Source organism: Arvicola amphibius, chromosome 1 (assembly GCF_903992535.2).
Source record: "Arvicola amphibius chromosome 1, mArvAmp1.2, whole genome shotgun sequence".
In the NCBI taxonomy this organism is placed as follows: Eukaryota; Metazoa; Chordata; class Mammalia; order Rodentia; family Cricetidae; genus Arvicola; species Arvicola amphibius.
The window spans coordinates 108,165,694-108,237,782 of record NC_052047.1 but is presented as its reverse complement, the minus strand read 5'-3'; the positions used below and the strand labels follow the sequence as shown (position 1 = coordinate 108,237,782).

General features: G+C 38.9%; 1 protein-coding gene and 1 pseudogene across 1 annotated transcript; one reads left to right on the top strand and one right to left on the bottom strand.

Annotated features, from left to right (window-relative positions):
- Nucleotides 1-17,137: 17,137 nt before the first annotated feature.
- Nucleotides 17,138-18,015, bottom strand: LOC119821830 (annotated as a pseudogene).
- A 9,225-nt stretch (nt 18,016-27,240) lies between these two features.
- Nucleotides 27,241-39,888, top strand: LOC119818475 (interferon-induced very large GTPase 1-like). Its single transcript, XM_038335878.1, is given in 17 exon segments — nt 27,241-27,848; nt 31,799-32,071; nt 32,074-32,634; nt 32,637-33,089; nt 33,092-33,139; nt 33,142-33,333; nt 33,336-33,525; nt 33,527-33,683; nt 34,386-35,238; nt 35,241-35,650; nt 35,652-36,003; nt 36,006-36,458; nt 36,461-36,568; nt 36,571-37,062; nt 37,065-37,457; nt 37,460-38,327; nt 38,329-39,888. Coding segments are annotated over 16 exon segments (7,212 nt in total). The 5' UTR covers nt 27,241-27,848; nt 31,799-31,800; the 3' UTR covers nt 39,740-39,888.
- Nucleotides 39,889-72,089: the final 32,201 nt, after the last annotated feature.

Genomic DNA, 72,089 nt, shown 5'->3' with positions numbered 1-72,089 from the left:
CCCATCTCTACTAATCTGTGTATCACCATGTGGCTGTTGCTTACTAGATAAGGTTCCATCTGGCATCTGTCTCTGGCAGAGGCTTCTCCCTGTCTCCCCCTCTTTTCTCCCAGAATTCAGTTTAGTTTTTCCTGCTTATGTAAGTTCTGCCCTATCAACAGGCCAGAGCATTTTCTTTATTCACCAATGGTATTCACAGCCTACAGAGGGGACTCCCACATCAGAGTAGGAGGAAGAGGAGGGATTGGAGAAGAAGAAGGAGAAAAAGGAGAATGAGAAGGAGAAGAAAAAGGGTAGAGGAGTAAGAAGAAGAAACAACACAGGCCAGAGAAACAGAAAATATCTTCAACAAAATCCTAGAAGAAAATTTCCCTGTGTTAAAGATGGAGATGCCTATCAAGATACAAAAAGCAAACAGAGCATTAAATAAAATGGACCAAAAAAGGAAGTCCCCTTGCCACATAATCATCAAAACACTAAATGTACAGAACAAAGAAACACTATTAAAAGGAGAAATAGAAAAGTACCAAGTAACATATAAAGTCAGACCTATTATAATTACAGTTGACTTCTCAACAGAGACTATAAAAGACAGAAAGGTGGGGAGGTCCTGTAGACTCAAAGAGAAAATATGTGCAAACCCAGACAATGTGCATCAAAACTTTCAATCACTGTAGATGGAGAAAATAAGATATTACATTATAAAACAAAATTTAAGTAATACCTATCTAGAAAGCCAGCCTTACTGAAAGTAATAAAAGGAAAACTACAAAGTAAATATATCACCTTCATCCAAGATAACAAAGGAAACAAATATTGATAGACCAAAAAAATTGAAGAGGGAAGTGAGAGTGTTCTCTCTCTCTCTCTCTCTCTCTCTCTCTCTCATATATATATATATATATATATATATATATATATATATATATATATATATGTCATCTGTTTCTCTGAAATACATACCACCACCACCACCAACAACAACAACAAAATAATGGGAATCAGCAACTACTGATCATCAATATCTCTCAACATCATCTGTCTCAATTCCCCAACAGAAAGATAAGACTACAAAATGGGTATGAAAACAGGATCCATCCTTCTGCTGCATTTAAGAAATGCATGTTAACATTAAGAAAAGACATTGCCTAAGAGTGAAAAGATGGAAAAGGTTATTCCAAGAAAATGGATCTAAGAAACAAGATGATTTAACCATTTTAATATCTGACAAAACAGACTTTAAACTAAAATTAGTTAGAAGAGATAGGAAAGGACAGTACATACTTATCAAATGAAAAATCCACCAAGAAGACATTATGATTCTTAAAATCTATGCCCCAAACACAAGGGAACCCAAATTTATAAAAGAAACACTACTATAGCTTAAGTCACATATTGACACTTACACATAGACATTGGGAAACTTCAATACCCAATCCCACCAATAAACAGCTCATTCAGACCATAACTAAACAGAGTAATGCTGTAGCTAATTGATGCTATAAATCAAAAGGACCTAATAGATATTACAGAACATTTCATGCAAACACAAAAGATTATATCTCTTCTCTCTTTTTTGGTTGAGCAGTTGGCAAAGTCAGAGGTGGCTGTGGCTTGCTCCTTTGTCTCTTTGATCTTTCAGCATTTACTTTGCAATCAGACTCTGGGATTTTATTATTAAGGCCAATTAGAATTCACCCTACAGAAACTCATTGCTGACAGCATATTCAGACACAAAACAAGTCTCATTAGATTCAAGAATATTGAGTTAACTCCTTGTATTCTTTCAAACCATCACATATTAAAGCTATATATCAACAACAATAGAAACAAGAGAAAATTTCCAAACTCAAAGAAAGTAAAAAATTCTCTTTGAGTAAAAAAAGTGGGTCACAACAAAAATTAAGATATTAAAGACTTTTTAGAACTTAATTAAAATTAATACACAGCATACCCAAGCTTACTGGACACAGTAAAGATTGTTTAAAAAGGCAAGTTTACAGCACTAAATACCTACATCTCAAACAATCACACAAACAAACAAAACTGGCAATGTCTCATTCTAGAAAAATTACAGCACACCTGTCTATTATAATTAATAGAAATCCAGGACAGATATTGGAGTTCAACCTAAAGACCAGAAAAGCAAAGCAGTCAGCCACTGTCTCTTACCTCTACTTCAGTTGGAAAATGGTGATTCTGCCTCCAGGAATCTCAGAATGAGACTGAGTCTGAAACCTTCTCCTGCCATTTATTCCTCTCTATTGCTGGGTTTAAAGGCATGTACCATTACTGCCCAGTTTCTATGACAAACTAGTGTGGCTACTGGGATTAAAGGTGTGTGTCACCACTGCCTGGTCTCTAAGGCTCATCAATGTGATTGTTTTACTCTCTGAACTTCAGGCAAGCTTTATTTATTGAAATACAAATGAAATACCACTATACACCTGAAACCTCCAGAGGAAAAAAAAAGTAATCACATTCAAAAGGAGTAAATGCCTAGAAATATCAAACTCAGGACCAAAATAAAAAAAAAATAAAATAAAATTTAAAGGTGCAAAGAAGCAATGAAACAAAGAATTGATTGAATTGGTTTTTGAGAAAATAAGACTGACAAAACTTTGTTCAAATTAACTAAAAGATAGAAAGTAAATATTCAAATTAATAAAATCAGAAATGAAAGTGGGAAAGTAATCACAGGCACTGAGGAAATCAAGAGAATCAAAGGTCATATTTTAGAAACTACACAAAATTGGAAATTCTAAAATAAATGGATAATTTTTTCAATACATAAAATTTAGCAAAGTTAAATCAAGATCAGATAAAGAGTTTAAACATCCATACCCTAAAATAAAATAGAACATTCAGTAAAAGTCTTCCAACCAGCCGGGTGGTGGTGGTGCACGCCTTTAATCCCAGCACATGGGAGGCAAAGGCAGGCCAATCTCTGTGAGTTTGATGCCAGCCTGGGCTACAAGAGCTAGTTCCAGGGCAGGCTCCAAAGCTACAGAGAAACCCTGCCTTGACCCCCCCCCCCAAAGTCTCCCAACCAAATAAAATAAAATAAAAAGCCCAGGGTCAGATAGTTTTAGTGCAAAATTCTAACAACAGACTTAAACTAAAAGTTTATGCCAATACTCCTCAATTTATTTCACAAAATTAAACAGAATGAACATTGCTCAATTCATTTTATGAGGCCACAGTTATACCCTGACACCCCATCCACAATAAAGACCCAACAAAAAAGTATTATAGACTAATTTTCTTTCTGAACATGAATGTAAAAGTACACAATGCAAATGAAATATAAGAACACATCAAAAAGATCATCTACCATGACCACATAGGATTCATCTCAGAGATGTAGGGATGGTTCAATATACAAAAATTAGAAAACTAGTTCACCACATAAGCCATCTAAAGGCAATAAACATATGATCAATTCATAAGACACAGAAAAAGCCTTTGACAAAATCCAAAACCCCATTCATGATAAAAATGCTGGTGAGATTAAGGGTAAAAGGGACTTACCTTAACATAATAAATGCAGTTTATAGCAAACCCATAGCCAACATCAATTGAAACAGAAAATCAAAGCAATTCCACTAAAATCAGGAATAAGACAAAGTTGTCCAGTCTCTCCATACTTACTCAATATCTTATCTATAGTTTATCTAGATCAATAAGACAACTGAAGGAGATCAAGGGATAAAAATAGGAAACAAGTCAAAGTATTCTTTATTTGCAGATAATATGATAGTATATGTAAGTGGTCCTAAAATTCCTCTATGAAACTCCTACAAATGATAAATACTCTAAGTAAAGTTGCTGGATACAAAATTACCATGCAACAATCATTACCCTTTCTTGTACCAATGACAAAAGGACTGAGAATGAAATTAGGAAAACTACATCTTTCACAATAGCTTCAAATAATAGTATGAGTATAATGTCTTGGGTAACACTAACTGAGCAAGTTACCCCAAACCAAGTTGTCATCTCTGAATAACATTACAAAACTGATCAGGTCATATTAGGAATATATACATACATACAACATATACATGCATACACAGAGAGATATGCATAGATAAATCTATCTATATATCTCTATTTCTAACTTCTACATCTCTCTCTCCATCTGTCTCTGTCTCTGTCTCTCTCTGTCTCTCTCTCTCTCTCTCTCTCTCTCTCTCTCTCTCTCTCTCTCTCTCTATGTCTCTATGTTTTACCAAAATGTTAACAAGCCAGTGGCAACTGACAATGCAATATAAGAGGATACAAGAATGTTGAAAAGTAAAGAAGTTGTTCGAAGGGTCATAATATGGAGTATGAGTGACTGAATTTTAAGGAATTATTTATATAGAGGGTCAAACTGAATTGGTCTTAGAAAGATGACCTCAGTAGAATAAGAAATTATTCTATTAATTATTAAATGATGCAGCTTCTTCAACTCCTGTAGTAATGCTCTTTTAGGGGCTATAGAGTTGGTTCACTGGTTAAGAATGCTTGTTGAAGAATCTATGGGCCACTAGGCAACACTGAGCCAGAGATTGATTCCCACAAGTCTTTCTGGGGCAGCCTTCCCCTGGGAAAGTAGAAGAATCCATAACCTGATTGGTACCATTAGGATTAGATCAGGGATAGACATCCACAAGTCTGCCTGGAGCCACTAGCCTTAATCCACCCAGGCCTGTCTGGCATCACAAAGCACTGAACAGACAGGCACCATTTTGATGAGCAAATATATGGTGATATTGGTTCATGTCCTATGGAGAGAGGCAGGTTTGAAGATGCAAACGCAGTGTGGAACACGCTGATGTGTGTGGCCTGCTTGTCTCCTGGAGCCATGGACACGTTGAGGCCTGATCTGCAGCCCATGGCCATATCTGAATCAATGGGCCTATGGCAACAAGGATCTATGTCGATGTCCATGGTTCCTTTTGACACCAAATTCTGTGTAGATACCCAATGTCTGGGTCAACACCTGAAACCCTGCTCATGCTTGAGAGTCATGCGGTCAAGGGAGCCATACAGATCTGAGTATCCTGTGCTACCACCGGGAACATAATGAATTCTGGGCCTGAGCTGCAGCTTAGTGTCGTGTCTAGGTCCATGGCCTTCTCACGGCCAGGGTCTTTGTTGTTATACATGGTGCCTGTTACTAACAAAGGTTGTGTGATTGCCCAGAATCTGGGCTGTCACCTGGGGCCATGTTGCAGTCCAGGGACCACACTTTTGCTTGGCCCATGCCAATAAAGGAGGCCTGTGCTATCCCCCAGGGAAATGATGATATCAGGGTCCAAGCTGCTGCTGATGGCCATTTCTGGGCCCCTGGTCCTGCTGCAACTGGGGTCTGTGTTGATGTCTGTTACCACGGCAGCCCATGCAAACCATGAGTTGAAACATATGTTGAATCATGTGTTGAAGTACAAGAACCATGCAAGCCTGCCCCTCACTGGCTCTGGGTGAGCTATACCCCCAATTGCCACCAACCCATCATCAGATCACCAGAGAGATAACACCTTACTGACCCTTGGATAGAGGACCCAGATGGCCCCTGCACTTGGGAAATCTGGCCCCACCCTGCACTATGAGCATGGGCAGTCTGGCTCCATCCTTCACCTCACTGAAAGGAGTGGTCCCAATGGCCAAGACTGACCAACTCAACTACCACCCAGGCACACATTAGGGACTTTGAGTTAGCCCTCTCCAACATCTATCCCATCTATCACCTGCTAGAGTGTGTATAGGGACTGGCCCTGTAGAACAGCCACAGGTTCTCCATGACTTGGAGAAACAGCAGGACATCTAAGAGGAGATATTCGATGAGGATCCAGTATTTGTGGTACACAAGATGCCAGAGGCCTTGAGCCTGACTAACAGCACATTAATTAAACAATGGACAATACTTGCAAGTAAAACCTGTTTAGACTAAAGGGTATAGTGCATGATAAATAACATCACCCAAAAGGGCAAAAGAATATTTAGAGCTATTTAGGAAATTCTGTCCTAATTCCAAATCAAAATTCATTTCACTATCTTTTTTTGGTTTATTTTTTTATATTTAAAAATTTCCATCTCCTCCCCTCTTATTGCCCTTTTGAGCCATGTACTTATGTGAAATGGTACTCTCAGTGCCAAAGATTACAAAATCTAAATGTCTTTCAACTCTGAAAAACATTAAAAATGTTTTCCATCCTATGGTTTCAAATGTCCAGGCAAGAGTTAATGATTTATATGAAAATAAAGAACATATAATCTCAAAAAAATAACATCACCCAGTGTCACTAAGATGAATGAAGAGGAGATGGAGAAGTAGGAAAGACAGAGAAGTAAAGTGGGTTCTTTTGTTTGCTTGCTTTTCTGTTTCTTCATTTTTTGATATTTTTAAATTAATATTCTCCAAGCATCCATGTGACATCTTTGGGGGACCTGAGAATAGCACATATAAATTTCCATTGTGTTCATGGAGAATTTAACCAATTTGTGGCAAGGCTGATGGATAGTATTCAGCATAATTCTGGGTATGATCCCAGGAACCAATGAGCCACCCGCTCTTTTTGCTTCTCTGATATAAAGTATTGCTGGCTACCTCTTGTTTCACTTTCTTAGAACTGTGGATAAAGTGGCTTTTACATATGGAAAACTTCCCTCTGGTGACTACTCTGGGTGAGCCAGAGAGGATATTGTTAGCAATATACAGTGGACCTGACTCAGGCTCTTCAAGAACAGAACGTTGTCTTTCCAATGCACCCTGTGACTAGCCTGAAAGAATCACAGAAGTTCATGACATTACAAATTTTCATAACTGTTTTGGAGATAATAAATTTAACCACAAGAGTCAAAGAGAAATGCTAATAGTAGATGATGTCAAGGGTTATCAGGAACAGTCTAAAAGTAGGGAATAAAGCAGAAACCTGGAAACACACAATCTCTCATTTCTATAGCTGGGCCAATACTGTAGGTACTTGAGAACAAGAAATAATGTGTTAATTATTAAAAGTAAGCTTTTACGTTATGAAGTTTACAAGATGATAGGAGGAAGCCTGATATTCCTCCACAAGGATAGAATTGTAAAGAATGAAGACTGAATTGTTTTAGCCTTGGCTGATGGGTTGATTGTTAGAATTTAGATTTCACAAGAGCTAAGCATTAACCCTTAGAGGCAAAGCTTTGTTTTCTTTGCATGACACTGTAACTGCAAATGCTGCCAGATGGGCAAACAGTTCTTACTGTAGGTGTGCCCTGTTAGAAAAATTCCTTCTGCTGCTTGCAATGCTGCATATGCTTTTAACATTAGAGTTATAAATCAACCGGGTAATAGCTACCTGTGGGGAAGCTGGGGGACAGAAGTCGAATGAGGTAAAGAAACAAACTGGAAATTATTGCAACCATTTATATAAACTCAGGATAACAATTTAGTTGTAAAACTGTTCATGCAAACCATTGAAATTGTATAAATAAAAATTGTCCAAGCATCCCGTGTTACTTGATTGAAACAGGTGGTCAGAATTTCTTCATTTCGCTAAGATGTCATACGTTTGTCCCAGGTCATCAGACCCAAGAGGAATTAGGAGTTAGTCTCCCAGCAATATTCTTATTTGTGTTTTTAACTTTTTCTTATTTTTATTTTATTCTTACTATTTCTTTTTAAGTTTCTTTAGGGGATACACTACAAGGTCAAAGAGTGGGTACAGAGGGACTGGGAAATGGATGGGATTGGGGTGCATGATATGAAATTCACAAAGCATGAATAAAAAATATTGAAAAGAAAGAATTCTTATTGCTCTTGCAGAGACCCAGTTTCAGTGCCCACGTGGTGGCACAGGACCATCTGTGACTTGATTCCTAATGGATTAGATGCTCTCTTCTGACCTCTGTAAGTCCTGGGCAGCCATGTGGTACACATATATACATGCAGGGAAAATGCGCATATACATAAGATAATAAAATAAATCCTGAAAAAGAAGACATTTGACCCTATTATTTACTTACATAAATGTGTTTACTCTGAAAATGGTCATTGATTCATTGTGTATAACTAGTATTTCAGTACATAACATAATACTGATGCTTAGATGTTGCATATCCTGAACTGACAGAAATAAGGGTCCCAAAAGGCAAGATGTTGAGTGGAAAAACACACTTACTTTAGGAGATGAATTCAGATATATGTCTATAGGACAAATAACCACCATTTTATGCAAAGTATGTAGGTTAACAGGGAGTAAGTACAAGAGTCAAAGGTATATTTTATGCTTTAATTACTATGCCATAGAGATTCTTGAAACAAAACAGCCTCTGGTCTGCAAGCCCCTTGAGCGAGGACTGATAGCTCCTGATATGTTGGAGGCTATTGTTTATGCAAGATATCAAGTCACAGGTCACTCCCCTAAACAAGCTTATTTGACCCATTTTAACTGTAGGACCAGATGTGGGTGTAGGTTAGCAGGCAGGAGATATGTCAGGATGTATACTTGCTCCTAATTGGAATATAGGCTAGAGGTGCATCAGGATGTATGTTTGTTCCTGATTGGACCTTATGAGAAACACTTAAGCCACTGAAAAACTTGATTTGGGGACATTTCCTAAAGAACTAGGTATAGACCTGGCCCAGAGCTCATTGACCTGGCCAGTATTGTACTAACTTTGGTTTCAATCTGGATTTAAATTGTGGTAGTAGTTTTATTCTCAACCAGTGGGATTAACATAAGGCAGGTACTTGGCTGTCAGCAGAGGAGACGCCTACTTGCTTCTGACCAGCATTTGCTCTGATTATTTTCACAGCTGTTGTCTGAAGTGGTCTTTGGGACCCAGCCCACCCTGGGATAGATGGAGTAAAACACTTTTACCTTTCATGCTGGCTCTACTAGACATAACAGGCCAGCCTCCACAAACAATAGTGTTAGGATTGGGCAAGCTTCCACAATACTCCAAATATAACAGAAAAAAAGGGACTGTGCTACCAAATCTTCTTCAAAGTTTCAAATGAAGTACAAATTTGGGGATCAATAGCAAAACAAAACAAAAAAAAAAACAGGAAATCATTTTTTTTAAAAAAAAAAAAAAGGCTTACAAGAAAACCCAAAATAAGTTAATCAACAGACATCCAGCTGACTGACAAAACTACTTTTGCTTGTGGTTAAAAATGAACATTTCCAAGAAATGGGCCTTGGCTGAGAAACGAAACTGAACTTCTCTGTTCAGTAGAAGGGTAAGGGTGCCTTAAAAGATAAGAGGAAATATTAGCTGAAGTTTCCAGAGGAAGGCTTGGTGGAGGAGGCTACACCTACATTAAGTTTCCTCCAAGGCTGAATGATTAGAGCTCCATTTATTTACTTTGGAGAGTGGGAATTCTGTATGTCAAGTTATTTCGTGCTATCCTGCCCCCTAAATAGTCATTTGTGTCCACTTCTGTATTTGACCTAACAAACCTACAACTATGAGATAAGTATTTCAGAAATCACAAGCAAACCCCTAGCTTCTACCAATACAAAGGTTAAAAAAATGTCATCAGACAGGATCTGAGGCCCAGTGCTGAGATTTCTTCACTTTGGTGGTCACTGCCTCCCTCATGTTTCTGCCAATGTGTGGAAAAGTGAGGTGATTCATGATTTTCATCATTCTATAACTATGAAAGCTTAATTGAACTGCTACAATATTGGAACATAACACTTCAATCAAGCTGAATCATGCCTGGGCTGTTGTCACTCATGTTTAGTTACACGATAACTTATCGTATTCCCTTTGAGGTAAGAACATTTGTTTTGTTGTTAGTTTAGTTGGGTTTTTGGTTTGTTTTGCATCATAGCAGAGAGTGTTGTCTCACCCTCTGAAATCTTGGGTGTGTAAGACAGATCCTAGCTCATATTATATCACAGCATGTAACTATTAAAGCACAGAAACACTAATGCAAGACTTGAAAGGAAGTAAACAGATAAATCATTCAGAAAGGGAAAGATCATGAGGTATTTTCTCCTTTATTTACTCAAGGTTCACTGGTTAACTGGAATTATCTGGGAAGAGTAAATAGAAAAAAGCATATAAATATATAGAAATAAAACAATTATAGCATGGGGTTTTCATACTGTGCCTTGTTCTGAAAGAGTTCATTTTACAAGCAACTTTCTACTCCATTTTAATAATAATAATAATAATAATAATAATAATAATAATAATAATAATAGAAGGTGCTTGCACTACTGGGAGGACAAGTAAACAACACCTTGTGACTAGTATAAGGTCTCAAACTCTGGACAAACTGCTAACTGGGGAGCCTTTTTAACCTATCAAAGCAGATATGCTGCCAGGTTCCCCCAGTATCCTGCATCACAACTGTTTCTGAGTTCTGGCTCTTCTCAGCACTTTTCAACCTTACCCCCTACCCTGAATCTTTCCAACCCAGCTTCTTCTTTCCTTCCCTCAGCTTCTCTTCCCTGTATAATCTAAGCCATTTGGGACACAAAGTTTTTGCTTCTTTTTCTCTAGGTTCACAGGTACTTTTTTGCTCTCTCTTCCTTCTCTTCCTTTCTTGCCAACCCTCATAGTCCAGCTTAGTCTGGACTCAGCCAGAAGCCTCTGTCTGTTTTCTACCACATACTACAATGAACCTCTTCCACCATTTGTATGAGGGTCATTTCTTCATTTTTTTATCTAATGAGCACCATCCACACTGCACAGATTGGGAAGGGACTGTTTCTAGGAGTGGGATGAAGGACACCCTATAGACTAACCAGGGTGAGGTGAAACCGTAGATATTAACACTGAAGTTGGGGTACCCTGTTGGGTTTTTTTTTTATCTCATTAATAAAATAATTTAAACATGGATCAAAAGGAAGCTCAAAGACAACTTTATTTGAATTGAAAAGAAAAAGCTCAGGGCAGACAAGCTGTAAATCTTGGAGCATAGAGAGAAAAAACCATGCCTTAGAGTATGCTGCACAGAGGTCAGCCACATGGTGGATAAGCAGCAACATGGCAGGAAAAGAGCTATAGAAGATGAGGGAAGTCAAAAGCATAAGAGAAAGCATGCTCACTAAAAAGACAGAAAGAAGCTAAGGAAAAGAAGCTGAGTTACACTTTTCTGAGTAACTCAGTAAAGGAACAAACTTACGAAACTGCATGGCCTTGACTCTAGGCTCCTGCACCAGGGCCTGGAATTCTGAGAAGGAAAAGGACATGATATCACTAAATGGATAATTAAATTATTTTTTTCTATCTCTTTAGCATGGCTTAAGGCAGCTCCACTTTCCTGGGAGGGGAAATGGTTTCTTGACCAGGTGATTAATTAGCCCCATCGGACTAACTCTTAAATGAGAAAACACTGACATGTATTTACCCATAGGTAGATGCCATTCTTTACTGTAACGTGGGCACATGTTTGTATTAAATATGCATTGAAGACACCAGGCCAAGAACTTGCCAAACAAAGGAGAGGGCAAACCTCCTTCACCATAAAACAGCAGGAACCCAGCACTATCACAGTAGCCTCAAAACCCACCTATCATCCAACAACTGCTGTCTGCATTAGACAACAGGAACAGAATTTCTGACTGTTCCTGGAGACTGAGCTTCACTTGGTCCCCTGCTGTTGATGAGGCCCAATCACATGCTCACCTGATGGGCCTGAGCACAGCATCTCCTGCAGCTTTCCCTTGCAGCTGGACTTCCCCTGACCCTGAACTGTAACTCGCCATGGCTAGTTAGTTATAGGTTCCCTATCTAATCAATACAGACTCTGCTTGTATTTCTCTCAGTCAATTTCTCCAACCTCTTGAACTCTGCTGTAACCTATTTAACACAACTTCATTGTGTAAACTGCATAAAAAGTACTGTTTATGTACTGTGAGACGTGTGATATGAGAGTTAATATTTAGTAATTAAAATTGAGATAAAAGAACCTGCATTTGCCACTATCAGATCACCAAAATTGTTGGGATTATCTGGCAAATTATAGCCCTAAAACTGGAGAACCTTATGAATTTTTGTTATTAATAAATTCTGACACGATGGGAAAACACAAATGTGTCTGTTTCTGGCATGGTGCGCTCCTGAGAAGGTGCTTGCAGGCAGAAGCAGAGGCTGTCCTCCAGAGAAAGATGTATAAATTGTCAAGTGTTATATTTAGCCAGGGTTCTGTAAAGAACCAGAACCAATAGAATGAATACATATTAAATGGTGGTTCACGTGATACAGTCTGATTAGTCCAACAATGACTGTCTCAGACCAGAAGGCTGAGTAAATGTACTAGTCCGTAAAGATGAATTTCTCAAGAAATCCAGTATAGTGCTAGGGGCCTTGAGGTCTATTGGCAATAGGTTTATGTTAGAATCCTGAAGAAGCTTGTTCTAATATCAGCAAAGGAATGCCACAGTGACAGCAAAGGAAGAGACAAATCTCCAGAAAGAATGAAGGCAGGCACCAGAAGGCAAAACTTTTCTTCTCTCATGTTCTTTTATGTGGGCTGCCATCAGAAGGCTGTTGACAATTCCTAGGGTAGATCTTAACAGGTTAACTTGTCTGATTAAGACAGTCCTTCAGTACAATGCCCAGTGACTTGCTTGCAGGTGACCTTATAGAAAAAACCAGGCTTGAGACAATGATAGGCACTGGACCAAACCTTGACCACACTGCTTACTTATGCATCTCTTCCTTCTTTCTGTAAGTACAATAAAGATAGGGTGAGACATCTCTGAATATCTTTATGCTTCTTCCCTATGTGCCCATATTGAATAAAACCCCTTTCTGCTTTTTGCTATTAACTTGACTCCTTTAATTTGCTTACCATGAATGGGTGGCAGAACCTGGCCCCTATAGGGGCACATAGTGTGACATGACAGTTAACACCATTGCTGAGCCTGCCTGCTTTCTATTTTAAAAGCTCTGATTCTGAACATATGACTCATTTCCTCTTACCCACCACCTCCTCTTGGCAGCTTCTAAGACTGACATCCAGGATTCTTGTTTTTGGTTTTCTCTAAAGTCCAATAAATCTGTCCTTAGTTTCTTCCTCAGACCATTTTAAGTTTTTAAATACAAGAATTTACACAAGGGACCATGATTCTCATGACACAAGTGCAAATATAAGCAAGAAATGAGCAAATCCTTCTCAACAGGAAGGAAAGGGGAGGTGCCTCAATCCCTCTAGGGGGAAATCAGCAGCTCTGCCCTCATAGAGCCCTATCTGAGCCTCACTGATGGTCAGCAGCCTGGCAGCCTCGAGAAAGGGCCATGACCTCCTCTCACCTCTCTCTGGGGCAGCAACCTGAAAGCAGGAGCTGGGCTTCAAGGAGACAAGTAAGTGAAAAGGGGCAATGGGAGGACAGATAAGTACAACAGACACAGAAGCTAGAGGAGAACGAGAAATGATGAAAATTACAGACACTCGTGTGACATTCTAGCGCCACAGATGGGATTTTAACATTGCCATGTTATCAGAAAGAACCAAAAGTTTATACCATAACCACACATTAGTCCATGGCTCCTCCAAGAATTAACAAAAAAAAACAGAAATTAAATATTTAAACAGTGCTGTATTCAGAAAGCTGGGAGGTAAAATCTGCTTCCCCTCAGCCCTCTTTTGCTGGCTCTTGGTATCTCTTTACCAGTTGTGTCATGTGTTGGGAAGGGTCAGGGGCTTGTTGACCATGACTTCCTTGGAAACACTGAAAATTTTCTTCTGTTGTGGTCACCATTATGTGCAGTGTGCACTGGTTAGAGTCCAGTCTTTACATCTCTCTCCTTGTCGTCTATGATCAGGAAGACAGCTGATTTGCTAGAGGGATAAGACACTCCTAGAGGTGCCCTCTCCGCTGCTCTCTTGGTGATCTAGTGACCTGGGAGCAATGGCCAGCATATTGATTTTCCTTTTAGCCTGCAGATCCTCATTGATTTGCGCCTCTACCTGTGGTTATTGAGTGCCACGGACCCGCTCAGGGGAGCCACTCAGACCGTGGGAGAAGCAAGGGTCTTAGTAAACAGGAAGGTACACGTTCGGATGAATGACCAGACAGGATACAACACACAGAGAGTGGTTGGAGATCTGCCTGCCGATTTTGCTAGAATCATCGTTTTCATCCCCTATATAGTATTCCAAACAAAGAACAATAGAAGGTCATGTATCATTGTGTTGCATCAGTATGAAAGCTTCTTTTAGTCACATCAGCAATATTTAAGAAAAGTATATTCTCAGGAACAGGTGTTAGACCATAAAAGCATCCGTTAGAGAGGAAATCTTGTCCTTGTGGAATGTAAACCTCCGACCAAGATGGTTTCATCTTACGAATAGAAAGTTTCTGTCTCATTATCGCTATGATGTCCCTTCCTCCTTTCTAACCCTTCTTCATCTCATCTAGTGACCAAATATGCCTAATTCAGATTTTCTGAACCTGTATGAAAATAAACTTGTTAGTACCTTCTTATGCAGCAGACACCATGGGTGTTGGGATCTAACAAGCCTATTCATAAAATTTCAAAGTATAACAATAACAGTCTTTGTCCATCACATTACCTATCCCACATATTCCCTTGCTCATCATACACCCCGGTGTATAACACAAGGTTCTGCTGTAGGTCTTATACATTCCCATACTGTGCTTCCCTATCCCAGAGCTGTTCCTGAAGAGATAATCCTTGTCTTGTATATATAAGACTATCCATTATTATAAAAGAGATTGTGCAAAGCCCATATCCTGCATAGCCAGCTACTCAAGAAACCACGTCTATGCCATCAGTGATGGCTAACACAGGGCCCGTCTATCATTGACCTCCAGGAAGCCTAGTCCGATAGGATATGTGCTCCCATCTGGCATAATGACATATGTCATGTCCCACAGATGACACTGGAGTTGCTGTGGCAATTGAGCCACCCAGACTGTCAGTCACAACAGCATGGGAGAATGAATAGAGTTTAGTTGTACGACATTAAAATACATCTTGCAAATAATTTTAAACAATGTTTATTCTTCTCAGATCTAGTTTCTTAATTAGAAAACATACACATTCATAAAACATAAAATCCTTGCCCTTTAGGAAGTTTTTATAAATCAACAATACTTTCATATTTACTTAATTGTGTCTATGGATGTATGTGTGTTTAGTGTGTGTGTGTGTGTGTGTGTGTGTGTGTGTGTGTGTGTGTGTTGGGGATATGTGTACCAGAGCATACACGTGGAAGTTCAGAGCATAACTTGTGGAAGTCTGTTTCACTTAGCATAGGAGTTCTGTGGACCAAACTTGGGTCCTTGGATGTCTTTGCCCACTGAATCATCTCATTGTCTCAATATCCATTCCAAATTTCGCTTTACAAATCATTTTTATGATACACATTAACTTTCAGTTTTTCCATGTCTCTTTTTACTTATGAACTATCTTTTACCTTAAAATCTACAAATCAAATACCCTGTCATCTAAAATTAAGCTTTTATTTTCCTTACTAAAATAAGCTTTGTGTTCATAAAATTTTTTCTCTTTCATTTTACTTGATATCTCTTATATATATTTGAGCTGACAAAATTTAGAAAACTCTTGCTTATTAACAAGATATCTATATTTCAAATGGATGCACAGGAAGGTGTATTTGAAACTCAAGCAAAACCCATTAGCAGTCCTGGAGACTTTTTCTTTTTAGTCTTCTGTCTTTATGGTCTTAAATTGACCAAGATAAGAAACTTGGGGAGAGAGCTGTTTTGTCTACTTTCTTTTAAGAGGGGAAAGCACAGGCATGTAGCAATAGTTTTTAAATATTGAACTCACAATTTTTAGTTAATATTTATTGTTAAGATCTTGTTTAGCACACTACATGAATAACTTTGTAAAAGAAATGTATTAAGTAAGCTTACCTACACAATTAATGTTAATGATGTGGGATAGTTTCCTCTGAAATTTCAATTATAAAAATGGAAAAGTAACATAAACTTATTTGACAAATGTTTATGTAGGTGTATTTATCAATTTGTATGTATCACAACATTGATGAAAATCTTAAAATTATTATTTGTACATGGGGATTTTTTGTGAAAAAATTCCAAGTCAATTAATTTAATCAAAGAATTTATATGTATATCAAAGATATTGGAGTAACACAAAACATTTTATTTTATTTTATTTTTTGGTTTTGTTGTGAGAATTCATTAAACAAATAGCCTTTTGGATATGAGTCCATTAGGATGTGGTCTGAGGTACTATGTGTGGAATTATAAGTGTGGAGGAGAAGCTTGTACTCTCTCTTGGATGTTGGTCTGAGTTTTTGCATGCAGCTTCCAGCGCTGACAGAGTAAAGGATCACAGCTGTTTTCTTATTGTTAGTGTTCCTCAAATATACAGTTGTTATCCTTTATTCTGGGTTCTTGTGGAGTTCCTTAATTATGCCTACATCCTGGTGCCCAACGTCCAAGTGGCCAGAACCCAAACGATTGGGCTCCACTTCTGCCCCACTATGCCCCCCCCCTTAGCTTTCTGTCCTCCCCACAGTTCTCACGTGGCTTCCCTGCCCCCTGAGGCTGCTGTCACTCCCACAGGGCTCCTGCCTTGTGGCTCCCGTGGCTTCTCTTGACTCCCGCTGTCCATGTGCACCCTTTTCCCTTTTTCTTTAACAAATATCCATTCAGTTTGGTTTTGAAGTTTTGTTTATAAATTCACAGGCTGGGCAACGTTGGGACAAGAAGACCTAGCGCCAGTGTCCCTGGACCTCTCTGGCGGTACAACTGCAACACCTGCTGTGTCAACATCGTTATTGTACTTTAAACCCTTATTCTATTGACCCAGCCAACCAAACACCAGCTCCACCTGCTGGTCATTCAGTATTATTACACCTACAACAATTTTCTGAGGATTTCAACTGAGGTAAGTTATTTGATAACTAAATATTAGATTGATCAATAAATCAATAATTAAATAAATATATTTTTTGCAAATTGGAAATTATTTTCAAGATAATGTCAGATAATATCACCATCCAGGAATTTATAAACCTATTTATTTCTACTATGGATGAAATTCTAGAAGAGGTATATGACCTACCTTAGCCATGTAGTGTGAAGCGGCGGGCTGCGTTCCCGCCGCCCAGTCGCCGGCTAGCTTCACACCCGAAATAATTACACGGAAACTGTATTCTTTTAAAACACTGCCTGGCCCATTATCTGTAGCCTCTTGATGGGTAGTCGTCACGTGAACTGGAATGACTATAATCGCGGTATGTGTAATCTCTTGGTGGCGGTGCGTAATCTCGGGTGTCACGGGAGCTTGGATAATCTCTGCTTGAATAGCTGTCTTTTGTAGAATATCCATCATCTCTTGGGGACAAGTAAACATCTCTTCGAGACGGCAGGGGCTCCCTTCGTGGAGGGCCTCCATAGCTATCTCTTCCACGTGACACTGGGGCTCTTCCTCCCATTCCACTGCTGCTTCGAACTGGTCCTGAAGGCGTTGACCTTTTAGGAGGGGGTCCCCCGCTTCATGGTGGTGGTCCTCTTTTTACTGGAAGTGGTCCCCTGGAAGAACTCATGTTAAAGTTCATGGAATAACCACCATCATCCATGTATCCTCCACGAGAAGGGGGTCCCCTAGTTCCTCCACTTCCTTCTCGAAGACCTCTGGGAGGACCTCTGCTTCTTGGAGGTGGAGGTGGTCCACGCCTGCCACTTTCAAATGATGGCTTGGTAGCTTGCTCCACCTTGATGGCTTTTCCATCCAAGGACTTTCCATTCATATCTCTAGCTGCATCTTTAGCATCTGCTGGGCTTTTGAAGGTGACAAAAGCAAATCCTCTTGATTTGTTGGTTTCACGGTCTTTCATCAAAAGTATTTCCACTATTCGTCCATACTTGCCAAATACTGCTTCAAGGGCTTTCTCATTTGTTTCTGTATTGAGCCCACCAATGAAGAGCTTTCCTGGGCGATCTGCTTCAACCATCTTTCCTTCCAGCTGAGAGTTGGAGGGGACTATGAAGGTCTCAAGCTCCTAGAAGCTTTCTGAAGGGCCAAGTAGCTCACCGGTGACAGCTGCTGGGTCCCCGGGGCTAACGCTTCCCCAACTAGGAAGCCGCTTTCCCACGCCAGTCGCCACGCGTCTGCCGCCGCCGCTCCCGCCGAGAACCAGAGGCCGCGAGTTTTAAGTTACAATTAACCCAACCCCTAGGGATTGGTTGGACCTAGTCTCAGCTGTTTTAGAGAATGGACATCAGTTGAGCTGGAAGTGCATGTTTAGACAAGAGGCTAGGCTTTTAGAACAGCAGGAAAGATCAAAGGGAGTTGACATCACCCTAGATCAAATTATGGGTGAAGGACTTTATTCTGATCCTCTAGAACAAGCTAATTATGATGAACACACTCTATCCTTATGTACTACCACAGCCTTGAAGGCTTGGGACAGGGTTCAAGACCCAAGACAGAGAACGGAATCATATATCAGAGTTAAACAAGATCCGAGAGAACCATTTGTGGACTTTTTACATAGACTAACTAAAGCTGTACAAATAGGGATATCTGACCCAGAAGCAAGGCAGGTAATAATTGAGTCCTTGGCTTATGAGAATGCCAATGTAGAGTGCAAAAGGGTTTTGACGCCTCTAAAGATCAGATCAGCACCCCTGGAGGAATGGGTCTTACATACAATGAATATTGAATCGAACGAGATTCATGCCCATCACGCCGATAAGTGGGTAGAAGACGCCATTGCCAACGGTAGAAGAAGATATCAGAATACCAAATGTTTTAATTGTGGCAGAATGGGACATATGAAACGGAATTGCAGACAAAGGACTTACAGAAATAATAATAATATTAATGCCTTTTCCAGGAACAACAGGAATAGAAGGCCTCAGCCTTCAGGGTTATGTAGGAGATGTGGGAAAGGTAGACATTGGGACAGCGAATGCAAATCATCAAGAGATAGGCAAGGAAATCCGCTGCAGGCGGGAAACGCCATGGGGGGCCTCTCGCAGGCCCCCATGGCGAATGTGGTCCAGTCATTTCCCGTTACAACGGAGAACATGCCTTGTCAGGACAATTAGAAATCCCCATGTCTACTGTTGGAAGCAAAAATAGCCCAAAAGATGAATTACGTGTATTTTGGCAAACTTCTATAAGTGATCAAAGACCAAAGTTAAGAGTGTGTGTAAATGGCATTTTCATTACTGGCTTGCTGGACACAGGAGCGGATGTTAGTATCATTACTCCAGAATCCTGGCATCTGTATTGGCCACTACAGGATGTAAATGTTCGACTTTTGGGAATTGGGACCCTATCTCGAGTAAGGCAAAGCACTAGATGGGTCGAATGCATCGGTCCTGAGGGACAGATAGGAAAATCAAGGCCATATGTAGCTAATATTGCAGTAAATTTATGGGTCGTGACCTATTGCAGCAATGGAATACTCAAATTAACATTCCTGCTGCCTCTAGAGCATATATTTCTGAGGAAAACATCAAAAAGTATTACAGATGGTGAAAACCAGCCATTCGGGCTGTACAAGAACACAAACCAATGGATGCCCCTCCAGAATCACCAACGGCCCTACCTCTAAAATGGTTGACTGAGAAACCAATATGGACCAAACAATGGCCTTTATCTGAGGAAAAGTTGCAAGCTTTAGAACAGCTAGTACAAGAGCAATTGGATGCTCAACATATAGAAGAATCTACCAGCCCTTGGAATTCTCCTGTATTTGTGGTTAAGAAAAAATCTGGTAAATGGAGAATGGTGACGGATCTCAGAGCTATAAACAGGATTATTCAACCTATGGGCTCTCTGCAATCTGGACTTCCTTTGCCTTCTTTATTACCAAAAGGATGGCCTCTCATAGTTATTGATTTGAAGGACTGTTTCTTCACAATACCTTTACAAGAAAAGGATAGAGAAAAGTTTGCCTTCACAGTGCCTACTTATAATAACTCTCAACCTACCAAGAGATACCAGTGGACCGTCCTCCCACAGGGCATGTTGAACTCTCCTACCCTGTGCCAATACTTTGTGAATCAACCATTACAAATAATACACAAGATGTTTCCCAAATCCGTTGTTTATCATTATATGGATGATATCTTATTGTCTGATTCAAACATGGATACCTTAGAGAGACTGTTTGAAGAGGTAAAAACAGTTCTACCTAAAAAAATTACAGATTGCTCCTGAAAAAATTCAGAGAGGAGATTCTGTTGATTATCTAGGTTATAGAATAGGTTTGCAAAAAATTAAGACACAAAAGGCACAAATTAGAAGAGATCAACTGCAAACTCTTAATGACTTTCAAAGGTTGTTGGGAGACATTTCCAGCCTTCGACTGACTGTTGGGATAACACCTGATATGATAATTCACTTAAACAAAACCTTAGATGGGGAAAGAGACCTAAACAGTCCCAGAGAATTAACAGCTGAAGCAGAAAAAGAACTGACAATGGTTGAAGAAAGATTGCAAGAAGCACATGTGGATAGGGTGAATCCAGAACTCAGTTGTATTCTCGTTATATTGCCTTCAAAAATTTCTCCTACAGGAATTCTAATGCAAAGAGATGATATTATTTTAGAGTGGATCTTTCTACCTCATAAGCCAAGTAAGAAATTAAAAACCTATGTGGAAAAGGTTTCTGAACTAATCATAAAAGGTAAATTGAGACTTCGTCAACTATCAGGCATAGACCCAGCAGAAATCATAGTGCCTTTCACCGCTGATGAGATATGAAAATTGTGGGAAGATAATGAACCATGGCAAAGAGCTTGTGCTAACTTTTTAGGAGAAATTAATAACAACTATCCAAAAAGCAAAAGGCTTAACTTTATAAAGAGAACTTCTTGGATTCTTCCTCGAATTGTCCGTGATGCTCCAATAACTGGAGCCCGCACGTTTTATACTGATGCTAATAAATCAGGTAAGGCAGGCTACAAATCAGAAGACTTGAGTAAGGTGGAACAAAGTCCTTACGATTCTGTCCAAAAGGCAGAGTTATTTGCCATTCTTATGGTACTAAGGGATTTTAAGGAACCTCTTAACATTATTACTGACTCACAATATGCAGAAAGAGTTATCTTACATATTGAAACTGCCAAATTCATACCTGATGATACTGAACTAACCTCATTGTTTATCCAGGTACAAGAAATGATCAGGAACAGAGTTTGCCCTATGTATATAACACACATCCAATCCCATACGGGTCTGCCAGGTCCTTTAGCACGTGGCAATGCAGATATTGATCAGCTATGATTGGTAGTGTGCTGCAGGCTTCCGAATTTCATGAAAAGCATCATGTCAATAGCAAAGGCTTGAAGAAAGAGTTTTCTATTACATGGCAACAAGCTAAGGAGATTGTAAAGAAATGCCCTACTTGCTCTTTCTATAACCAAGCACCACTGCCTGCAGGGACTAATCCAAAGGGCACCAAAAGGAATGAAATCTGGCAGATGGATGTGTTCCATTTTTCAGAATTTGGAAAATTAAAATATGTACACCATACCATTGACACTTATTCAGGATTCCAATGGGCAACTGCTTTAAGCTCAGAAAAGGCAGATTCAGTAATCACTCACTTATTAGAAGTCATGGCCATCATGGGTATACCTGCGCAAATAAAGACGGATAATGGTCCAGCTTATGTCTCTAGAAAAATGAAACGTTTTTTTTGCCTATTACAATATTAAGCATGTTACAGGCATACCCTACAATCCTACAGGTCAAGCAGTCATTGAAAGATCAAATAGGACGATAAAGGATATGTTGAACAAGCAAAAAGGGGTGGAGAATACCCCCAGAAATAGATTATATAATGCTTTACTGACTTTGAATTTTCTCAATGCTAATGAAAAGGGGACAACGGCTGCAGAGAGACATTGGATAATGGAAAAGTCTGTTGAATTAAATCAACCAGTTTATTTCAAGGATGTGCTAACCTCACAATGGAAGCCAGGGGATGTGCTGCGTTGGGGAAGGGGTTTTGCTCTTGTCTCCACAGGAGAAGAAAAATCGTGGATACCATCAAAGTTAATAAAGGTTCGGTTTGAAGAGGAGAAGCCCTTTGGAAAAGAATAATAACAATTCATGCACAAGGATGGTGAACATACTGATGGTAAGAGACCTATAGTTCGGGGGCAGGGTTCTTTTCTTATCCCCACAGGAAGACACTCACCTTCAAAGGACCTGAGGGACCCTGGATACCTTGAATATTGATGAATTGGAACCAATTGCAACCCAACAAGGATCAGCATTAACATTGGGTAAGCTCTGTGAGTATAAAAAACAATTTTTGTATGTGTGTCAATATGCATTTCTTCATAGATATTTAGAGCTGGTTTCTTGGAGTTGGACTCTGGCCCAGTCCCTCTCCAATTCCAAGCTTGTTTATAAGAGATTTCTCAGAGTTTCTGTCTCAGGTTAGAAGTAAAATTATGAGACAGAATATTAATAACAATAATGTTGATAATGGTACCAATATATTTGCCTTCTTTTCCTTCATTCATATCTGTGGTTGTTTTTAATGCACCTTTCATTGAAGATATGCACGTATACGTCTGTATGTGTCCTTGTAGATAATGCTTATCTCTCTCGCAACAAACGACAAAATTTTTTTCTTCAGTAATCTTTGCAGTTTCCAGGATGAAGACGGGGCCCGGCAACATCAACTCCAACTGGTTATTATGACGTCATGTTTTGTAGCGCTAATATTTGGCCTGTTTTTTGGTACCAATTGCACAGAACACTTTTGAATGGTGCACATTTTTGACAACATTCTGGCCTCATTTTCTAAAAAAAAAAAAAAATTCAGAGGCTGGACACATTTTTCCTAGATGAAATGTTACCCTGGGTATTCTACCATCATTTGCTTTCACAGGAACCTGTGGGAAAAAAAGTCGCCCCTATGTCAGCTGGAAGCAATCTTGGATGACGACGCCCCCCCCCCTCCCAACAAAGTTTACCCTCAGATTTAGGGACACTAATTGGTGGCTGGTATAGTGTGGTCGGGTTGTGGAAGGCTTTATATGGACTCAGGGGTATAAATTATGTGTATAACTATATGTATATATATATAAAAAAAGGGGGAGGGAGGGATTAACTGGTGATCTGAAGGAATAATTGATTTTTGTGAGTTATTGTTTTTTAAAAAAAACTATATGAGTGTTGATTCTTGTATATTGATATATTGAACATTGTATGAGAGTATGATACTACCTCTGTTTGAAACAATTGTTATATTGACATTGCTTACTATATTGCAATGTACATCTCTACCTCTGATATTATTTATGTAATGACATTGTTTACCATATTGCACTGTACATTTCTACCTCAGATATTATTTATGTAAGGACCCTGTTTACATTTGGAAATCATTGTCTTCATTTATTGCACAGTTGTCTATTCTATTAATCATACAGTTACATAAGTGTTGAGAATTATATGTTGGTCATATTTATATTTAGGACAATCAGGTTTTTTAGACACATAGAGGTTGTATTTAGTATAGATAGCATAATCTTCGACCTCTTTGAAGAGCTGTAGAACATGGCCTTTAAGCTAACCTAGAGTTTTATATATATGAGACACAATCACTCCTGGCAACAATGCTCTACTCCCGAGAGAACGTTGAGCACCAAAGACACTCCACTGGGAGTTTGTCTTCTACTTGGCAGAACTGGCCTTGGGGCAAAGAAAAGCCCATACCTCCATTACTGACTAAACTACGAAATATCCATAAGTGGATAAAACAGAATTGTCTTATCTTGCCAAGACAGGATAGGATAGTTCTACTAAAGGTTCCTTGCCATTGTATAATGGTATGTCAGGTTTTTTCAGGCCTCAGCCAAAGTTGGTTGCCTCAACATTGCTATCAAGACTTCGTGTGGTTGCCCAGGTAGTCAATTGTCTCTGTCTTCTGTTGCACATTTTGGAAGTTTCTTGTTTGTGCTTCCTGGTTGCTTTGGTAATTTTACTCTCCTTCTCAGATCTTTGATGGGGTTAAAGATTAGATAATGGTAGCTACCTTCTAGATTATTTAGACTTCCCAAAGTAGAGTGATTAGAAAAATTTTTCGTTATATACTTCTCGCCTGATATTGTTTACTTTTTGTAATTTTATATGATCTGTTCCCATTGTATATAGTTGTATTTGGTTTCTGAATCTGTCTTATTTAGACAAAAGGGGGAGATGTTGGGGCAGCTGGCCCAATCCCTGCGTTCAGGGGCGTGGCTGCTCCAGCGGGGTAGCATTCCCCTTAAATAGGATCGGGGCGCCGGAAGGAGCCCCGTTCTTTGCTCTCCCCCGCGTACCATCTGCTCCGCTGGACCCTTGGTTCTGTAAGTTCCCTTATCTCCCCTTGTATTAAAAACAGATTAATTATAAAAGGACTACCGTGGTTATTTTCCTAAACCCTATAACCGCTGGTACCTTTGCCGGTACATCTGGCGCTCCAACGTGGGGGCTAAATCCACTTAAAAACCTTATGTGGGACAGAACGCGGACCACTCTGCACCGCGGGACCAGACAAAACCGCGGCTCGCTCCGGCCCCGCGGCGCGAGGTCGTCCAGCAGCCGGTCGTTGGGAGTCCTGCGAGCGCGCGTTCCCCCTCCCTCCCAAATGAAACCGCGGCTTGCTCCGGCCCGCCAAGCCACCACCGCCCGCGAGTTTTAAGTGGATTTAGCCTCCACATTGCAGCGCCAGATGTACCGGCAAAGGTACCAGCGGTTATAGGGTTTAGGAAAATAACCACGGTAGTCCTTTTATAATTAATCTGTTTTTAATACAAGGGGAGATAAGGGAACTTACAGAACCAAGGGTCCAGCGGAGCAGAAGGTACGCGGGGGAGAGCAAAGAACGGGGCACCTTCCGGCGCCCCGATCCTATTTAAGGGGAATGCTACCACGCTGGAGCAGCCACGCCCCTGAACGCAGGGATTGGGCCAGCTGCCCCAACATAGCCATAGCTGTTATTAGTTTGATACTTCATATAATATCCTTAAAAAAGGAGCAGGGAATTGATGGGAATGGATAACTAATAGATTAGCATATCTACTTGTGAACTATTAGTTATAGACAATATATATTGGTATAGATTCTTTTAGATTTTACATACATTAAATTATCTTTATATTTCTAAGACAATTTGCATATTGATATAAGTTTAAATTGCATTTGTTATGTTATATATATATGTTTCTATTTCTGTTTATGATATCTGTGTACATATGCAAAGTTATTTTATCTTATTGTGTGTATGTATATTTATACCTCTGCTTAAGGTATTTTGCATATTGAAGCAATTTAATATATATATATATATATATATCATAATGTACTATGTATTTCTACCTCTGATATATAGCTTACATTTATGAGGTCATTGTTCTCATTTGTTGTACATCTGTTTAAAGACTGTTTATTTTGATAATGTGAAGTCTTTGTCTTTAAGATATATAGGTATTAAGAATTACAGGTCAATAGTCATCCATGTTTGTCATATTCATAGTTAGGCTAGTCAGGTTCTCTAGTACATAGATGTGCTCTACATAGATAGGTAATCTTCAAGCACTTCGAAGACCTACAGAATATGGCATTTAAATAACTCAGGATTCTATTGACATGAGACACAATTGCTCCCAGCAGAACTGGTCTATTCCCAAGAGAATGGTGGATGCACTTGGAGCTTGTTTTCTTCTTAGCAAGACTGGCCTGTGGGCAAAGAACTTCCCTTGCCTCAACTACTGACAATATGTGCACTGTTTAAACTGGACAAGCAAGATACAAGCAAAAATAATTGCCAAACCTTGCCAACATAGGTTAGGACTCTCTTTCGAATTTTCCTCTTTCTGAAAATGGTGAGTCAAATACCCTAGTCCTTGGCCAAACTTGGTGATCTCAATGTTACAAATGAGACTTTGGGTGATTGCTCAGGAAGTCAGCTGTCTCTGTCATTTCTTACACCATTTTTGAAATTGCTTGCTTTCACTTCCTGCTTACTCAGGTAATATTATTTACTCTCTCACGTCTTTGATGGGGTTCAAGACTAGATAGTCATACCTACTTTCCTCTCATAACTTAACTAAGACATTTTTGTATAAGACTTAGACTCCTCAGGATAGAACAATTATTGAAATAATCTTTATTATTTGCTGATTACCTTAGACTGGTTAGATTACCTTAACATGTGTTTCTTGCTTGATGTTGTTCATATTGGTTGTAGTTCTATTTTTGTGTATGTTTTTGCCTTTCCTTCTACTGGACAATACTTGTTAATTGCATATAGTTTTGGATTAGATTTTGAACCCTCTTATTTAGACAAAAGTGGGAGGTGATATGGGAATTCATTCAGCCAATAGCCTTTTGGGAACTGGCCCATTAGGGTGTGGTCTGAGGTAAAATGTGTAGGCTGATAAGTACAAACAGGAAGCATGCTCTCTCTCTTGGCTGGTGGTCTAAGTTTCTGTATGCAGCTCCCAGCGCCTACAAGAGGACTGGCTGCTTTCTTATTTTGAGTGTTCCCTAAATAGACAGTTGTTATTCTTTATTCTGAGGTCCTGTGGACTTCTTTAATTACATCTACATTTGACTATTTTTTAATTAATTAATTAGTAAAATTCAATTTATTGATTTTTTTATGAAAATGCTTAGAAATATTAATATTTATGTAGTCATAAATGTATAGCTTAATAAAAATATTTTATGAATTAAGAGTATTGTTCTAAATGAGCTATGTCTTAAATAGAGTATTTCAGATGTTTATTAGAGCTTTAAAAATAGAAATTATCTAAGTTTGTACTTAACCCACTGTAGTAATTTATAAAATGGACTTTAAAATATCAGTTTCCTGGGTTTATATATAATAAGAGTAGCAAAGGAGTATCAAAGTTTTGAACAATAGATATATAGATGTAATCTGTGAGTTTTTGATTCCATATTCTTCTCTTAGTTCATTGTTTCAAGAAGTATGCATACACCATGAATTTTTAGATATATATGGTTGTTGATATGAAAATTTCCAGGGCCATATGCTGGAAAAAAATTAGCCTTTTCTCTGTGATAATGTCCTTGACCCTTGGTCTAAGGATATTTAAATCTATTTGCATATTATACATTTGGACCCTATTGTTTTCCACTGATTTTTTTTTAAAAATCTCTATCAATTCCATGTGCCATTGATTGGTGTATCTTTTCTTCTATTAAGCCTTGAGATGTCAATATTATACTTTTCTCCTTTATTTATTGTATACTGGTTGTTCTGTACCTTTTGTTGTTTCATATAAACTTTGTTTGGTTTGTTATTCAGAAAGTAAGTTGGTGGGGATTTTTATAAGGTTGTAGAGAGTCTATAATGAACAAGTTGTAAAGAGCTAGTGTCATAGTTGCCGTTAAGTGACAATGGAACCAGGTAGAACTCTAGAACTTGTGCAATGCATTTGTATGGCTATAAAGAACTTTTCAGGTAGCGTTGACATGTCAGACAGTGAGGAAGCCCCTGCTCCGAATAAGGATGAGATTATCTATAGGGTAAACTACTCCATGAAGAAGTGGGATGGAGGCAGCACACAGAGTGTCAGTCTTACTTTTAACAGTGATGGCTTCTATTGCTGTTTACACCTGCTGACATTAAAGGCCAGTTCTTCAGCTCTTCACAATGGACTCAATTCCAGCAACTCCCCAAGGCTTTCAGCATTAGACCGAGAGTGCAAAGGCATCCTTCCTGGACTGGGAACAAGTTCTCAGTCTCTGGAGCATGTAGTTGAACATTGTCCAGGTGCCCTCTTCATATCACATGAGCCAATGTAATGAATCTATTTTTATAATTTAGCTGTACTTACATTCTGTTGATTCTTTTCATCTAGGGATCCATACGGCAATTAGAATTTTAGGAGCATAAATTAAGGTATTTGGCCTCATTACTTTACATACTCTTTAATCTGCTCCATCAGGATTTTACAGTCTTCTTCATATGTCTGTACATATTTTTATGTTACATTGAATGTTTATTCTTGGTATTCTGTAAATAGCAATGTGCTTTCAATTTGAAATACTACTCACTATTCCTTCTTTTATATACAAGGAGCAATTTTTCTAATTTAACCCATTATAAGGGAGATTTTCTTATATTCATGTTAGTTTAAGGCAGGTTTTATTTTCTACATACCAAGTGATATTATCTCGGATAAAGGTAGTTTCTCTCAGCTATTTCTCTCTTGTGTCTACATTTTAGTTGCTTTGCTTACCTTCTTTACACCTAAGACTTCAGGTAGGCTATTGAATAAGACTGATGACAATCAGATCCTTGCTTTGTTCTTGATCTTACACACAAAAAGCATGTTTTTTTCAATATTAAGTATGATGTTACTATATGCTTTTTGCATATGTTTTTTTTTTTCACCAAATTGAAGTATTTCCCTCTATGCTGAGATTTTAAAATCATGATTGGAGTTTATATTTAAAATGCTCTTTTGTCAGTTGGATATAATCATATACTTTTCTTTACTGTGCTCTATATGATGTATGTTCATTGTTTTTACTGTAAAAACTAGTTTGCCACAGTAGATACACCCCTGTTGTCCAGGTCAAAATTCTATTATATATTGTTGGATTTAAAATAATAATATTTTTGAGAGATAAGATATATTTGTTTACAGATTTCTTTTCTGTCATGTCTTAATCACACTTTAGAGGTAGGATAACAATGGCCCCAGAGAATCAATTGGGGAGGTATGTATTTATTTTTAGGAAGAAAATTATTTTTAATCTGGTGTCATATCTTCTTGCATACATCACATATTTCACCAGGTGTAATCTAGGTCAAGTGTTTCCTTTTTGAAAGTTACTCATTGTTGATTAAAACATTATAAGGTGAATTTAGAAAATAATTATTTTTTTTCATTTTCTTTGTTATGGCAGATGTAAATCTGGACTCTCATATATCTAAGCTAATCCTTCTTGAATGATCTTTTATCCTGTTCTTCTTTACTAACAATTTATTGGTGTTGTTTGCCTCATCATAAGATTGGTCTTACATCTGGCTTCCAACAGCTCATTCCTCATTTCTGCCAGAGATTTCGCAGTACTACATACAGCACACATTTCTAACCATTGTCTGAATCATGACAACTTAGTTTTTCATTCCCAAAAATCACAGATATTTTCAATAGTTTCTTCTCTTAGCCAGGGTCCTCACAAAACTGCCCACAGCCCTGTATGGGCTGTAATGTAGTCTTGATTCCCCATGTACTTCCAAATTCTTTCCAACACTTATTTGTCATGCTGCTTCCACATCATCAGGTGTTTATCATGGACACTTCATCTCCCAGGTGATATCCTGGACACTTCATCTTCTCAGGTGTTTATCCTGACACTTCATCTCCCAGGTGTTTATCATGACACTTCATCTCCCAGGTGTTTATCATGACACTTCATCTCCCAGGTGTTTATCATGATACTTCATCTCCCAGGTGTTTATTTCATGATACTTCATCTCCCAGGTGTATATCCTGACACTATCATCTCTCAGGTGTTTTATCCTGAACACTTCATCTCCCAGGGTGTTATCATCGACACTTCATCTCCCAGGTGTTTATCCTGACACTTCATCTCCCAGGTGTTTATCATGATACTTTCATCTCCCAGGTGTTTATCCTGACACTTCATCTCCCAGGTGTTTATCATGATACTTTCATCTCCCAGGTGTTTATCCTAACACTTCATCTCCCAGGTGCTTATCATGATACTTTCATCTCCCAGGTGTTTAACCTAGCACTTCATCACCCGGGTGTTTATCATGACACTTCATCTCCCAGGTGTTTATCATGATACTTTCATCTCCCAGGTGTTTATCATGATACTTCATCTCCCAGGTGTGTATCCTGACACTTCATCTCTCAGGTATTTATCCTGACACTTCATCTCTCAGGTATTTATCAGGATACTTCATCTCCCAGGTTTATATCATGACACTTCATCTCCCAGGTGTTTATCATGACACTTCATCTCACATGTGTTTATCATGACACTTCATCTCCCAGATGTTTATCATGATACTTCATCTCTCAGGTGTTTTCATAACAGTTTAGCTCCACTCACACCAGTTTTTGTCTTCTTCAATCAGTTTTTTAACAGATGCATGGAGAATAAAAATTTACAATAAAAACAATTTAAGGTTCACCATTTTGGATACTGAGAAATCAAAGATCAGCACACAAGCACCCAGAGTGAGCCTTCTTTTGTTTTTTCACACAGAAGAAATACAAAGAGTAGAAAAGCAGTTGAACTCACCATTCAATAATGATGTTAATCTCATGTTTCTGAGATGAGGATTTATTGGTGAGCAGAGAGAAGTAAGGAGAAAAATGTCATGTATGTAATATAATCTCTATGCATAAGATCAGTAACCACAAAACTAGGTCTTGCAAGGAAACTAAACCAAAAACATGTCTAACATTCTTATCTACATTTAAGTATTACAATAAATTAAATGATTTTGTTATGCCACCCTAATGAAAAATAACATGCAAACAAATACATAACCTCATTAACTATCCTCTGCAACTGATAAGAGGCACACAATTTAAAAGCCTGTTCAATTTATCTCCTACTTAAGAAACTCCCAGTAACTCTCTACTATGTAACTTTGAGAACAAATTCTCCTTTGTGTGGTATTCAGTGTTTGTTTTGTATGTCTGACATCCTTTTCTATGGAAATGAAAACTTAAAAACACTGGTAGAAAACACTCTGTGTGTTCTTTCTCTTCTTCATATTTCCAAATTCCTCACCACTGGCAGTATATATAAGTACAATATATGGGAAAAGAAGCTTTACAAAGTAAGACATATGCACCCTAATAATGTTGAATTATAATTGAGTTAAAAATGAATCTTGAAGAGTAGAAAAGAGACAAGTATCAGAAGTGATGCCTGTTATAGCCATTATAATGAATGCAAAAAAATGCAAAATATAATGAAGATTTCATAGGAATGCAAAGAAAACAAGTTTAAAGAGATATTGGAGAAATCATTTAAAAACCATATGGTACTAAATTTATATTAAGTAGAAGAAAGATAAATATAATAATTAGTTAATATGAGGGTACCTCTGAATAGGACAGGAATATAAGAGAATTAGAAACATAAGTAATATATGCAATTGAAGCAAATACAGTCTTCATTGTCTCATGCATAAATGGACTGAGGTGTGTGTGTGTGTGTGTGTGTGTGTGTGTGTGTGTGTGTAGAGGTGTGAAAATAACTCAAGGAAATTAGTTGGATAGAGTAGTGGATTAGAATATGCACACACAAATATGGCTGATACCAGTACATTGGAAGCTGTTTAATACATCAAAGAGCAAAATGAGAAGCCACAAATAAACAAGCATCAACCAAGGTAGAGGTGTGTTTAGAATCATGGGAGACAAAACCAATATTGCATGATTTAATAAACAGTGACAAAATTATGAATGGCAAGAGTAGATATGTTTCACAGAAACCAGTATAGAAAAGCTAAAGAACTGATAGAAAAGTCGTGTTTTAGAAATGAAAATCAACTAACATATTTTTGCATTTGAGCCATTGTTTTGCTCCTTTTTATACCCTGGAGGAGGAAGTGCTATAAAGTAGTGTATTACACTGTACATCACAATAACAACTAGATACATTAGCAACATTTAGTTCAAATGTGGACAATAATGTGAAAAACTTACTAATGAAAATACAACTTCACAATTAAAGGCAAAGATGAGAAGTTCCTGCAGACTTATAGACCCAGGACACTCATTCTATTAGCCAAGAAACTAATACTACAAAAGAATCGGGCATTGATTAACTTAGTACCTGCTCTTCACACAGCCATGAACACAGCAAAGAAGTTTCCTGAAAAGTCTCAGCCGAGACACAGAAAACAGCAAAATCTTCAGGAGATGCTGACTGAAGTGGGTTTGTCTGTTGACTACTGGCTGCCTAAGCTTCAGAAAGATCTGGGTGTGACCTGTGTCCAGGCTTTACAACACTTAGAAGAAAAAGACCTCCAGAAGTTGAAGTCCCATATACAACACACCTGGGAGCAACGGGCTCTGAAAAAGCTGCTTGACCTCTCACAGCCAAACAGTGTTGTAGAGACTTCTGGGAAGATGATAGGAACAGGCACCAGCAAGCAAAACAGGCACTGCAGGAACTGAGGGCCTTGCAGTCAGAAGGGAAACACAGACAGGAAAAGGAAGTGAGGAAGAAAGAAGCAGAACTGAGGCTAGCAATGGAGATCCCAGAAGAGTGCTGGCCAGGGCTGGAAGTACCCCTCAATGATGTCACTGAAACAATGGTGAGACATCTCAAGGATATGGATCCCAAACTTCCCTACAGTGGAAACTTCCCCGATAGAGACCTGGTAAGATGGGCATCTGGAGGACTGGCTCTGCAGGGAATTTATAAGACAAGCAAACAAGGGGACCTGGTAGTGAAGAGAGAAGAGCTACTCAGGGTCCCCAAGGAATTCTTCCTCTTTGGACCTGAGCAAGGTAAAAGGATGGAAACAAGAGACTTCACATCATCTCAAGCAGAATCCTTGTTCACCAAGGCTGTGGAGAAGCTGGGATTTGGAGCAATGACATCAGCCACAGGAGGATGCTGGGGATTTAGTCTGGAAAGCAAACATTCAGAATCCAAGGACACACAACAGTCATATTCAGAGCGAAGTTCAGTTATGTGCCCCTGGCCTCCTTGCACTTTCAAACTGATCAGCTTCAGCTCTCCCCTGCTGCTCTCAGAGAACTGAAAATCATCGAGGAACAACTGGAACACACTGATGGACCAGACAGATTCCTCTTACTAAGAAACAGGATTGAAAACTTCTTTAATAGGTTTGGCTCTCATGCTAATCAAGGCAGTCTACACCTTGGGGGAATCTACTGCTGGAAGGCCATTTCAGAGGGTTTCAACAGTGACCAGCTGGGTCATGTGAAGCAGCAGACAGCAGACGCCTTGGATCAATACATAAGAAGGAGCTCCAGTGGCTTTGGGATTAAAGTTGTTGGAAGGGTGAAAGCATCACACTCACATTATGTAAGATTGTGTCAGAATGTAGCTAACGAAATGTTTCAATTCAATGTCCAGTTATCTGTGGCCCAGATAGGTGGACCAATAGAACAAATGGAATTGTTCACTGAACAACTGGTCTTCTTGCCAGCAACAAAACCTGATTATCATTGACCAGGAACTTCAGTTGGTACCAGTTTGGGACATCATCCTTAGCAACCACAGAAGTGATTTTAAGAACCCACTTCAACTGGCTAAATGTCTAAATGAAAACTACACTGTCCTGACTGGCCTTGCTGTTCAAATCCCAGATGAAGAATATTTGTGCAGTCTTGGGCAAGAAATTAGACTTTTCCAAAAAATATGAATTTCCAAGAAGTTTCTGATGAGAGGAAACTTAAGAGACTGATAAATTCCATGAAAGCCTTAAGTCAAAAAACCACAAGTTATAACATTTGGACTTATATGTCTTTTACAGATTGGCAACTGCAGAATTTTCTAATTAGCACAATCAACTTTCTCAAAGAAGCAGCTGCTTATGTAAGTCACTCAAGTGTGTAGATTTCTAGAACCTCATGTCTACAAAGTGACAAACTTCCCACAGGCATCATCTACTATGGAGTGTATCTACCACTCAGAGAAAGAGGAAGAAAAGGTCAAAATCATCTCCTTTGCTCAATTCGTTAAGGAATTATATATCTTAGTTAAGGGAGCCATTCTAGGGTTGGCAGAGACTTGACTCTTCCAGGTGTCCAGGAAGACACCCCCAGCTAGGTCCTTGGGCAGCTGAGGAGAAGGTGCCAGAAATGTACAGATCCTATTGCCATACTCATGAATATCTTGCATATCACCATAGAACCTTCACTTGGCATTGGATGGAGAAAATGACAGAGCCGCACATAGGAGCACCGGACTGAGCTCCCAAGGTCCTGATGAGGAGCAAAAGGAGGCAGATCATGAGCAAGGAAGTCAGGACCATGAGGAGTGCATTTACCCATTGAGACGGTGGGACAGATCTAACGGGAGACCACCAAGTCCAGTTGGAATGGGACTGATGGAACAGGGGACGAAACCGGACTCTCTGAATGTGGCTGATGGTGGAGGAGGACTGAGAAACCAAGGACAATGGCAATGAGCATGAACTCTACAGCATGGACGGGCTCACTGTGAGCCTTGTCATTTTGGTTGCTCACCTTCCTGGACTTAGGGGAAGCTGGGAGGACCTTGGACTTAACATAGTGAAGGGAACCCTGATGGCTCTTTGTCTTGGAGAGGGGTGGAGTGGGAGTATGGGTGGAAGGGAGGGGAGGGAAGGGGAAGGAGGAGGGGAGGAGATGGAAATCTTTAATAAAAAAATGAGAAAAAAATAATGAAAAAAAAAGAATTCAAAGGTCAAACAAAAAAGATCTTAAAGCAAATTAAAAAGAAACTAGTAGGAGTGAATATGAAAAATAAGTCTTCACAAACAGTGGAAGAGGCTCAGAGAAAAGCTACATGTGATGTCACCACAGCTCTGACATCCTTCTTGAACTTTCTCAGAGAATCAGAGCAGCCTGACATGCAGCTGCTACTGCACTCCATTGCAGCTGGTGCAGGTTATCGGCTGGACGACAATGCTCTTCAGCCTGTTCTGGGGTGGGCAGAGTTAAACTTCCTCTTGGATGAAATACAAACTGCCCAACAGAAATACCAAGAGCTTAAAAATGTCTGTAATTACAGAGCCCAGGCATTCCTGGTGCTCACAGCTCTGAGAGCCACAGTTGGAAGCACAGATATTTCTATAGGTGAGAAAATAAAACGTTTGGTATTAGTAAGACAACATATAGGACAACTCTTATCTGAAGAAGTTGTAAACATCCTCACAAAACATGGAGCACACCATGATTGGGAAAATCTTGAGAATGATTTGAGATTACTCATTTATGGGGACTATAAAGCCATTACCCCTTCTTTGCCTATGGACATAGTGAAAACAAAATTGCAAAGTCTTCGTAATGAAATTAAAGAGTCTTATAAACAACTAAGTATTGAAAACATCAAAAAGGTAGTGATGGACAATGAATCTTTCATACACTTACTCCAACGTCTAGGCCTAGATCATCACTATCCAAAAAAGATGAGCAAAGCTGATTTCCACCAGATCTATAAGATGTCTGTCTACAAGTCTGAGCCAAGATCTGAACAGGAACTTCCCTTCTACTTCCTGCAAAAACTACTGATATTAGATTGCAGGCTGAGACAACTGATCTTCAAGGATGATGGAGACACCAGGTCTCTAGATGCTCCTACAACCAGGATAATGAGGCTTTTGATCCATATGAAGAGTTATTTGAAGAGACTGAAGATATTGTTAAGTCATCAGCAAAAATGTCCCAGCCCCACATTCACCCAATGGACTTCCAGATGGCCATTTTCCACTGTGCAGATTATCTTGCCAGGCAATACATTTTGGGCAAACTTTCCATTTGTCAGTTTGCACTCCCCCTTGTGGTGCCAAATCCCAACACTTCTCAGATGGAATTCTCTCTCTGGTCTCTCAGACAAATCAGGAGAAGTTGGCAAGAGTCAAGTAAATCACTATATGGCAAGAGCTACAGTCACAAGAATCAGCAGATGTGCTGTGTCTCTACCCCCAGAGTGTCCTTCATTAGAGTTGGAAAAGGCCTCTCCTGCTTCCAAATCTCAGATCATGAACTCTCTCCTCAGTAAACATAAACATAATGTGTTTTTTCACAGGCACTGCAGAGGAAGTAGCAAAGATTGTCTTCTGATGGAGGGAGTGGTGAAAATCTCCTGGTTCTGTCCTGGGGGTCAAAATGAGGACACATTTGATAAGTGTGTGGCCTTCACCAATCTTCATGGAGATGCCAAGTACCATAGGCAACAACTCAGCTTCCTGCAGGAAATTTCTTCTGTCATTGTGGTCGTCATGTCATCTTCTGATGACAACAAAGAAAACCAGAATCTTGTCAGACACTTATGTCAGTCATCAATACATCTAGTCTGCTTGTTAGATGATAAAAAAATGTCTTGGCCAACAATTCTGGTAGAAGAGTAAGAATTGGCATCAGGAAAAGAAATGAGGCAGAATTAATTGAGGAACTCACAAATGCCATTAAACATTTACTAGAGGTCCCTCATAATTCTCTTAGCTTAGAGGACTGTTCACAGATAGCTCGAACACAAGGATTCCTGGTTGATGAAGACCAGAGACTCTGCAAGGATGCCAAAGAAAAGGCTGAGATTATAATGGCCCTACTAAGAAAACAGACATTATCCATGATAAAGAAAAACCTACTACATCTTCAGGGACAACTGTGGCATATGTGGTGTAAGAAGGACAAAGAACTCTATCATCTGAGAGAAAAGGGAAATCGGAGTATTGAACAACATAAAAGTGATATAGATATTCAGAAACAAAAAATATGATATGAACAATTAGAGAAAGCCTGTCCTCCCAATGATGTAATGCATTCTTTACAATCCTTCAAGAACATGAAGAAGCTCCTGCTAAACATTACATCTTGTAGTGGCTGGGTCATTTATTACACAACTTGACCAAAGGACATTTGGAAAAATTACAGCAGAAACATTGTGGTCAATGGTACAAACAGAAAAACATCAGAAATATAAAAGTAACTCCCTAACAATCTTGCAGAATCAGATAGAAGCCATCTCCACAGAGATTCACGACTGTACTTTTGGAATTGATCATCTTCTCAGAGAAGTTGGCCAGATTTATGAAGCTCTGGAAGAAACTTTTCCCACTAGAGATAAAAGTTTTCTCTCTTTCCCTCAGATTGCTGCAGACCTGATGATAGCTGGTGTTCCCATTGAGCTGATAGATGGGGATGCTTCATATGTGCCTCTAAAATGGGTGGCAGCTGTTTCTGAGAAGATCTCAGAGAAACTTGGAGAAAAAAGGCTGTTTGTCCTCTCTATCCTTGGATTGCAGAGCTCAGGGAAGTCCACTCTGCTGAATGCCCTGTTCGGGTTGCAGTTCACAGTCAGTGTGAGCCGGTGCACTAGGGGGACCTATATGCAGCTTCTGAAGGTAGATGAGACATTCACAAAGGAACTTGGCTTGATTATATTCTAGCAGTAGACACAGAAGGACTTCGGGCTCCAGAACTCAAGAACAAATCCCAGAACTGGGACAATGAATTGGCAACATTTGTCATTGGCCTTGGAAACTTGACTCTGATCAATATTTTTGGAGAGAATCCATCAGAGATGCAGGATATCTTACAAATAGTTGTCCAAGCCTTTCTAAGGATAAAACAAGTGAAAATCTCCACAAGTTGCATCTTTGTCCATCAGAATGTGGGAGAAGTTACAGCTAAAGACCAAACTATGGAAGGCCGAAGGCGACTGGAGCAGAGACTGGATGAGATGACAGCATTAGCTGCTGGACAGAAAGAGTGCGCAGACATAACCCGCTTCAGTGATGTAATTAAATTTGATGCCAATAGTCATATCTCTACTTTGCCCACCTCTGGGATGGCAATCCCCCAATGGCCCCTCCCAATCCTCACTATAGCCACAATGTCCAGGAGTCGAAGGCTGGGATTCTTAGGACTGCCCAGCAGGAATCCAAGGGAAGGATCATAAAGATTTCAGATGTAAAATTCTGAATTCAGGATTTGTGGAAAGCCCTGGTCAGTGAGAACTTCATTTTCAGTTTCAGGAACACCCAAGAGGTCAAAGCCATGAGTTATCTGGAAACCATGCATAACCACTGGACCTGGGAGCTGAGGAGCCATGTGCTGGACTTACAAATTCAGCTGTATAATTGGATTCATAATGGGAAAATCCTGACTCTCACAACTAATACACTGGAGGGTCCAGTCAGTACAAATTATGAAACTATCAAGCAAGATTTTGACAAGTATTTTGAAGAAAATCCAGATAGTGAAATATTGGTTCAATGGAAAGCAAATTTTGAAAACATGCTAGTATTCCTTAAAGATGCACTTATTTCAGACACCAGAAAGAAATGCAATGAGCTCATCAGTCTTAAACAAAGCCAAGAAAGACTAGATAACCAAAATTCACAATATGAAAATGAACTGTTAGAGAGGAGCAGAGAGTTGGCTTTAGATGTGAAGGGTAAAGAATTAAGTGATGAAGAGTTGCGTGAGAAATTTGATCAACTTTGGACAAATTGGAACTACAATGTGTCTGTGACTGCACCTCCTGTCAAAGACCCTGACATTGATTTGGATGCTGAAAATATCCTTTTGGAATATTTCAAGAAAGAGAAAAACATCATGGAAAGACTGAAAGTGAAGTCAGGAGAGATGTTTGAAATCAATTATTCCAAACATGTCCAAATGAAAAAAATGTATTATATTTCCAAGGAGTTTAGAAGTCTGTCATCAAGAATCTATTAGTAAAACTACTAATAACATTTACTCAAGAAATAATGAAACAATAACAAACATTTGGAAGCAAATGCATGATTACAGTCAGAGTGATTTTCATGAAATCCTGAGGATAATAGAAAATGAACTGAAATCTGTTCCCCCTGAGGAAGAATACACATTTACCAGAGACTACACCATAGACTTATCCTTGTGCTTATTCCAAAGAGCATCTAAGAGTTTCAAGGAAATGCACAAGGTGTTCAAGAGAGAAAATGATCCTGTGAACTATCTGGAGAGAAAGAAAGATGGTTTCTTCATGAGTTTTAAGATCTCCTGCCAAGGTGCTACCTCTATCACATCCTTTGTTGAATTCCTGTGGCTCAAGCTCACTCCTGCTGTCTCTACCACCATATGGGAAATGATGGGTCCTAAAGTAGCTGGGGACATGCGAGCTACCTGCCCTGAATTTAATGGCAACAGGGCTAACCTGGAAAAGCATATTCTCTACTCTCTAGCTGAAGAAGAAAACTTTGATAAGTATTGGCAATACATTCATCATCCAGAATCCTTTTTCAAGAGTTATATTCATTACCATATTAGAAGACACTGTTTTAAAAAAGGAGGTGAAAAAATAAAGACATTTTTAAAAATAAGTTTAGATGACATCAAGAATGCTATCCTCTCTGCCATTAATGAGGCAATAGCAGAAGCTAAAGGTGAAAGCAGCACTGCTTCTCGCTGGTTGGATTTGTTCTATGATCATCTAGGGAGCAACCTGATCTTTCCAAAAAGCGACCTGATAAGCATCCAGCACCAGGAGATAAAGGACACTGAGTTTCTCAAAGAAGCCATGAGTGCAGCTTTGGATCCTGCAATGAGGAAAGTCAAAGAAGACTTCTCAAATAAGCCCATAGATGAAATGTTTTCTGACATTGAGAAAATTCTCTCTGCGCATCTCTGTGGCTGTTGGAATCATTGTTCTTTTTGTAAAGCAGTTTGTACAAACACCATTCCCCAACATGATGGAGACCACAGTGTGCCATTCCACCATCCTCAGGCTGTCAATGGATGGCATAAGCATAAAACAGACTACTTTGTCATTGACTGCTGTACTAGTTCAGTAGCAAGTGATCATTCATTTATTTTACATGACCTCCAAAAATTCCCATATAAGAAATATCGAGAAGCAGGAGGTAATTTTGCCAAGTGGAGCATCACCCCAGACTCATCTACCCAGCCATATTGGAAATGGTTTGTCTGTCATTTCAGATCAGAGCTAGAAGAGAAGTATGGAAATAAATTTAAAAAGTGGGGTACTATTCCAGATTCGTGGACCAAAATCACAAAGCAAGAAGTGCTTGATGATTTGAAAAATAACATTTGCCACAAATAGGACACTAACACTGCTATAATAATTTCACATTATTCAAGGGAATCTAGTATTGATTTACATCCCATTTTCATTCTTCCATCTTACAAATTAAATAAGTAAAAACTAAATCACTTGCTATTTCAAAATTTGAAGATTTTCTATTAAAATAACTTTCTCTCAGACTTGATATTTTTTGCTTTATACATAATGTACTATATATGCTAATGATTTTGCCTTGTTTACTTTAACTTCTATTTTTGGGGTTGGGGTGTTGTGATTTTCATGTATTTCTCATTTTTCCTGTTTTTTGTGCTTGTTTGAAAGAGAGAGATAAAAACTTGTGTAGATAGGGAAATGGGGAGGACTGGTAAAGAATTTGGGAATGTGGAAAACATGATCAAAATACAGTGTATGAACAAGGTTTTCAATAAAATAAAGACTGTCAAAAACTTAAAAACCTCATTTGCATGTAGGTCCAAGAAGGAATCATTCCCGGATTATATTATCATGATCAGGTAATCAAGGCTTATGTATAACACTGATTGTCTGTTTAACCTGATCTTAATTCACCTAGGAATCAAGACTCCAGGTCACAAGTGAAAGGCATTTTGAGGTTAAATCAGTCTGTGCTTATGAAGGATAAGGAATAAAATAACATAAGTAGGAAGACCTTCCCTAATTGGGCAGCCCCATTTCCTGGCCTGCAGTTTCATACTGAATATAAAAGAAAGAGTTATCTGAGTATCTATCATTCTCTGATCTCTGTTTGTTGACCAGTGATGAGGTGAGACTATCTGGCTCAAGTTCCAGCCTCTGTAATTTCTCCTAATCTGAATTCAATCTGTGAGCAGGAATTCTGCTTAAGTTGATTTTGTCCCAGTAAGGTGTAATGTTTCATAATTATATGAGACAATTTTCTGCTCTTGGGATAAAATTCCATAACTAGAAGCTAGTTGCAGAAGAAAATGATTGTTTTGAATAAGGTTCCAGAAGTCTAAGTTTCACCACTATGGGGAAACACAACAACAAGAAGCAGGAGCAAGAAGCTAAGAGATCACATCTCAACAGCATACACCAAACTGATATCAAATTGTAAGCCAATGGGGCTACAAAATGTCAAACCTTATTCCACTGTTATACTTTCTACAGCAAATGTGCATAGGCTGAGAAAAAACAAGGTATTTCTTAGAATTTTCATATCTCCCCAAACAGTGGCACCAAAAAGGTACCAAGTGCTGGAATAAATAAGCTTATGGGTCATTTCTCATTCAAATCACAGTTTCCAATCATGACCTCCAAAGGATCATGGCTATATCATAATTCAAAACACATTTAGTTCAACATAAAAATTCCCATAGTATTTAATAGTCTCAGCATTGATTAAACAACAAAGTCTAAGTAAATTATGAGATGTCAGACAAACTCTTAACTTTGTCTCAAATAAACAATAATAAAAATTAAATAAAAATTTATAAAAGAACTATATATTTCAAACAATGACACAGACTTATGTTACCAGTTCCAAATGTAGAATAAAGGGTAAAAAGAGTGGAGCAAAGCAAGCAGGGAAAACACCAAATCCTGTTGTTCTGTCTCTAGTGTATGAGGCTTCATTCTCAAAGGCTCCAGACCTCCATCTTTGCTGCATGTATCATCCAGTTCTTGCTTATATCTGTTCCACTCTCTGTATGCAGCAGCCCTTGGCCAATGCCTCACACCTTGGATGTCTCCTATATCTTGGGAACATGTGCTATAATATTTGTCTGTAACATTTTGAGAAATATTCTCATTGATTCTTACAGTTTGAAACTACAAAGTGCAACAGTTTACACTCCCACTCATAGAAGTGCTCTTTTCTCCCCTATAATACTCACCAGCATTTGTTGTGATTTGTATTTTTCACCTTGACCGTTCTGTGCATTGTTGCACAGTGAAGTACAAACAAGTTTTACTTTGTATTTTCCTGATGGTTAAGAATATTGACCACTTTAAAGATTACATTTATTGGTCATTTGTGTTTCTTCTTCTGAGAACTCTCTGTTTTGTTTCATATCCCATCCATACTGGGATTGTTTTCTTGTTCAGGTTTTAGTGCTTTATATATTCCAGACAGTCACCCTCTCTCAGATGTAAATCTGGTAAAAACTATTTTCCATTTCTTCTTATTTACCATCATGATTGCATTCTTTGCTATACAGAAGTGTTTTAGTTTCATGTGATTCCATTTGACAGTTTTTGTCTTAGTGGATGTGATATAAGAGTCCTTGTTCAGGGCCTGAAGAGGTGGCTCAGTGGTTAAGAGCACTGACTGTTCTTCCAAGAGGACCTGGGTTTATGTCCCAGCACCTACATGGCAATACATGACTGACTGTAACTCCAGTTCCAGGGGATCTGACACCTTCACACAATATATGCAAGCGAAACACCAATGCACATAAAATAAAATTAAGTAAATTATTAGAAAAAAAGTCCTTGTTCAGAAAGTCCTTTCTTTTGTCTATAAGCTGAATTGTATTTTCTACTTTATCTTCTATTGGATTCAGAGTATGAGATTGTACTGGTTAAATATCTTCCACTTGACACAAACTGGGGTTTTACAGGAGGAAGGAATTTTAATTTGGAAATTACCAACATCAAATTAAATGGACAGAACATCAAAGCAATTCCACTAAAATCAGGAACAAGACAACATTGTCCAATATCTCTATTACCTATTTGCTATAGTACTTGAGCAATAAGACAAATGAAGGATATCAAGGGATAAAACTTGAAACAAAAATACAAAATATCATTATGTGCATATGATAAGATAACATACATAAGTGACTCTAAAAATTTAATCAGAGAACCCCTACAGATTATTAACACTTTCAGCAAATTAAATGGATAAAAATTAACTCAAAATATCAATAGCCTTTCTATATGCAAACAGTAAATTGACTGAGAAAGAAATCAGAGAAACACCTTTCATAATTGCTTCAAATAATGCAAAATATCTTGGGGCAACTCTAACCAAGCAAGTGAAAGACTTCTATGACAAATACATTAAGAGACTGGAGGAAGAAATTGAAGAAAAAGTCAAAAGATAGGATCTTTTATGGCTGTGTTTCAGTAGGATTAATATAGCAAACAAAGCCATTCTTGCAAAGAGAAATCTGCAAATTCAATGCAATCTTTATTAGAATTTCAGCACAAATCTTGAAAGAATTTGAAGGGACAGTTTTCAGCTTCATATGAAAACTAAAAAAAATGAACAACAAGAATAACAACAACAGATAACTACAACAGTCATGAACAATAGAATGTGGAAGGTATCTCTAGCCCCAATTTTGAGTTGTACTACAAAGTCATAGTAATAAAAGCAGTATTGTATTGGCATAAAAACAGACTCACTGATCAATGAACTAGAACTGGAGGCCAACACATGAATCCAAACATATATAGACTCCAGATTTTTATAAAGAACACAGAAATACACACTGGAATAAAGACAGCATCTTCAACAAATAGTACTGGTCAAACTGGGTGTCTTTATGTAGAATAATGCAAATAGATCCATATTTATTACTCTGCACAAAACTCAACTCCAAACAAACAAATGTCCTCAACATAAAACCAGATACACTGAATCTGCTAGAGGAAACAGTAGAGACAGCCTTGAAAGCATAGCATAGACACTAAAATCAACAATTGCTAAACAAAAAATCATGAAACTGAAAGCTCTATAAGACAAAGGACACACTAGACAGAACAAAATGGCAACCTACAGAATGGGACAAGATTTTTAACAACTCTGCCTCCAGCAGAATACTAATATCCAAAATACATTATTAACACAATAATCCAGATATCAAAAAATGTAACCAATTTTAAAAATAACAATAATGATATCTAAACAGAGAATTCCCAATAAAGGAATCTCAAATGGTTTGAAATATTTAAAGAAATGTTCAACATCTTTAATCATCAGAGAAATGCAAATCAAAATATGTTTGAGATTGTATTCTACATCTGTCAGAATGGCTAAGATCAATAATACAACTGATAGTTCATGTTGTTCAGGATGTAGAGCAAGCAAAACAGTTCTCTGTTGATGGTGAGTGTGAAAACTTTTACAACTACTATGGAAATCAATATGGCAGTTTCTCAGAAAATTGAGGATCTTTTTAATTCAACACCCATCTGTACCACTCTTGGACATATACCCAAGGGATGATTCTTCCTACCATGAGGACACTTTTTCAACCATGTTTATTGCTGCTCTATTCATAATAGCCAGAAACTAGAAACAATCTTGTTGTCCTTCAACAAAAAAATGAATAAAGAAAATGAGGTATATTTACACAATATTAACAAGCTTTTTAAAATATGACATCGTGAAATTTGAAGGCAAATGTATAGAATTAGAAAAAAAAAAGGTAATCCTGAAAGAGGTAACCCAGACACAGAAAGATAAATATGGTATGCATTCACTACATGTAGATATTAACTGTTACATAAATGATAACAAAGGTAATAGTCCATAGACCCAGAGAGATTAGGTAAAGAATGAGGAGTATGGTAAGGATACATGGATCCTCCTGGGAGGGGAAATAGTATGGATTTTATGAGCAGGCTGGGTGATGGTGGGCATAGATAAAGTGGGTAAGGTGGCAAGGATGAAGTCATCAAAGAATAGAGTGTTGGGAGAGAAGGCTGGAAATCGGGTGCCTTTGGCAGGTGATGTGGAAACCAATGGCAGTGGGAACTTTCTGAAATCTGTAAAAGTGATTCTAATGAGGACTCCTAGTAATGGAGGATAAGGAGTCCATACTAGTCTTTTCTATTAGCCATGTGTGGCTTCCAGGGGAAGGACTGAGTTTGCATTCAGTTATGTTGGTGACCAAAGGAGTCCCATGGAATTCCCCAAACAACCCAGGTTGTTGCCAAGACAATGGGTTACTACCCTCAACCAGACAGTGGAACCCTGTTGCTGAGTATAACATCCACACGACTCACTGAAAAGTCAACTTAGTGCCTACACAGAGCCTTCGCCACAACTTTCTAGTTTCTCTGGTGCCTTTGGTGCCTGAAGAAACTCTGCAGGTTACCAAAAGAGAAAAGTAATTCTCAACCCAGGCCCCAAACCTTCAACCTACAATATGTATTGTTTGCCACATATGCTAGGACAGTGGTGACACAGAAATTAGCCATCAATATCTGGATTACCTTAAAGCCCACTACACCAATGTAACCAAGAACCAGAGACGAAATAGCCCAGAGACCTAGGGTAAAACCAAATATTACTCATATAAAAATGTATAAAAAATGATTCATAATGACTTTCTGCTATATTCATAGTTCAGTACCTTATCTAGTCAACATCGGAGAGGCTTCCTCTGGCATCAGAAAAGAAGAGTTTCAGAGATCTACAGCCAGATATTATTTGCAGAAAGAGTTTAAATTGGAGGTCTCTATCAAATTCCTTCCCTTAGATCTCAGGGAATCACAGGAAATAGGAGACAAAAATATTTTAAAACTAAGAGAATATTGAGGCCACCAGGAGAACAAGGTCCTATAAATCAACTAAGTAAGGAGCATATGATTTCACAGAGACTAAAGCAATTAAGCACAAGGCCTACATTATTGTAAGCCAGGTCCTCTAAGTATATATTATAGCTATTAGTTTAGTATGTTTATGGGTGTCGTATCTGTGAGAATGAGTATGTCTCTGTCACTTGTGTTTGCTCTTCAGACTCTTTTCCTCCTGTTGTGTTACCATATCAAGCTTTGAAATATAGTTTTTGTTTCATTTTATACTTTATTTTGTCAAGTTGACTTGTTATCTCTTAGAAGCCTATTCTTTTCTAATGAGATACTGTATACTTTGTTGGTAATCTAACAAAGAAAGCTTGCCTGAAAATCACAATACAGAGCTAAGCCACACACTTAGTTAAGAGCTAAATCACTAGTCAGTCACAAATCTATCTAGGCCACCAATTAACAATAGATGAAAGACCGTGGTGGTCACACCTTTAATCCCAACACTTGGTAGACAGAGGCAAATGAATCTCTGTGTGTTCAACATCACCCTGGGATACACAATAGTTAATCAGTCTCAAAGAGAAACAGAGTTCACGCCTTTGATCCCAGCTCTTGGGATAATATGCCTTTAACCCCTGCACTAGAGGGAAATATACAGCAGGAGCCCAGTGCCATCTCAGTGCAGACTGAAGTGTGATGGAGAGCACTGAAGTCTGCAGTCACATGGAGGACAGGATGGCCCTTTTGTTTGTCTGAGCTTTGGTATATGTAAGAACTCTCCAGTGGCTTGCTGCTTTGCTTTTCTGATCTTCAGCTTAAAACCCAATATCTGCCTCTAGGTTTTTATTATTCATGCAACAAGATACAGAAAGGGAGTGGATCTGAAGGGTAGGGGAGGTGGGAAAATGGGGAGAAATAAAGAGAGAGGAAAGTATAATCATGATATATTGTCTGGGAAAATAATCTATTTTTAATAAAAATTTTAGAAGACATTTTTATAAAGGGGTGATGATTAATAATAAGTGACTGTAGAATGTTTAAATATGATACAAACACCTGTTTGTAAGCCTGGGAGATCTATTGGCAGCAAGGAATTTCTGCATAGACATTGTCAAGAAATGAAAAACTTATTGATATTCTGTAAACACCCTTCTTCCATTCTGAAAAGATGCCAGACTAGTCATTCTACTGGGGGTATGGAAATTTTAAAGAACTTGTAAAACTTGTAATATCAGGTCATTTCAAATTTTCTACTACTGGCTGGCTCAAGTCTTGCATATCCCCATGTTACATGTTTCTGCTTCTTTTGCTACAACATGAACATTCATCTTGTTTCTAACTTAGGCTTCTCTATTCTAATTTACCCTCTTTGTTTTTTACCTCATTTGTGCATATGGATTCATAGTGGGAAGCTTATTTTACTTTGGAAAGAATGGATTTAATGAATAAATTATTTGAACTATTTCATCCTCTGTGTTCCTATACTATATTCTGAAATAATTATAGTCAAGCCTTATTATATGCATGTTATTTGGGTGTTTGTCTTTTATAAAACTAAATTAAAAATAAGAAGGATGATACATTTGCCTTTGATTCTCCATTGCCTAAAACAATATCATTCAATACATTAATTAATAATTATGTAAGAAAAGTAAAATATTCATAATAAAATAAAAATTATTCCTCCAACACAGAATTGTCTGGGAACCCCTGGGAGGAAAGAAACATGGGAGTGAGAGAAGAATCTATTTATCAAGTAGGGGAGCACTAGGTTTCTATATTTGGCAGGTGATAACATCATCTCACATTCTAATGAACATTGACTCTGCTTATAGACAACCCCTGGCTTACTAATCTCTCACAGATTTGTCATGACTGACAGTGTTCTACTTTTTATGGGTCTCAACTGTTATCTACAAGCTGATAATTCCCTCTTCCATATATTCAGCCGATAATGTCTTCTCAAACTCAGGATAATGTGGGCAGTTTAATATTAGAGTTCTTGCTTTTTGTTTGTTTATTTATTTGTTTTCAATGCTAGTGTAAGAGTTAATTGATCATAAAAACAATTTTTCACCAATCTATGGACAAGTTGTACTACTGATTCATGCATTTGTTAAAACTTACTTATTTTATCTGGATAGACTTTTTAAAGCTTTATTTATTTATTATGTATACAGTGTTCTGCCTGCATGTATGCCTGCAGGCCAAAAGAGGGCACCAGATCTTATAACAGATGGTTGTGAGCCACCATGTGGTTATTGGGAATTGAACTCAGGACTTCTGGAAGAGCAAATAGTACTCTTAACCCCGAGTCATCTCTGCATCCCCTGATTCATGTATTTTATATAAATATTCTTCATAAGATTTTTTTGCTTTTTTTAATTTATTTTTATTTTTTTTATTTTATTAAAAATTTCTGCCTCCTCCCCGCCTCCCATTTACCCTCCTCACTCCCCCTCCCTTTCCTGTCCAAAGAGCAATAAGGGTTCCCTGCCCTGTGGGAAGTCCAAGTTCCTCCCCTCTCCATCCAAGTCGAGGAAGGTGAGCATCCAATCTGGCTAGCTCCCCACCCCAAAGCCAGAATATATAGTAGGAGCCAAATCCAGTGCCATTGTCTTTGGTTTCTCAGCACCCCTCATTGTCCACCATGTTCAAGGAGTCCGGTTTTATCCCGTGTTTTTTTCAGTCCCCGTCCAGCTGGCCTTGGTGAGCTCCAATTAGATCAGCCCCACCAACTCAGTGGGTGGGAGCACCCCTTGCAGTCCTGACTTCCTTGCTCATGTTCTCCCTCCTTCTGCCCCTCATTTAAACCTTGGGTGCTCAGTCCAGTGCACCAATGTGTGGCTCTGTTCTATTTCCATCCATCGCCAGATGAAGGTTCTATAGTGATATGCAAGATATTCATCAGTATTATTATAGGATCTGGCCTTTGCCGTCTCCCCCTCCTCAGCTGCCCAAGGAACTAGGTGGGGGCATCTCCCTGGATACCTGGGAATTCCTCTAGAGTCAAGTCTCTTGCCAACCCTAAAATGGCTCCCTTAGTTAAGATATATACTTCCCTGCTTCCATATCCACCCTTCCTATATCCCAACCATCCCATTCATCCACGCTCTCCCCATCTTCCCCTTCAACATTTCTCTCCCCATCTCCCATTGCCCCCATCCCACCCCAACCCCAAGTTCCCAATTTTTGCCCAGCAATCTTGAATACTTCCAATATCCAGGAAGATAACTATCTGTTTTGCTTTGGGTTCACCTTCTTATTTATGTTCTCTAGGATCACGAATTATAGGCTTAATGTCCTTTATTTATGGCTAGAAACCAATTATGAGTGAGTACATCCCATGTTCATCTATTTGGGCCTGGGTTATCTCATTCAGAATAGTGTTTTCTATTCCCATCCATTTGCATGCAAAATTCAAGATGTCATTGTTTTTTATCGCTGAGTAGTACATATATATATATATATATATATATATATATATATATATATATATATATTCCACAGTTTCTTCATCCATTCTTCCATTGAAGGTGATCTAGGTTGTTTCCAGGTTAAAACTATAACAAATAATGTTGCTATAAACATAGCTGAACAAATGCTTTTGTAATATGATAGGGCATCTCTTGGGTATATTCCCAAGAGTGGTATTGCTGGGTTCTGGGATAGGTTGATCCCGAATTTCCTGAGAAACCGCCACACTGCTTTCCAAAGTGGTTGCACAAGTGTGCAATCCCACCAGCAATGGATGAGTGGTACCCCTTACCCCACAACCTCTCCAGAAAAGACTATCATTGGTGTTTTTGATTTTAGCAAATCTAACAGGTGTAAGATGGTATCTCACAATTGTTTTGATTTGCATTTCCCTGATCGCTAAGGAAGTTGAGCATGACCTTGTGTCTTTTGGCCATTTGGATTTCTTCTGTTGAGAATTCTCTGTTCAGTTCAGTGCCCCGTTTTTAATTGGGTTAATTAGCATTTTAAAGTCTAGTTTCTTCAGGTCCTTATATATTTTGGAGTTCAGACCTTTGTCTATTGTGGGGTTGGTGAAGAACCTTTTCCAGTCAGTAGGCTACCTTTGTGTCTTAGTGACAGTGTCCTTTGCTTTACAGAAGCTGTTCAGCTTCAGGAAGTCGCATTTATTCAATGTTGCCCTTAATGTCTGTGCTACTGGGGTTATACTGAGGAAGCAGTCTCCTGTGCCCATTTATTGTAGAGTACTTCCCACATACTCCTCCATCAGGCTCAGTGTGTTCAGATTAATATTGAGGTCTTTAATCCATTTGGACTTGAGATTTGTTCATGGTGATAGATATGGATCTAGTTTCGTTCTTCTACAGGTTGACATCCAGTTATGCTAGCGCCATTTGTTGAAGATGACCTCTTTCTTCCATTGTGTATTTTTAGCTCCTTTATCAAAAATCAGGTGTTCATAGGTATGTGGGTTAAGGTCTTCTATTCGATTTCATTTGTCAACTTCTCTTTTTTTATGCCAATACCAAGCTGTTTTCAATACTGTAGCTCTGTAATAGAGTTTGAAGTCAGGGATGGTAATGCCTCCAGCAGTTCCTTTATTGTATAAAATTGTTTTGGCTATCCTGGGTTTCTTGTTTTTCCATATAAAGTTGATTATTGTCCTCTCAAGATCTGTGAAGAATTTTGTTGGAATCTTGATGGGTATTGCATTGAATCAATAGATTGCTTTTGGTAGAATTGCCATTTTTACTATGTTGATTCTCCCAATCCATGAGCAAGGGAGATCCTTCCAATTTCTGGTATCCTCTTCAATTTCTTTCTTCAGAGAATTAAAGTTCTTGTCAAATAGATCCTTCACTTCCTTGGTTAGAGTTACCCCAAAATATTTTATGCTATTTGTGGCTATCATGAAAGGTGATATTTCTCTGATTTCTCTCTCTGCTTCCTTATTCTTTGTGTATAGGAGGGCAACTGAATTTTTGGAGTTGATCTTGTATCCTGCCACATTACTGAAGGAGTTTATCAGCTGTAGGAGTACTTTGGTGGAGTTTTTGGGGTCGCTTATGTACACTATCATATCATCTGCAAATAACGAAAGTTTAACTTCTTCCTTTCCAAATCGAATCCCCTTGATTCCCTTATGTTGTCTTATTGCTATTGATAGAACTTCATATTGAAGAGATAAGGAGAGAATGGACAGCCTTGTCGTGTTCCTAAATTTAGTGGGATGGCCTTGAGTTTCTCTCTGTTTAATTTGATGTTAGCTGTCGGCTTGCTGTAAATAGCCTTTATTATATTTAGGAATGACCTTTGTAACCCTAATCTCTCCAAGACCTTTATCATAAAGGGGTGTTGAATTTTGTCAAATGCTTTTTCAGCATCAAATGAGATGATCATATGGTTTTTTCCTTCAGTTTATTTATATAATGGATTACATTGATAGATTTTCATATGTTGAACCAGCCCTGCATCTCTGGGATGAAGCCTACTTGATCGTAGTGGATAATTTTTCTAATGTGTTCTTGGATTCAGTTTGCCAGTATTTTATTGAGAATTTTGTGTCAATGTTCATAAGTGCGATTGGCCTGTAATTCTCTTTCTTGGTTGAGTCTTTGTATGGTTTAGGTATCAGGGTAACTCTAGCGTCATAAAAGGAATTTGGCAATGACTGTTCTGTTTCTATATTATGAAATACCTTAAGGAGTATAGGTATTAGGTCTTCTTGGAAGTTCTGGTAGAATTCTGCATTGAACCCATCAGGTCCTGAGCTCTTTTGGGAGGGAGGTTTTTGATAACAGTTTCTAATTCTGCCGGGCGGTGGTGGCACACGCCTTTAATCCCAGCACTCGGGAGGCAGGGGCAGGCGGATCTCTGTGAGTTCGAGACCAGCCTGGTCTACAAGAGCTATTTCCAGGACAGGCTCCAAAGTTACAGAGAAACCCTGTCTCGAAAAACAAACAATCAAAAAATACAGAAAAACAGTTTCTAATTCTTCGTGACTAACAGGACTATTTAGATTGTTCACCTGGTCCTGGTTCAACTTTGGTATATGGTACTTATTTAAAAAAGTGTCCTTTTTTATTATTTATTTATTTATTATGTATACAATATTCTGTCTCTGTGTATGCCTGCACACCAGAAGAGGGCACCAGACCCCATTAGAGATGGTTGTGAGCCACCATGTGGTTGCTGGGAATCGAACTCAGGACCTTTGGAAGAGCAGGCAATGCTCTTAACCTCTGAGCCATCTCTCCAGCCCCCCAAAAGTGTCCTTTTTTTACATTTTCCAAGTTTGTGGCATAAAGGCTTTATGTAGTAAGATCTAATGATTCTCTGAATTTCCTCTATGTCTGTGGTTATGTCCCCCTTTTCATTTCTGATCTTATTAATTTGTTTGTTCTCTCTCTGCAGTTTGATTAGTTTGGCTAGGGGGTCTGTCAATCTTGTTGATTTTCTCCAAGAACCAGCTTTTGGTTTCATTGATTCTTTGTATTGTTTTCTGTGTTTCTATTTTGTTGATTTCAGCCCTCAGTTTGATTATTTCCAGTCTTCTACTCCTCCTAGGTGAATCTGCTTCTTTTTTTCTAGAGCTTACAGGTGTGCTGTTAAGTCTCCAATGAGTGCTTTCTCTGTTTTCTTTAAGTGGGCACTTAAGTGCTTTCTCTGTTTTCTTTAAGTGGGCACTTAGTGCTATGAACTTTCTTCTTTTTTTTCCAGTTTATTTATTTTTTATTAAAAATTGCCATCTTCTCCCCTCCTCCTCCCCCTTCCCTCCCCTCCCCTCCACCCACACCCCAACTCCCTCCCTCTTGAGGCCAAACAGCCATCAGGGTTCTCTACACTATGTTGAGTCCAAGGTCCTCCCAACTCCCCCCAGGTCCAGGAAGGTGAGCAACCAAATTGACAAGGCTCACACAGAGCCCGACCATGTCGTAGAGACCAAGCCCATCGCCATTGTCCTTGGCACCTCGGTCAGGCTCCACCATCAGCCACCCTCAGAGAGTCCGATTTGGTCACATGTTCCATCAGTCCCATTCCAAGTGGACTTGGTGGTCTCCCATTAGTTCTGTCCTGCCGTCTCAGTGGGTGAACGCGTCCCTCATGGTTCTGACTAATGGTTGAAGAAAGTGTGGAATATATACATGCTAGAATACTACTCAGCGGTAAAAAACAATGACATCTTGAATTTTGCATGCAAATGGAGGGAAATAGAAAACACCATCCTGAGTGAGGTAACCCAGGCCCAAAAAGATGAACATGGGATGTACTCACTCATAATTGGGTTCTAGCCATAAATAAAGGACATCGAGCCTATAATTCGTAAAAATCCTAGAGAAGCCATATAAAAAGGTGAACCCAAAGAAAAACATATAGTTATCCTCCTGGATACTGGAAGTAGACAAGATTGCCGGACAAAAAATGGGAACATAGGGGTGGGGTGGGATGGGGGAGGGGGGATGGGGCGAGAAAAGTGTGAAGTGGAGGATGGGAAGAGCTTGGGGGAATAGGATGGTTGGGATATAGGAAGGGTGGATATGGGAACAAGGAATTATACATCTTACTTAAGGGAGCCATTCTAGGGTTGGCAGAGGCTTGACTCTAGAGGGGTTCCCAGGTGTCCAGGAAGACGCCCCCAGCTAGGTCCTTGGGCAGCTGAGGAGAGGGAGACGGCAAAGGCCAGATCCTATAATAATACTGATGAATATCTTGCATATCACTATAGAACCTTCATCTGGCGATGGATGGAAATAGAACAGAGCCACACATTGGTGCACTGGACTGAGCACCCAAGGTTTAAATGAGGAGCAAAAGGAGGGAGATCATGAGCAAGGAAGTCAGGACCGTGAGGAGTGCGTTTACCCATTGAAACGGTGGGACAGATCTAACGGGAGACCACCAAGTCCAGTTGGAATGGAACTGATGGAACAGGGGACCAAACCGGGCTCTCTGAATATGGCTGACGGTGGAGGAGGACTGAGAAACCAAGGACAAAGGCAATGAATGTGAACTCTACAGCATGAACTTTCTTCTTAGCACTGCTTTTATTGTGTCCCATAGGTTTGAGTATGTTGTTTCTTTATTTTCATTAAATTCAAGAAGGTCTTTAATTTCTTTCTTTATTTCTTCCTTGACCCAGGTGTGGTTCAGTAGTTGACTGTTCAGTTTCCATGAGTTTGTTTGATTTCTGGGGATAGCATTGTTGTTGATTTCTAATTTTAATCCATGGTGATCCGATAAGATGCATGTGGTTACTAAATTTTTTTTGTAACTGTGGAAGTTTGCTTTGTTACCAAGTATATGGTCAATTTTCGAAAAGGTTCCATGAGCCACAGAGAAGAAGGTATATTCTTTCCTATTTGGGTGGAATGTTCTATAGATGTCTGTTAAGTCCATTTGGTTTATTAACTCCATTAAGTCTTTCAATTCTCTGTTAGGTTTCTGTCTGATTGACCTGTCCATTGGTTAGAGAGGAGTGTTGAAGTCTCCAACTATTAGTATGTGTGGTTTGATTGCTGCCTTGAGTTCTAGTAGTGTTTCTTTTACATAAGTGGGTGCTTTTATATTAGGGGCATAGATATTCAGGATTGAGACTTCATTCTGATGGATTTTTCCTGTTATGAGTATAAAGTGTCCCTTTCCATCTCTTCTGATTGATTTTAGTTTGAAGTCAACTCTGTTAGAAATTAGTATGGCCATACCTGCTTGTTTCTTAGGTCCATTTGCTCGATAAAACTTTTCCCAATCCTTTACTCTGAGTAGATGTCTGTCGTTGTGGTTGAGGTATGTTTCTTGTAAACAGCAGAATGTTGGATCCCATTTTCGTATCCAATCTCTTTAGCCTGTGCCTTTTTATAGGTGAATTGAGTCCATTGATATTAAGTGATATTAATGACCAGTGGTTGTTAACTCCAGTAATTATTTTTGCAGTAGTGTTTGTGTGTTTCCCTTCTTCTCATTGTGCTGGTGAAGGGTCACTAGATGTCTGAGTTGTTGTGGGCAATGTTGGACTCCTTGGTTTTTGATTTTCCTTCTATTACTTTCTGAAAGGCTGAATTTGTGGCTACGTATTGTTTAAATCTGTTTTTGTCCTGGAATATCTTGTTTTCTCCATCGGTGGTGAATGCAAGTTTTGCTGGGTATAGTAGTCTGGTCTTGCATCCATGTTCCCTTAGTGTCTGTAGAACATCTAAGACCTTCTGGCTTTCATGGTTTCCATTGAAAAGTCAGGTGTAATTCTGATAGGTTTCTCTTTTATGTTACTTGACTTTTTTTCCTTTGCACCTCTTAATATCTGTTCTTTATTCTGTATGTTTTGTGTTTTGATTATTATATGGCGTGGGGATGTTTTCTTTTGATCCAGTCTATTTGGTGTTTTGTAGGCTTCTTGTACTTTCATAGGAACATCCTTCTTTAGGTTGGGGAAATTTTCTTCTATAATTTTGTTGGATATATTTTCTGGGCCCTTGAGTTGTAATTCTTCTCCTTCTTCTACCCCAATTATTGTTAGGTTTGGTCTTTTCATGGTGTCCCAGATTTCCTGGATGTTTTGTGTTAAGAATTTGTTGGATTTGTTTTGTTCTTTAATCTGTGAGTTTATTTCCTCTATAGTATCTTCAGAGTCCAAGATTCTTTCTTCCATCTCTTGTAGTCTGTTGGTAATACTTGTCTCTGTAGTTTCTATTCGTTTACTCAGAATTTCCATTTCCAGTCTTCCCTCGGATTGTGTTTTCTTCATTACCTCCATTTCATTTTTCAGGTCATGCATTCTTTCCCTTACCTGTTTGATTCCTTTTTGTTTTTTTCCTGTTTTTCTTGGGTGTCTTTGAGAGATTTATTTATTTCATCTACCTTTTTGTTTGTCATCTCCATTTCTTTATGGCAGTTTTAACCTCCCGTTTAAGGTCCTCTACTATTTTCATAAAGTACTCTTTAAGGTTGATTTCTTCTATTTCTTCTGGAGTAGGGTGTTCAATTCCTGTTGTTTTGGGATTTCTGGATTGTGGTGATGTCATGTTGCCTTTCATGTTGTTGGAGGAGTTCTTGCATTAGCATCTGCCCATCTGCTCCTTCAAATCAAGCCAGGAGAGACTTGGTGTCTTAGTCCAATCTTTGCTGTGACTGAATCTGGTTGTATCTCCTCAGTGCAGGAGCAGGAGCTATTCCTTGCCTCACAATCTGAAGGAGCCTTCACTCCCTTGCTGGAATCTTCAGACCTGCCTGGAGGGCAGCCTCTCACCCCTCTCGGTGGATTGCCTTGGTACAGGAGCAGGGCACTTGAATACACTAGGGAAGGCTTGGGAGAGGCAGGGACATGTGTACCAAAGACTCCCCTGCCCCAGGAGCTGGGGAAGGGGGGCTGTTCTCTCTTTCAGGGCAGGTTGCCCCAGGATAGCACACACTTACCTGTCCAGATGGAACTCCACAGCACAGAATCAGGTATTCCTGGTAGCCCAGTGACATAAGATTTTTTAAAATTATTCAGCTTAATACTACATAAAAAGCACTTGAAAAACTACAGAACATTCATGTTAATTATTATATTAATCTGGGATGCAGTTTATCAAATGAATCCATCATCTTCTTCCACAAGTACCTCCAAAGCTACTCAAACCTGTATCAATCTGATAGACACACCTCCCCCAAGTAAATACCATGTATAAAGTTAGTAATTACTTTTAGAGTCTCCTATATTATAGTTCCACAAACAACAAGTTTCTGCTTTATTGAACACTGAAATAGGTTTTATTTCAGTATATGTTTTTTTTTTTTGTTCTCTCCTGACACAATCCTATCTTTGACCCTTGTCATTTCTTACTTGGGCAAAATCATTAGAGATGCCAAATGTGTCTCATTTTTCAGTGTCTTCCTGGATCTGTCTAGGTGCTAGATAGTTTTATATAAACTGAAGAAAGTAGTGTGAATGAAGGGAAACTCTATTAAGAAAATGCTCCTATAAGATGGCCTAAGGGAAAGCATGTAGGGCATTTTCTTAATTATTTATTTTAAGGAAGGCCCAATTTATTGGTGGGTGGTGCCATCTTTAGGTTGACGGTCCTGGGTTCTATAAGAAAGCAGTCTGAGCAAGCCATAAGAAGCAAAGCCTCAGCACCCACCTTCAGGTTCCTGCCCTGGTTGAGTTCCTTCAGTGATGGAACAGGATGAAGAAGTATAAGCCAAATAAAGCCTGTCTTATCCAAGTTGCTTTCAGTAATAATGTTTACAACAATACAAACCCTGATGAAGACAGCCTGCTTATTGTCACTTACCACCCACCTGTGATTAGCAGGGGAGCAAGACTCTGCTGCTAGCTGCCAGTGTGGGCTTTTTCCCCCAATGTAATGTCCTATCTGGAAGACCCCAAAAGGTCCAAGACATGGCCTGACTTGCACATGACTCCCCTCCCTCTAAAGGTCCTCCTTCTACTATCCAGAGTCCTGTGTATCCTGGACTTTCTCTCCTATCTTTGGCTCCTCTCTGTCTCCAGACACTCCTTCACATTCTTCATCAAATCTACATTTATGACATCAAGGCTCCAATCTTTCATACAGTGATGCCCTGTCAATCACCTGTTAGATATCACACATTTTAGGTGCTGCTGCTTTGAAAAGATTTAAGAACACACACACCACGAATGCACTCATGTTTTATTGACTCCTAGTATAGACACATCTAAGTTATGTAGTCCTCATAACATAGGCCATAAATTGATTTAAAAAGTTCTCTCTTATAGGAACATAAAAGAGCAGAGTCAAGATGATTGCAGTGCCTAAGGCTGCTGCTGCAGGCTATAGGCAGAGACATAGTTGTCACCCCATCATTCCCCCCTCTGTGTATCCCATATCAGGGCATAGTCAATGACTCATGTAGGCCATGTAGGGCTCAGTGTAGGGATAAGAGAAGCCACCACCAAGCCAATGCCTGCTCCTACCCTCACTGTCAATCCTCTGTCCTCCATGGAGGAGCTAAGGTAGCCGAACACAGCATGAACCAGAACTTGCCTTGCTGTAAGAAGGAGTCTGCAGAGACCAGTATCTTTGGAACAACTAAAAGACAGGACTGATGGAAAGATGCTTTTTAAAAAGGGTTTCACAAAATTGGAAGGAAAGATGGCAGAGCAAGATGCTCCAGTGGTGAAGAGAATGACAAAACTTTAGATGCAGTGATCAAAGAATACGGAATGTGTGTCTACAGAATAAATCCACTGCTTCTGCTCATCCAGGAAAAAGAATGAGAGTACTCAAGCACAACATGCCCAGTGAGATGTGGAGTGGCTCACACAGAAGACAGGGAGGTGTGCTGGGGCCTGGACCAACACACATGTCATTATTGAATAGTACTTACCCATGGCACACTACCTAGTCAACCTGCAGCATTGAGCTGCAGTAGTTGCAGCCCTTGCTGCTTGCCTAGATGGAAGGAGGGGGGTGAAGGCAATGGTAGAACACATAGACTGAAATCACAATGGTCACATAGAGTGAACCTCAGGGTGGCCAGCACCATGGGCAGTGAAGAGTGTAGCTACCTTGGTGTGGGAAGTCCTTCTATATGTTGCTTTTAATGGTTAATAAATAAAGAACTGCTTTGAGCCTATGGCAGGGAAGAACAGAGCTATGTGGAAAAAGATAGGCTGTATGCTGGGAGGAAGAGGAGGGGAATCAGAGAGATGCCATGGAGCCACCGCCTCCAGAGATAGACATGCTGAAACTTTGCTGGTAGGCTATGACTTTGTGGAGATGTACAGATTAATGGAGATGGATTAAATTAAGATGTAAGAGTTAGCAAATAAGAATCTAGAGCTAATGGGCCAAGCAGTGAATTAATTAATGCAGTTTCTGTGTGATTATTTCATGTCTAAGCTAGCCAGGAGGCCAGGAACAAACAAGCAGCCCCCTTCTCCAGCACTACTTGGTATTCCTGTGGATGTTGCTCTTGGATGCCTAGCTGCAAGACCACCCTGGCTCTGGGCTATAACAGGATATCTGATAAGAGTCTCTGGGGATGGTCCAGTATTTATGGTGCTTCAGAGACCAGAAACCTTGAACCAGACTATTAACTTGTTTCAATGAGTGCTTGCATGTGAAGCTGTTTGGGCAAAAATATATATAGTGTGCTTTACAATTTTGTTTGCAATGACACTTGCATTAACAAATACAAGATGTAGAGGTGGGAAAGATAAAGAAAGTTAACAAGATGTATGAGGTCGTGAGGGTTGGAACTAAAGATGCAAAGACAGTGACAGGTGTGGGAGAAGGCTATAATAGATTAAAAACAAACCATGTCTTTGCCAATTAGAGCTATCAGAGCAGCATTCTGGAGCTTGCACAAGCTCAGCTCTCAAACACGGTGCACTGTCACACAATCATACTGACTCTGATCAATGACCAGATGTCCAAGATGAAGACCAGTTCATTTTCTGGATTGGAACTCCTCAAACAACCTTCAGGGTTCATGCTGTTCCCTAGAAACCATGTTGGCATGGGTGATCTGTGCTACAGAAGTGGACATACTGGTTTCCATGGTCCATTCTGCTGCCCTACACTTTGTTGATGCCTGAGGTCCATATCCATATGGATGCCCATAGTCTGTTCTACCACTGGAGGCCATGTTGATGCCCATGGTTCATGCTGGTGTCAGAAGCCATGTTGATGTGTGTGGCCTGAGCTGCCACCTGAACCTATGTTGATATTCATAGACTTTACTCTCACTGAGGACCATGATGCTTTCATCGCTTATGCTGCAGCAAGAGGTTGTATTGATGTCCATGGTTTAAACTCCTCCTAGAGACCATGTTGTCATCTGCAATCTGTATTACCAATGAAGCTTACATTGATGTCTATGTTGCTGATGGAGACCATGTTGAGGTCCATGGTCTGTGTTGCCACCTGAAGCCATGCTGATTTCCATGGCTTGTGTTACCTCTAGAAGTCAGGTTGATATTCATGGGCTGTGTTGCTGCCAGAGACCCTGTGGATGTTTGTGGTCTATGCTTCTGCTAGAGGCCATGTTGATATCTGTGGCCTTTGCTATAAGCATGGTCCATGATAGTGTCTGTGGTTTGGTGGAAATATTATGTTAAGGTGTTGATAGACAGAGGGCCTGCTTTTCATCCTTGCTGCCCAGCTACCTTAACCCCTGAAATAATAACACAGAAACAGTATTCATTTAAACACTGCCTGGCCCATTAGCTCTAACTTCTTATTGGCTAATGATTACATCTTAATTTAACCCATTTACATTAATTTCTGTATTGCCACATAACTGTGGCTTACTGGTAAGATTCTAACCAGTGTCCATACCAGGCAGGAGATCCATGGTGTTTTTCTCTCTACCCTTCTTCCCAGCATTCAGTTCTGTCTACTCCACCTACCTAAGTGCTGCTCTATCAAAGAGCCAAGGCAGTTTCTTTATTCAACCAATAAAAGCAACACATAGACAGAATAACCTCCTACACCATTAAGGTTTGTTACTTTTGTTTATGTTGCATTTGTTTCTGAAGCTGTGATACTTTGTCTGTATAAAACACCTGATGGTCTAATAAAGATCTGAGCAGCCAATAGGCAACACAAAGGATAGGCAGGGCTGGCAGGCAGAGAGAATAAATAGAGGGAGAAATTTGGAAGGTTTGAAGAAGCAGCCGGAGAAGGAGGAGGACATCAGGGGCCAGTCATTCAGTTACACAACGATACATGAAATGAGTAAGATTTACAGACATAAGAGAACAGGAAAAAACCAGAGGCCAAAAGGTAGACAGGATGATTTAAGGATAGTTTTCTAGAAACAAGCCAACCTAAAATCAAACATTTCTAATAATAAGCCTCCTTGTGACTTATTTGAAAGTTGGGTGGTGGATCCCCCCAAAAAGTAAAAAGAGTCAAAAAAGAGTAAAAAAAAAAAAAACCATACTACTACCACTCCCATAGTGGTCCATACTTTGACTAAGCATTCTTCTGATGTCTCCAGTTTGTACTGCTGCCAGAAACAATGTAGAAGTATATTATCCAAGTTACAACTGACTATAAAAGGCAAGGTAACTTCTTTTGCAGTAGTATGGATGACTGCAGATTCACTGTTGAGAATGAGAGACATAGAAGGCTTCTGTGTTAACCTCTCTCCCACACTTCAACCCCCCCCACAAAAAGAAACAGACTAGACAGCAAGCCATTGAAGAGAACCCCTAAAATAGTAACAGGGATTCTGGGGTGTAGCTCTTTGCAGTGTATGATTTCTAGCAGGGGTGAGGGTGGGGAAGGACTCAATTTTATTTAAGGGGCTGGCAAATGGGAGTTGGATCATGCTCCAATGATGATGTGGGAATTATCTCTGTATGCTGTGATTACCATTAATGAATAAGGAAAACTGGCTTGGCCTGTTGATAGGGAAGATTTGGTAGGTAGGGAAAACTAAGCTGAAGGCTGGGAGAAAGAAGGGCAGAGTCAGAGAGACACCATGGTGCTGGCACAGGAGATAGACATGCTAAAACTTTGCTGGTAGGCCACAACCTCATAGTGATATACAGATTTTAAAAATGGGTTAAATTAATATGTAAGAGTTAGCCAATAAGAAGCTAAAGCTAATGGACCAAGCAATGATTTAATTAATACAGTTTCTGTGTGATTATTCCAGGGCTGAGTAGCCGGGAACTAACAAGTGGCATCCTGCAACACAATCAGTATATGGGCAAAACAATTTGAACGTGGTATTTTTTTCTTTCTTTTAATTTTTTTGTGTTTCTTCTTTTCTTTGGGGAGATCTCTAGGAATGGTGGACCTGGGAGGGCTGGGGAGTGAGTGTGATCATGGTGTGCTATGTGAAACTCCCACACATCCAATAAAATGGGTTTGAAAAAAAGAAACATAAAAGTAAGAAAATGCATTTGTCTGATGTACTGTTCATGTCTTCTACATCAGAATCACTGTTATATGTGTGGATAACATAATCAAAAGGCAACTTACTTGAAATTCATCAGGAAATGAGAATAGATTGTTTTAATATAGTTAAAATTTTTCTCCTAGAATAAGGAGTACTTTGTTGAAATGAAGTGGAAAAAGGAGAATATTTCCATCCCAGCTACCCTGAGTTCCATTTAAAAGAAAAAGAGAGCCCTCTTAACTATTCTGATACTTTTTAAAAGTGTCCCATAATATTAGCCTTTTGCTACATCTCTTTTTGTTTCCTGAAATCACAGCTGTATCTTTGTCAAAATCACACATTTTTAAACTAAATTTAAGTGGACTTGGGGTCACCCAAATATTTTTTCTATAATTATTTTATTTTATTATTTTTTTTAAATTACATTTGTTTATTGAGTGCCAAGGGCATTTGTATGTAGGGGGCACAGTACAAGTGAGAAAATAGGACTTGTAGCAGACAATGCTCTCCTTTTATCAGGTGGGGGACTGGGAATCAAATCCATGTTACAGCCATTGTAACAAGTGCCTCTAACTATCGAGTCATTTTGCTGATCTTATGCTCTTGACTATTCTTTTTTTTTCTTTCTCATGGTTTATTTTTTTTTTATATTTAAAAATTTCCATCTGCTTCCCTCCTCCTCCCCCTTCCCTCCCCTCCTTCTCCCCCTTCCCTCCCTTCCCCTCCACCCATACCTCCCCTCCCTCCCTCTCAAGGCCAAGGAGCCATCAGGGTTCCCCACTCTATGCTAAGACCAAGGTCCTCCCAACTCCCCCCAGGTCCAGGAAGGTGATCGACCAAGCTGAGAAGGCTCCCACAGAGCCCGTCCATGCAGAAGAATCAGAGCCCAGCGCCAATGTCCTTTGCTTCTCAGTAGCCCCCCGCAGTTGGCCACATTCAGAGAGACGGGTTTGGTCGCATGATCCATCAGTCCCATGCCAACTGGAGTTGGTGATCTCCCTTTAGTTCTGTCCCACCGTCTCCATGAGTGAATGCACCCCTCACGTTCCTGACTTTCTCCCTCATGTTCTCGCTCCTTCTGCTCCTCATCAGGACCTTGGGAGCTCAGTCCAGTGCTCCAATGTGGGGCTCAGTCACCTTCCCCATCTGTCACCAGCTGGAGGTTCCCTCACGGTCCTGACTTTCTTTCTCATGTTCTCCCTCCTTCTGCTCCTCATCAGGACCTTGGGAGCTCAGTCCTGTGCTCCAATGTGGGGCTCTGTCATTTTCTTCATCTATCGTCAGGTGGAGGTTCTTCTTATTATCTTCTCAAGGATCCCAAATTTATAGGCTCGATGCCCTTTAATTATGGCTAGAAACCGAATATGAGTGAGTACATCCCATGTTCATCTTTTTGGGTCTGGGTTACCTCACTCAGAATAGTGTTTTCTATTTCCATCCATTTGCCTGCAAAATTCAAGATGTCATTGTTTTTTACCGCTGAGTAGTATTCTAGCATGTATATATTCCACAGTTTCTTCATCCATTCTTCCACTGAAGGGCATCTAGGTTGTTTCCAGGATCTGGCTATTACAAATAATGCTGCTATGAACATAGATGAGCATATGCTTTTGTTGTATGATTGGGCATCTCTTGGGTATATTCCCAAGAGTGGAATTGCTGGGTCCTGGGGTAGGTTGATCCCGAATTTCCTGAGAAACCGCCACACTGCTTTCCAAAGTGGTTGCACAAGTGTGCATTCCCACCAGCAATGGATGAGTGTACCCCTTACCCCACAACCTCTCCAGCAAAGGTTATTATTGGTGTTTTTGATTTTAGCCAATCTGACAGGTGTAAGATGATATCTCAAAGTTGTTTTGATTTGCATTTCACTGATAGCTAGGGAGGTTGAGCATGACCTTAAGTGTCTTTTGGCCATTCGAAATTCTTCTGTTGAGAATTCTCTGTTCAGTTCAGCACCCCAATTTTTAATTGGGTTAATTGGCATTTTACCGTCTAGTCTCTTGAGTTCCTTATGTATTTTAGAGATCAGACCTGTGTCAGTTGCAGGGTTGGTGAAGATCTTTTCCCAGTCAGTAGGCTGCCTTTGTGTCTTAGTGACAATGTCCTTTGCTTTACAGAAGCTGCTCAACTTCAGGAGGTCCCATTTATTCAATGTTGCCCCTAATGTCTGTGCAGCTGGGGTTATGCGCAGGAAACGGTTCCCTGTGCCCATTTGTTGTAGAGTACTTCCCACTTTCTCCTCTATCAAGCTCAATGTGTTCAGATTAATATTGAGGTCTTTAATTCATTTGGACTTGAGTTTTGTGCATGGTGATAGACACGGATCTACTTTCATTCTTCTACAGGTTGACATCCAGTTATGCCAGCACCATTTGTTGAAGATGCTTTCTTTCTTCCATTGTGTGCTTTTAGCTCCTTTATCAAAAATCAGGTGTTCGTAGGTTTGTGGTTTAAGATCCGGGTCTTCTATACGATTCCATTGGTCAACTTCTCTGTTTTTATGCCAATACCAAGCTGTTTTCAATACTGTAGCTTTGTAATAGAGTTTGAAGTCAGGGATGGTAATGCCTCCAGAAGGACCTTTATTGTATAAGATTTTTTTGGCTATCCTGGGTTTCTTGTTTTTCCATATAAAGTTGATTATTGTCTTCTCAATCTCTGTGAAGAATTTTAATGGGACCTTGATTGGGATTGCATTGAATCTATAGATTGCTTTTGGTAGAATTGCCATTTTTACTATGTTGATCCTCCCAATCCACGAGCAGGGGAGATCCTTCCATTTTCTGGTATCCTCTTCAATTTCTTTCTTCAAAGACTTAAAGTTCTTGTCAAATAAATCCCTCACTTCCTTGGTTAGAGATACTCCCAGATATCTTATGCTATTTGTGGTTATTGTGAAAGGTGATACTTCTCTGATTTCCCTCTCTGCTTCCTTATCCTTTGTGTATTTGTCTGCGAGGTGCCTGGCCAGGAAGGGTAACTGATCCTGAATCAGAAGATCCATCAGGGATCATTCGGAGGAAGAGATGAGCAGGCGCCAATGCAAGAATCCCTCCAACAATATGAAAAACAACATGAAAACACTGGAAACCAGCATACTTACAATAGGAGGACTTGAACACCCTAATCAAGAAGTAGTAGAAAAACTTGACTTTATGAAAGGGATAGAGTCCCTTAAACAGGAGGTGATAAACTCCCTTAAAGAAATGAATGAGAAGAATAACAAAAAGTTTGAAGAAATGAGTAAATCCATAAATGATATCCTAGGAAACCAAGAAAAAACAATCAAACATAATGTTTGATAATGGAAGCAGTTCAAGACTTGAAAACTGAAATGGAAGCAATGAAGAAAACACAAACTGAGGGCTGGCTGGATATGGAAAGTCTAGGTAAATGAACAGAGACTACAGAAATAAGCATAACCAACAGAATATAAGAGATAGAAGAAAGAATCTCAGATTCTGAAGACACCATAGAGAAAATAAATGCACTGATCAAAGAAAACAGCAAATCCAACAAATTCTCATCACAAAACATTCAGGAAATCTGGGGCACAATAAAAAGACCAAACCTAAGAATAATAAGGGTAGATGAAGGAAAAGAATTACAGTTTAAAGGCCCAGAAAATATATTCAATAAAATTATAGAAGAACACTTTCCCAACATAAAGAAAGATATTCCTATGAAGATTCAAGAAGCATACAGAACACCAAATAGACTGGATCAAATAAAAAATCCCCTCACCATATAATAATTAAAACACAAAACATACAGAATAAAGAAAGAATATTAAGAGCTGCAAAGGAAAAAAGGTCAAGTAACTTATAAATGTAAACCTATCAGACATACACTGGACTTCTCTATGGAACCCATAAAAGCCAGAAGGTCCTGGATAGATGTACTACAGAAACTAAGAGACCATGGATAAACACCCAGACTACTTTACCCAGCCAAAATATCATTCAATATCAATGGAGAAAACAAAATATACCAGGATAAAAACTAATTTAACAGTATGTAGCCACAAATCCAGCCTTATAGAAAGTAATGGAAGGAAAATCACAAACCAAGGAGTCCAACAATGCCCATAATAACTCAGATATCTAGCAACCCTTCACCAGCACAACTCAAAGAAGGGAAACACACAAACTCTACTACCAAAAAAAATAACCGGAGTTAACAACCACTGGTCATTAATATCACTTAATATCAATGGACTCAATTCACCTATAAAACGGCACAGGCTAAGAGATTGGATATGAAAACAGGATCCAACATTCTGCTGTTTACAAGAAACACACCTCAACCACAAAGACAGACATATACTCAAAGTAAAGGGTTGGGAAAAGGTTTTTCAAGCAAATGGACGTAAGAAACAAGCAGCTGTGGCCATACTAATTTCCAACAAAGTTGACTTCAAACCAAAATCAATCAGAAGAGATGGAGAGGGATATTTTATACTCATAACAGGAACAATCCATCAGAATGAAGTCTCAATCCTGAATATCTATGCCCCTAATACAAAAGCACCCACTTATGTAAAAGAGTCATTACTAGAACTCAAGGCAGCCATCAAACCACACACACTAATAGTAGGAGACTTCAACACTCCTCTCTCACCAATGGGCAGTTCAGTCAGACAGAAACCTAGCAGATATATAAGAGAATTAATAGAGGTAATAAATCAAATGGACATAACAGACATCTAGAACATTCCACCCAAATAGGAAAGAATATACCTTCTTCTCTGCAGCTCATGGAACCTTCTCGAAAACTGACCATAAAGAAACCTTCCACAGATACAAAAAAATAATAGTAACCACCTGTGTCTTATCAGACCACCATGGAATACAGTTAGAATTAAACAATAATTCTACCCCCAGAAAGCTGAACAGTCAACTACTGAACCACCCCTGGGTCAGGGAAGAAATAAAGAAAGAAATTAAAGTCTTCCTTGAATTCAATGAAAATAAAGACACAACATACCCAAACCTATGGGACACTATGAATGCAGTGCTAAGAGGAAAGTTCATAGTTCCAAGTGTCTACATTAAGAAAACAGAGAAAGCTCACATTAGAGACTTAACAGCACAGCTAAAAGTTCTAGAAAAAACAAGCAGATGCACCCAGGAGGAGTAGAAGATTGGAAATAATCAAACTGAGGGCTGAAATCAACAAAATAGAAACAAAGAAAACAATCCAAAGAATCAATGAAACAAAGAGCTGGTTCTTTTAGAAAGTCAACAAGATTGACAAACCTTTATCCAAATTAATCAAAAGGCAGAGAGAGAACATGCAAATTAACAAGATCAGAAATGAAAAGGGGGATATAACAACAGACACTGAGGAAATCCAGAGAATCATTAGGTCTTACTACAAAAGCTTATATGTCACAAAGTTGGAAAATGTAAAAGAAATGGATATTTTTTTAAAGATAAGTACCACTTATCAAAATTAAATCAAGGCTAGGTGAGCAATTTAAATAGACTTATAAGTCATCAGGAAATAGAAGCTGTCATAAAAAACTTCCCAACAAAAACAAAAGCCCAGGACCTGATGGTTTTAAGGCAGAATTTTATCAGAACTTCCTGGAAGAGCTGATACCTATTCTCCTTAATGTCTTTCACATAATAGAAACAGAAGAGTCATTGTCAAACTCTTTTTATAAAGCTAGAGTCACCCTGATTCCAAAACCAAACAAAATGAGATTGGCCTGTAATTCTCTTTCTTGGTTGAGTCTTTGTGTGGTTTAGGTATCAGGGTAATTGTAGCTTCATAAAAGGAAATTGGCAATGACTGTTCTGTTTCTATATTATGAAATACCTTAAGGAGTACAGGTATTAGGTCTTCTTGGAAGTTCTGGTAGAATTCTGCATTGAACCCATCAGATCCTGGGCTTTTTTTGGTAAGGAGGTTTCTGATAACAGTTTCTAATTCTTCGTGACTAACAGGACTATTTAGAGCATTTACCTGGTCCTGGTTTAACTTTGGTATATGGTACTTATCTAAAAAAGTGTCCATTTCTTTTACATTTTCCAATTTTGTGGCATACAGGCTTTTGTAGTAAGATCTAATGATTCTCTGAATTTCCTCTGTGTCTGTGGTTATGTCCCCTTTTTCATTTCAGATCTTATTAATTTGTGTGTTCTCTCTCTGCTGTTTGATTAATTTGGCTAGGGGTTTGTCAATCTTGTTGATTTTCTCCAAGAACCAGCTTTTGGTTTCATTGATTCTTTGGATTGTTCTCTGTGTTTCTCTTTTGTTGATTTCTGCCCTCAGTTTGATAATTTCCAGTCTTCTACTCCTCCTAGGTGAGTCTGCTTCTTTCTTTTCTAAAGCTTTCAGGTGTGCTGTTAAGTCTCCAATGTGTGCTTTCTCTGTTTTTTTTAAGTGGGCACTTAGTGCTATGAATTTTCCTCTTAGCACTGCTTTCATAGTGTCTCATAAGTTTGAGTATGTTGTGTCTTTATTTTTATTAAATTCAAGAAAGACTTTAATTTCTTTTATTTCTTCCTTGACCCAGGTGTGGTTCAGTAGTTGACTGTTCATTTTCCATGAGTTTGTAGGCTTTCTTTTTTTTTTCATTGTTGTTGAATTCTAACATTGGATGGAGAAAATGACAGAGCCCCACATAGGAGCACTGGACTGAGCTCCCAAGGTCCTGATGAGGAGCAAAAGGAGGGAGATCATGAGCAAGGAAGTCAGGACCGGGAGGAGTGCATTTACCCATTGAGACGGTGGGACAGATCTAACGGGAGACCACCAAGTCCAGTTGGAATGGGACTGATGGAACAGGGGACCAAACTGGACTCTCTGAATGTGGCTGACGGTGGAGGAGGACAGAGAAACCAAGGACAATGGCAATGAGCATGAACTCTACAGCATGGACGGGCTCACTGTGAGCCTTGTCAGTTTGTTTGCTCACCTTCCTGGACTTAGGGGGAGCTGGGAGGACCTTGGACTTAACATAGTGAAGGGAACCCTGATGGCTCTTTGTCTTGGAGAGGGGTGGAGTGGGGGTATGGGTGGAAGGGAGGGGAAGGAAGGGGGAGGAGGAGGGGAGGAGATGGAAATTTTTAATTAAAAAAAAAACCACACAAAGACCCAACCAAGAAAGAGAATTACATACCAATCTCACTCATGAACATTGATGCAAAAATTCTCAATAAAATACTGGCAAACCAAATCCAAGAACACATCCAAGAAATTATACATTATGATCAAGTAGGCTTCATCCCAGAGAGGCAGGGCTGGTTCAACATATGGAAATCTATCAATGTAATCCATCATATAAATAAACTGAAAGAAAAAATATGATCATTTCATTAGTTGCAGAAAAAGCATTTGACAAAATTCAACACCCCTTTATGATAAAGGTTTTGGAGAGGTTAGGGATACAAGGATCATACCTACATATAACAAAAGCAATATATTGCAAGCCAACAGCTAATATCAATTTAAATGGAGAGAAACTCAAAGCCATTCCACTAAATTCAGGAACAAGACAAGGCTGTCGTCTCTCACCATATTTCTTCAACACAGTTCTTGAAGTTCTAGCAATAGCAATAATTCAACATCAGGAGATCAAGGGGATTGGAATTGGAAAGGAAGAAGTCAAACTTTCATTATTTACTATTACTGTTAATAGTTTATAAGTTAATTGACTTATAAGCTTGGAACTTTGTGTTTTATCTTTGTTAAATTTATCCTAAAAGATGATCATGAAGTTATTTTAATATGGAAACAAAAGTTCTTAACCAGTAATACATAGGAGATTGATAATTATAAATCCTTTATAATGTATCATGAGGTGAGTCAGGCACAGTAAAGAGATTAAACAACTGCTTTGTGAGGGAAGAAAAAGCAAAAACGTAATTTAAACTGTTATGAGGATAACAGAAAAATAGAGATAAGGTGTGAGCTTGGACATTTTTAAAATATCAGTTTAAAGAGGCAAATATTTTGTGACTAAATTTTTATCTATACTTTTAAGGCACAGATAAAAGGTATGATTTATAGATAAGGTATAAATCTAAGGTAGATGGTGTTTAATAAGAAGATGATTAGACAGCTGAACAAATAGTTTTCTAGTGTTTGGATGAGAGCATTTTATAGTTAAAAGAAGACTATAGGGTTTAACCTTAAAAAGCAAGCAGCAGCATACTTTCCTAGAGGCCAGGGGAAGTGCAGACTCCTGAATCTGAGATAAGACAGTGAAAGAGCACTGGGTTGGGGAAGGACACAGACCAAAATGAAGGCAGAGAGTGTAAGTAATAAAAGGTAGACTCAAAGAGTTAATAAGTGTTAGAAAGTAAGATTTATTCAGTTTTGTTGAACATCTTCAATCAAATGGAAAAAAATTGTAGAATTTTTACAAATCATCTGACAGAGCATCCTCTCTCTTGAATTTGTCTTAGATGGGCTAACAGGAAGTTTCTGGGTGCAGCCACAATTTTTTAGTAAACAAACCAGGTAGTGTCATCCATATATAAATAAAGAAAAGGAGAGATATATTTTAGTGCAGTGATAGGAGAATCAGCCTAGAGAAATACTTTATGAATGTTGAGTTCTTAAATCATCGTTGAGAAGTTTGATTCCCTGTAGGCCAAGGCACTGTCTGTCTGCCTGTCAGCTAAACCTGCTTTTCACTCAAGTGAGGAGCAGCAAGGGCACCTGCTGGACTTGCAGAGGCAGGCAGTTTCTGGAGTTGTAGAGCAAAACTTTACCGTTTAGCTTCCAGGAGTCATAGTAAAGAAAGCTATTTGGGAGAGGCAGGACTCTGAAATGCCAGTTTGTAAAGCTTAGGGAGAATGTGGCAAAAACATTATTGGCCCTTGCATGTGTTCTGAAGGAGTCTTGTTAGATGGCTAGTTAGAAGTAACAAGGAACACCTATTAGCATTTCACTGCCTCTGTTCGACCCCAAGAAAAATAATGAGGTTTTTTTGTCTGAAAGTTTGAGTTACAATCATATCCTTCAAGGTAAATTTTCCATGCTTGATTTATCATCTATTGAACAATTAATCTGAACAATTGTCTGTTGCATTGTAGATTTTGTTTGAACACTAGTAAGAGAGAAAGTTACATAAAGAGAACACTAAGGGGGGAGTTAGGGAAAAAAAACTTGCTCATCCTTAACAGAGCATTGATGTCCTTTGAACCAGTAGCATTCTGATGGTGATGCTGATTCAGAAGTGTCTCTAGGGTGCTGGAAGGGAACTCTCTAGGGTATCCTATGACATAGGGTGTGTGTGTGTGTGTGTGTGTGTGTGTGTGTGTGTTTCAATCCTACTCACCAATCCAAGGAGGCAGTCAGTGTCCTTGTTGTCTGCAGCATCCTTGGTGAGGTCTTAATTGTGGCTGATGCTTTGGGATCTCCTCATCATCCCTCAAAGGAGGTCTCCTGTTCTTTCCTCCAGCAAGGTCTCCTGATTTGTACCTCCATAGAAGCTTCATCTCTCAGGGACAACTTCCAAACAAGAGACACCTCTTTCCTCAGGTTGCTTGTATGCCTACTTCTTTTGAATCCTGGGTACTGAGTTCAAGCCACCATGTAATAGGTCCCTAAAAGTCCAGCTTCTAAGGGATCCCTGTCATGATTTAAAAGGTCTCCACAATAAGCAGCTTGTAGAAGTTAGCTGTGTGTGCAATAAGAGGATTTTCATTTATCATCTCATACAAAGGATAATATTAAACAAAGTAGATCACAGAATTATTGACTTGTTAGAAAACCATGACAAAACATCTGGATGAAAGTTTTTAGACAATATATCTTTAATAAGTAAATCTACTAATTAGTTAATTACAGTTAAACAATGAAATAATTATTAAATAGATTTCATTTAAAAATGAAAATTGTTAAAGTAAGAAAGACAGCTAAAAAGACAAAATGTCAAACCATAGATCAAGGGAAAGTTTTTCATGAAGGTGTCGAGCCAAAGACTTAAAATCCATAAAGAAACCAGAAAAATCAAAAGTAGAAAAACAGCCATAATATTTGAAGACACATTCCATAATAGAAGGTATGTTAAAGATTAATAAGAACATGAAGATGTATCCAATATAGTCCCATATAATGTAAATTTAAACCACAATGATATAATGAGGCCCATTCAAATCACTAGCAGTACCAGTAAGGACCTGCAGGTGGCCCATGAATACTTTACATACACTGCTGTGAGGATGACAAATGGTTTTGTGACTTCAGAAAACACCATATCAGTATTTGACAGTAAACTCCTATTGACCACATAATTCTGACACTATACTTTCAGTTATCTATTGATGAGATGCAAATATAAATGTCTACTAATCAGACATACAAAAATATTTAAGCCTTATTATTTATTTATAAGAAACACAGACTGAAATAATTACAATATCCAATGACTAACAGATCAATATATAAAGAAGCTGCTATGTCACTGTATATTTACATTTTATAAAACAGTACTATCTCTGTCTAGTGAGGCATCTCAGTGGGTTGAGGCACTTGCAGCCAAGTCTGGGAATCTGAGTTAAATTACAAGGACTCACATGGCAGAAGAAAAGAAGTGACTCAGTTGTTCTCTGATTTCCACATGCATGTAATGACTTGAGTGCCCCCAGACATACATAACATAAATAGATAATAGATAAGTAGATGTGCATTTAAAATATTAAAAGTGTTAACTCAATGAAATAGAATCTGTTTTTCATTTCATCTTCTTGATATAACTTGGATAAGTTTATGCAAGATAACTATAGCTACATATTAAAGAACAAAAGTCTAGCTCACAAACTGTTTTGTAGACAGGAGAAATTCAACTTACTTGAAGGATGAATTTATCCAAGTTTTTTTTTAAAAAAAAACTGGTGCTCAGCCATGTTCACTGCTTCTCTATTCACAATACTTAAGAAATAGAAACAGTCTAAATGTCCTTCAACCCATGGATGGATAACAAAAATTGAGTATACAAACACTGTGGAATGGTATTCAGCTGTAAAGAAAAATTGAG